General features: G+C 40.9%; 1 protein-coding gene across 1 annotated transcript; it reads right to left on the minus strand.

Annotated features, from left to right (window-relative positions):
* Nucleotides 1-16,706: 16,706 nt before the first annotated feature.
* Nucleotides 16,707-44,527, minus strand: LOC138853042 (uncharacterized). Its single transcript, XM_070087410.1, has 15 exons — nucleotides 44,375-44,527; nucleotides 43,992-44,134; nucleotides 43,465-43,630; nucleotides 41,402-41,478; nucleotides 41,006-41,147; nucleotides 40,431-40,526; nucleotides 35,861-35,949; nucleotides 29,462-29,555; nucleotides 29,072-29,130; nucleotides 28,413-28,531; nucleotides 23,633-23,804; nucleotides 23,221-23,388; nucleotides 19,815-19,954; nucleotides 19,120-19,225; nucleotides 16,707-17,321 (listed from the first exon to the last, which is right to left on the minus strand). Exons 1-15 carry the CDS (start codon nucleotides 44,436-44,438, stop codon nucleotides 17,214-17,216), a joined length of 1,743 nt encoding a protein of 580 aa, XP_069943511.1. The 5' UTR covers nucleotides 44,439-44,527; the 3' UTR covers nucleotides 16,707-17,213.
* Between the last annotated feature and the right edge of the window lie 27,562 nt (nucleotides 44,528-72,089).

The following is a 72,089-nucleotide window of genomic DNA, read 5'->3' on the forward strand; positions in this document are numbered from 1 at the left end:
AACAAAGTAGGTTGGATCTAGTGAATATCATTGTTAATTTAAAAACTCCAGATCACACTTACAAAGGTTTACAGCAGTTTAGAGTTAAACTGGAGAGCACTCTCAAAACTTTAATTAATAAATATAATTTGAAGGAATCAGACTGGTTATTGAGTGCCATGGTACAGAATAAATTAAGCTGTAAAACACTTGAATGGCTCTCGAACAAGTATCATGAAGGTTATTTTCGTCTGGAAGAAATAAGACTAGGTCTGCAAGAATTAATTGTTCAGTTGCAGACCAGCCAACCAACTCATTTTAAAGATACAACACATAATAACTCAGAGGTATCTGTCAAGTTTTACAAGAGGAAAAATCATCTCAATGTTAATCAAAATTCATCTCCTAAAAAGAGTTGCATAGGTACATATCAAGTAGCAGGAATCAGAAATAATGATTCTCCACAAGTTAAGAAGATATCGTATTGGGGCAAGTGTTCCACAAGGAAGCATGCTGGGACCTTTGTTATGGAATGTCTACTTCAATGACCTTCTTCATCTCATCCCAGAATCACATGCATATGTAGACGACTGTACACTGACATTCACTTATCCAAGAGAAGAAATGCCAGCTGCTCTAAGCTACATCAATCACCAGCTGAGAGCTATATCAGCTTGGGGAAATAGATGGCTAGTAACATTTGCACCTGAGAAAATGCAAGTGATGATCGTCTCTAGGCACCATGATGGTAATGCTGGTGCAGTAGTAAGGATGAATGAGAGGGTATTGGCACCTGGAGAAGAAGTTGATATCCTTGGGGTGAAATTTGACTCCAAACTAACCATGAAGAACCATGTTGTAAATCTTGCAAACAAGGCAGCCCGGAAGCTTACAGCACTTCGCTGTATCTCGCATCTACTTGACAGTAGGGGTTGCAAGATTCTGTACGAGGCACAAGTATGCTCACACCTTGAGTATGCTCCACTTTCTTGGTTTGCCTGCCCCCCTCTCATCTGCGACTGCTTGACAGAGTGGAGAACAGAGCAAGACTTCTCATCTCTAGCCTGGACCCATCCTGGATAGATCTGTCATTTCAGCAGAGCCTTCAACATAGGAGGGATGTGGGTGGCCTTACTGTTATGTACAAGACCAATATTGTCAAAGTACCACACTTGGATTCACTTCGAGGACAGCGTGAAACAAGCTTTTATGCCACAAGACGGGCAGAAAGCAGCAACTTCACTCTGGCTGTACCCTTCTCCAGAGCATCACTCCATCTGAGATCATGTATACCCAGGATGACTCTAGTATGGAACACATTCGTACAGCATAATGATGTCAACAAGATAACGTCAGTTGATCAAATGAAAATCCTGGCCCACAGATGGCTCCAATTTCATCCTGTTCCCTACTTGTATGTCTTATAACGATAAAAATGCTTTCAAATGAGCTGATGTAGGTAACAGCTCTTAGCTTGCCAATAAAGTTATTAATCCTTAACCTGTAAATAGCTTATCAATAAAGCTAGGGATCCTTAACCTTGTCAAACCCTGTGTAAAAAAAAAAAAAAAAAAAAAGAATAAGTACCCTCCTAAGAGTAGCCTAGTCAATAAGAAACCAGACAAAGAAAAGAGAGATTGTCTCTTCTGCAAGAAGAGACAATTCATGGAAGGATAAAGTTGAAAGATTGGAAGAACTTGACAGATGTATCAGATGTCTAGGTAATCACAATGTAAAGGATTGTCATGCCAAATTAAACAACTGTTATCAATGTCACAAAGGAAGACACCATATAGTCATGTGTAAGGGTCTATATGATAATGTTGATAATAATGATAATGTTGACAGTCCTGACACAACAGTAGCTAATGTAAAAATTGCTGCTAATGTTAATAATGATGGTTTTGTTGAAGTAGCCTTACCTGTGTTACAGGTAAAAATTGATGATAGAAGGCATAAATGAAAAAATGTAACTGCATTATTAGACCAGGGATCCCAACGTACTTTCATAAAACGTAAATGTCTTGATGGGATGAAAGTACAAATGGACGATCCTACCACTCTGAAATTATCTGGTTTTCTCTCGGATAAAAGGGCTCAATTGTATGACACTGTTTATGTAACTGTCAGGTTGGGCAATGAGAAAAAACGTGTTAATGCAGTAATTGTAGATATACTCCCAGAGAAAATATCTCCAGTAGGGTTTAGTAAAGCTAGAGAAAGACTTTCACATAATGTAAATTTAGCACCTTCTGGTGTAAATGATGATTCTGTAGGCCCAATAAACATTTTGATAGGTAGTGACTATTATGCCTCCTTTGTAAAGGGTATGGTAAAGAAATGTGGTGTCACCCTTTTGAAGACTGCAGGAGGCCATGTAATGTATGGTAGGATTCCTCGTAATAATAATGCATGACTAGAGGAAATTATAAATACTATCACTGTTAGTCATTCGTCTCTCAACCCTTGAGTGGAGAGGACGTGTGCTGCTGCTGCCCCCTGGAGTTGTCTGGTGGCAGTATTATTTTCACCAACATGGCGCAGGCTCGCCGGCGCAGGGTAAATACAGTCTGCATTGTATTAACCAGTGGAGCTGTAACGGGGCCATCAATGGAGTTGCTTTTGCCTGCAATCATCAGAGATACCTACAGAATAGCCAAAGAGGAGATTTGTGGACTTGCATTGAACGGAACGAAGAGGATTTTTGTAAAATTTAGTTCGGCGACTGTGTATGAGGCAGTTGTGAATAAGTTTCAAGAGGTGGCCATACCAGTTAATCATGCTGTGACGGTGAGGCTGCATGATGTGTCCAGCTATTACACATGGGTTAAGATCAGGAATGTGCCGTTCGAGGCGGATGCATCTGACATCCGGTTCATTATGTGTAAATACGGCACAATACATACGATCACTGCAGGAAGGTGGTCAGTTGGCCAGTATATGGGGATACCTGAGGGTGCATTCTCTGTCAAGATGACGCTCAGACATCCAATTCCATCGTACGTGGTGATGGAAGATTTCAGGACTCAGGTTTTTGTAACATACGCTGGGCAGCGAAGCACTTGCCGTTTGTGTGGGTCGTATGATCACCTGGCTGCGCAATGTGAAAGAAGACGTGGTGATAGGGACCAGCAGCAACGACGAGATGTGGAGGAAAGGAGAGAGGATCAAGATCAACTGTTTACGACTCTGCCTCAGCAGAGTTTGACATGGAGTGAGGAGGTTGAGAGGGCCGAAGAAAAGGAGATGACAGGGGCTACGCGGGGGGACGACATCACTTCCCTGGACGTTGTACAAGTGCTTGATGAGGTCATCGCGGAAGCGAATGGTAGCGACGCGGAAACTACGATAGTGTCGACGTTTGAGAACATTTTGGGTAATGAGAGTCCTTGTCCGGATGTTGGTACAGACCTGGATCATGGGTCTGCAGTTGAGGAGGGCGTGGTGACGCCAACCCAGACTGAAGTGTGTCGTAAGGATGCACAGTTGGTGAGAACTGTGGAGGTGGAGGTTCATCATGGCACTGAGCAGGATGACTTGATGCAGGTCGAGGGTACGACGCGAAAGCGCGCAGCAGTGCTTTCGGATTCCGACGACGTGCTTACGCCCGCACAAAGACCTGGGAAGAAAACATGGGCGGAAGCCATGCGGAGAGGTTCAAGTGGCGCCCAGGGGCAGGGGTTGAGTAAGGGTGGACAGAAAGGGGGGGGGAGGGAAAAAGGGTGCAATGAAACGATCAGGTGATAAATCGGTAGTGTCAAGAGGGAAACCCCCTTTGTCGGTTTTAAGTGCCTGACATTGAACATCAATGGCTTGAGGTCTCAGAGAAAGTGTGAGTGGTTTAAGGAATATTTGGTGCGTCATGACGTTGACGTTGTGTTCTTGCAGGAACACAATTATAGACCGGGTTATGAGTTGAAGGTGGATGGGTATAATGTGTATGTTGAGCATGCAGTCAGATTGAAAGGAGGTGTGGCCATTTTGGTGAAAGAAACTAGCCCGTTGGTTGTCAGGCATAGTGAGGGGGGAGAGGGGAGGGTGATTCGTGTGGATGGGTTATGGGGTCAGGTACAGATGACGTTGGTGTGTGTGTATGGCCCAGCAGAGGGAGATGCGAGGATAAAGAATAAATTCGTAAGGGACGTTCTGGTATATTATTTGCGTGGATTGCCGGGGGTTGCTGTGATAGGAGGTGACTGGAACTGTGTGATAAGGAATAAGGATGTTGAACCGAGGGGGGCAGGGCATTGTTTGAGGATATTGGGAGAATTGTTATCCGGGATATGATTGACAGATGTTGAGGGAGGTGAGGTGGTGGAGCACACATTTATTAAGCGTGGGTATGCGGCTAGGCTCGATCGATTATACGTTCCCAGGACAGTTGTAATACATAGTGTGAGGGTAATGGACGTAGTATTTTCTGATCACAGGGGTGTTTTGGTGGATATAGGTTGGGAGGGGTTGCCGAGAAGGTGTAAGGGGTTTTGGAAGTTGAATGTAAAGTTGTTGCAGCAAGAAGAGTATCAACAGTCATTTGTTCAATTGTGGGAGGAGTTGGTGGCGGAGGCGCCTGGGAATAGTGAATTGGTTAGTTGGTGGGACTCTGTGGCGAAATCTCGTATTAAAGAATTTTATATTCGTAGTGGGAGGGAATATAACAGGTTGAAGTATGGGTACCAATCTTATCTTGAGGGACAGTTGAGAGCTTGCTACGAGCGTGGGAGTGCTAGTCATCAGGTGGATGATATTGAGGGATTAAAGGAGCGTATCAGGGATTTGCAAAATGAAAGATTTGATGGCGTGCGAGTTTTGGGTGGGCTGGAAGAGGTGTTATGGGGTGACAGGCCTTCGGCATGCGTGTTGAGGAGACAGCGTAAGAGAAGAGTGGCGACGGAGATGATGGGATTAACTGTTCATGTGGGGATGGGAGGGTATAGAGAGGGGCAGGTATTAGTGACGACAGAGGGTATGAGTGGTTATCTAGATGCATGGTTTAGGTCATATGCACAAAACGGAGGTATTCGAGATGAGGCTTTAAAGGAAATGGGAGGTTTCGTGCAATGTGAGATTGATGGTATGGATAGGGTAACATTAGAAGGTCCGATCACGGAAAGTGAGATTTCGCACGCTTTGTCTGGTGCAAGTTTAGGTAAGGCACCAGGTGTAGATGGGTTGCCTAATGATTTTTACGTTAGGAATTGGGAAGTATTGAGAGGATTTTTAGTTAGGTTATTCAATGTAATGAAGGATGATGGGGAAATGGGGGAGCAGCAAAGGACTGCTGTCGTGGTATTAGTTCCAAAAGGTGGACAGACTACGGTAGAGGATTACCGAGCAATATCGCTTATGTGTGGCGATTATAAGTTATTTGCACGAATATTAGGGAATAGAATAAAAAAGGTGATAGGTAACGTAATTGACAGAGGACAATATGGGGTACCGGGTAGGACAATGTATGAAGGGCATGGAGTTCTTAGAAGTTTTATAGAAAAGAGGGGGGAGTTGGGGGCTGGGGGTGTGTTGGCATTGGATTGGCGAGCTGCTTACGATAGTGTGGAGAGGGATGCGTTATGGAGGTTCATGCGTTGGCAGGGATTCGGGAGGGAAATTATATCTTGGGCAAAAACATTGTATCAGGGAGCATCTATGAGAGTACAGGTTAATGGAAGGCTAGATGTTAACATTCAGATGGGAAGGGGTTTGCGACAGGGTTGCCCTCTATCGCAAATATTGTTTGCGTACCTCCAGGATCCCTTTTATAGGGCAGTTAGGTGGAGTATCGCAAGTGGAGGGGTTAGTAATGAACGAGAGGGTTGGCCGGGTATTGTGGGTTATGTGGATGATACAACTGTATTGGCGAGGGATGAGAAGGATTTACACAAGGTTGGAAAGGTGGTAGATGTGTTTGGAGAGGCTACTGGGATGGAAATTAATGTGGCAAAGTCTAAGTATATGGACCTAGGCAATAACGTAAATGTAAAGTAAAAGGACACAAGTGCAACTAATGTGACATTTATTGTGGCCACAATAAATGTCACATTAGTTGCACTTGTGTCCTTTTACTTTACATATTGTCGGTAATTCTACCAACTTTATTACAATAACGTAAATAGAGATGGGACTGTAGGGCGCGGGTGGAGTGTGGTGGATCAGCTATTGATTTGTGGGATAGTGTACGCTAAGAATGATAGGGTCGCACAAGAGGTAAATTCGATGCGCACCGTGGATGGGGTATTGAAAAGATTGGGTGGTTTGAGGACGGCGCAGCTAACGTTGCATCAGAGGGTCATTGTGACGAACGTGCTGTTGTATAGTAAGATATGGCACGTGGTGGCAGTATACCCGCTGAGGCGGCGAGAGGTGCAACGGTTGCAGCGTGGGATTTTCCGATTTATATGGGGATCGGGTTGTGACTGGCTAAGTAGAGGGGTAGTGACACTTCCCGTTAGCCACGGGGGGCTGGGGCTTATACATTTAGAAAAGTGTATGATGAGTGTGTATCTAAAACGCGGGTATTTGGGGGAGGTGGGGGCGAGGAAAGGGGGGCTAGAAAAACTGCGTATGGATATGCAACGATGGTGGGGGGGTAAGGATTTAATGATTGGTGAGGCCATGTTGAGGGTTTTAATGACGGTGAGGGATCCGAAGCGCCTTAACTTGAGGATTCTAGAGAGGGTGGGGGGTGGGTCTGTGGTGGCGGCAGTTGAGGGGGCATACCCCATGTATGCGTGGGGGAATATCTGGAAATGTTTACGGCAATTGCGTATTAAACCAGGTGTAAGGGAGGTAATGTTTAGGTTTCTACATGGAATCTTGCCGTCTGGTGTTGTGTTATTTAATAGGAGACTAAGGGAGGGAGGGGAGTGCAAAGCGTGTGGATGTTCCGAGACTATTTTTCATGCGGTGTATTTTTGTAATTGTCTAGAAGCTGTGAGGGTATGGTTAGGTAGGGTAGTTAGGTTAGTGGGTGGGGAAGGGTTACAGGTGTTAAGGGTGTTAAGTTTAGATATAGGTGGGATGAGTCAGATGGTGGTAAATGCGGTTGCGTATGTGATCACTGATTTTATTTATACGTCTTGGGCTATGAGGGAGGTGGGTGTGGATGAAAGAATAAAGGTGTTAGCGGCCACCATTTATAGAACTAAGTGTCGCAATAGGGATCTTTATGGGGGAAGGTGGGAGACAGTGTTTACTGAGGGATACCGGAGTTTTAAGTTAAAGGATTTACGGGATTTAAGTGTAAATGGGTAGCGACGGGCTAGTTTCTTGAGCGGAGATGTGTGGATGGCTTTTAAAGTGTGTGACTGGATTTGCACTGATACATTTATGCTTATCCTGAGTAGTGAGTGTGGTGTGGGTGGTGTTTTTACACATGTGTTCCCTTTATGTTGTGAAGATTTTGGATAGTATATGTACGTAATGTATGGGAGCACTACATCATTGTGTGTATACAAGGTGAAAGAAAAGGTAGAATCTTAAAGTTTTTATGTGTGAGAATGACTGTTCGTTATTGTGAGAGTGTCTTCAAAGATGTTATAGAAAGCACATACTAAATGGTGTTACTAAGGTATGCCATATGACTGTATCGAATATGCTGTGATACAAAGTCCGGGGTTTCCCTTCTTGTAGGATGCATTCTGTAAGACAATTTCTGTATATCAGAAGGTTCGAAGTTTACATAGCTGTAATGAGTAACGTGGTACAGTTTTATATTATGCGAGATTGTATTTTGGTACATAAGGCCTAACATATAATGTTTCAGCGGCCTGGTTAAGATTATATAGTACATGTCGTGTGACACTGTACGTGTAGGGTAGTGTTAAATATTTTAAGTACACGCTGTTGTTTTCCCTTTGCTATTTTAATGTTTAAAGTCACATATAAGAGTATATGTAAGGTAATATAAAAATGTATATAGATTTTGTGTAAATACGCAATTTCAGATGACTTTGTTGGATCAGGTGTGCATATGAGTTCAAGTAGCTGTGTATATTATGTATTAATACTGCTATAGGGTATATAGTGTATGAAAAAGTCTTGGGTGGATTGCACCCGTGTTGAGATATAGAGTATATTATCCTTGTATGCTAGGCAAAGTTTTCATAATTGTTACTTAGAGTAAGTAGTATCCTACGCTCTTATAGTATGTCAATGTTTTGTAGGTATTTGATGGGGGGGGTACCTTTTACTTCCAGAGCACATATGTACGACTTTATAAATGTACCTTTGGTGGGGGGTGGATGTATAGGTTTTAATGGTATGTGGTGAGGTTTTTACCTTTAAGAATTGTTTTGTATATAAAACTTGGCATAAGATGTTTAAGTGTGCTGAAGTAGATTCTCTGGATATGTTGTTGGTACACCTGTGTGAAGTTTCTTTTTCTTTTTTGATTGTGTATACGTATGTTGTACTTTAATTTTGTTGTTACATGTTGATTGGTTTCGTAACATGTTTGCTTACACGTATAATGTATACTGTATTTTAAATAAATAAAAAAAAATGTATAGGGGATGAGGGACAGTTTGTGTCAGCACAAAGTTAAATGTTTATGTGTATTTTGACAATGTAATTTATAATTCTGGGTAAGAACTGATACTATGTTCTTTTATTTATTTAATGTATTGTATTGTTTTAAATAAAATATAAAAAAAAAATACTATCACTGTGTGTCTTACTCATGAAATCGTGCCCCAATATAATTCTTCCATAGAGGATGGTGTTGAGCCAGTGCATAAATTGTGGGTATTAGACAGCATTGGAATAAATGTAAATGAAGAAAGTCCAGATGATTCTTTTACTTAGGAACAGTACATGAGAGATGTAAAATTTGAATCTGGACAATACTGGGTACGACTTCCGTGGAGACTGAACCATCCAGAATTGCCCACTAATTACAGAATGGCATATGGACAATTAAAGGCTCAGCTCCGTGAACTGAGACACTAGAATTGTTGACTGCCTATAATGATGTAATTACTGAACAATTAATTAATAAATTTATAGAAGAGGTACCTCCTAAGCAAGCCAAAATTTATGGTCACTATTTGCCACATCACAGAGTGAAGAAGGATTCTAAGACCACTCCTCTGAGGATTGTGTTTAATTGTAGTGCCAGGAGTAACAAAAATGTACCTAGTTTAAAGGACTGTTTGATGACAGGTCCATCGTTGACGGAAAAATTAGGAGATATCTTATTAAATTTCAGGGTGAAGAATTATGCATTTACGGCTGACATAAGTAAAGCTTTCCTAAGAGTGGGTTTACAAGAGGCTGACCGGGATTGTACCCACTTCTTATGGCTTGAGAATCCTAGTGACCCACTAAGCCCTCTGAAAACCTTTCGTTTTAGGAGCGTATTATTTGGTGCTACATCCAGTCCGTTCCTTCTTCAAGCGACGATAAATGCACACCTTAAACTTACGGGAAGTCCATTGAGTAAAGTAATGAACAAACAATTTTATGTGGACAATTTCCTGTGTGTGACGTCAACTGAAGAGGAACTGTTAATGACTTATGGAGAGGCTAATAAAATAATGCAAAGTGCAAATATGCCTCTGAGGGAATGGAATAGTAATTCGTCCAAATTAAAGGACAAAAGTAAAGATTACCCTGGAGATGAAGTACCAAAATGTAGTTATGTATTGGGATTAACTTGGGATACTGAGAGAGATTTGTTAATGTTAAAACCTAATAATTACAGTATGCCCAATAAATTAACTAAGAGAGTTTTGCTTGCTGAAGTTTCCAAATGTTTTGATCCACTAGGCTTAGTGTCACCCCTTACTATAAGAGGGAAATTATTAATACAAGAAGCATGGAAGCTTAAATGTGCTTGGGATGAAACTCTGCCTGAGGAATTCATTAACAGGTGGGATGAATTAATTGGTGATTATGAAAAAATTCCATTGTTGGAGTTCCCACCCTAGGTGGCCAATCCAGATGGGAAAAATATACTCCACATTTTTGGCGATGCTTCAAAATTGGCGTATGGAGCAGTTGCTTACCTTCAATGTAATAGTGTTATTTCTCTTGTTATGTCTAAGGCTAAAGTGTCTCCAATTAAATCATGTACCTTACCTCAGTTGGAATTAACAGCCATTTATGTAGGTGTCAAAGTAGCTAATTATATAAGAAATAAGTTGCAGGAGATAAATATTAGCGACACTGTAATTTGGTCTGATAATGAGGTATCCTTACAATGGATTCATAATGGAAACAGTAAAATTGTGTACGTACAAAACAGAGTCACTGAAATTAATCAGATGTAAGGGAAGTATAATAGTTTGGGTCAGCATATGTTAACATTTAATCATATACCTGGTGAGGAGAATCCAGCTGATTTCTTGTCTTGAGGTTTACCATATGCTAAATTCGTAAATGCTGTATCATGGTTTAAAGGACCGAACTGGTTGGTAAATAAAGCTAATTGGCCTGTACAAAAGTCGTATATTGCTCCTGTTGAAATTACTGTGACCACCACTCCAATAGTTTACCCTTCCTTAGCCATTGATATAAATAGGTATTCTTCTTTACCCAAACTAATCAATGTAACTAAGTTGGTGTTTAAATTTTTAAACAAGATGAATATCTCCTATAAGTTTTCACATCCTCTTGAATATTGGATACAGAGGGTACAAGAAGAAATCTATGGAAATGAGGTTAAATTGATGATGGAAAGAAAAATTGTGAAAGGTTCCATAATAGATAAATTGGGGCTGTATTTAGAGAACAATGTAATTAGTGCAGAGGTAGGTTACAAAATGCTGAATTGGGTGATTATGCTAAGCACCCTATCTTACTGCCCAAAACTCATCATCTAACAAATTTAATTGTTTTAAATGCCCATAAAAATGTAATGCATGGTGGGGTACAAGATACCTTAAATTGTATTAGAAAAACTTTCTGGATTCCACGAGGATGGCAAAGTGTAAAAATTTATTACTCCTAGAGCCCCTTGGCAGGGAGGGCTGTACGAAAGACTGATAGGCACAGTGATGAGGTGTCTCCATAAAATACTACACCGGAAGAGAATTAATTTGGAAGAATTCCGTGCAGTGTTAGTGAAGGCAGAGAATCGGATAAATAATAGTCCTCTCTCGTACATGAGTGATAAGTCTGATGCAGATGTATAAACACCTTCTCACCTAATATGTGGAAGGAAATTGGAAGCTGGCCCTGTCTATAGAGATAATCCGGAAGAAAGTGATGAAGATTACAATGATGCGGCAGTGTTGTGTGATAAATTTAAAATGTTAAATAAAGTAATTGATCATTGGTCTAATGTGTGGCATAAGAAATATCTTCTTACACTATGTGAACACTTTTATTGTGCGACAGAGGCAGTAAATAGTCAGAACATTCAACCAGGTGACATTGTGTTATTTGATACTGAACAACATCGAACATTGTGGACTCTGGGCAAAGTATTGACATTGTATCCAGATGCACAAAGTGTTGTCTGGAATGTCAAAGTGTTGTGTCGTGGCCAGGAAAGTTTACGCACAATTAATAAATTGATTCCCTTGGAATTAAATGGTATTCAATCAAATGTAAATGAAAATCTCAGGGAAAGTGACACAAGTGATATTGAAGGTAACACTGACCAAGTGATGCAGGAAGATGAAATTGAAGGAAGACCTACTAGGAGAACAGCCACTCAAGCCAGAACCGGCTGGAATCGTCTCCTAAAGGAAGGAGTAATTTGAGTCATTTAGCAATGAACTCCGCCCGGCCGCAGTGTAGAAAATACTGTATATTTGCCAAAAATACAGTGTATTTTGTATGTAAATTTATGGAATATATTGTAGATAATAAAAATTAATTTGTAAATAAATAAAGAACCAGCGATGGGTGAGCGTCACTGGGGAAGAGTCGCCATATTTTGAATGGACCGAGACAAACGTTAGTGAAAATTGGAAGAATTTTCGTCACTCTAGGGATTACATTGGGTTTAAAACCTCTCAAATAGAAGCTAAAATTGTTGGGATTGCAGTCCTGCATAACGTGAGCATTAGGCGAGAGGACAGGACAGTTAAGGAACCCCAGCTAAGTCGATGTCTATATTTATGTTGGAATTCGGGCCAGTATTTTCTTCATAATTTTAGGCAGGGGGTTTTGTGTATGACACCATAATCTCCTGACAAATTGGTGAGTCTTATTATTATAAATTCTCCTTCAATGTATATTTAGTCATTTTTTAAATTTAATATACAGTCCACATATTTATATTAATGTTTTTACCAGAATTCCTGGTGATGTATATTTAATTTGCTGCTCTCAGTAAAGAATTTAACTCCAAACAATACAAGTTTGGCGAAATCAAAGCAGACTCAAAAGTCTCATTACATCATATAAGTTTATGTAAAAATGTTAAATATGTCCATATTAACATGTTTTTAAAGAAATGAATGTGGGATACAAGTGTGGTACGGCACGTCTGAACTAGAACGTGGAAAAAAAACTGGCGCATGGAATGCTGTGTTATGCCTATGAGTTAAAATCCAGAGTGAAAAGCCCAGTTCCTCAAGGCACGGAGCTCGCCCCAATTCTCATTTCCATTCTTAGATCGGACACTGAAAAGGATACAGACCACATCCATTCAACATTCCCTTGGAGACAATACTTGAATTTGCTTAAAAGTGACATCCACCCTGGACACGACAAAGCTTCAAACATATTTGAACCAGTTCTTGCAGTGGGCCGCAGGAAACAATGTGATGTTCACCTGGAACACATTTTAGTTACTAGACTTTGGAAAAGAATAAGAAACCGGTGGAGAATACAGAACTCAAAGGAACCATTTAATTGAATGTAAGTGAGAAATGAGGGGTCCTGGGGTGTAAAAATGTAGATCTTACGTTCAAAAAATGACAGTGCAGCATTAATGCTGTAAATAAAATGAGTGGAGATCAAGAAGCGTCAGAATAGGAAATGACCCTTCGTATTGATAATTGTGGCACTTTGCTTCTTCACAGTGGCTTCATCAAAGTACTGCGTCAGAACCTAATCACCACTGCGTCAAAAACATCCACCCAGGAACATCACCAGCTGTTCACAGACAAGCTGACACAACCTATCATTTTATCTGCAATATGACGCGCACAGGTTTAGCATTTTTGAGTGTACGTGTAATTCTCCTATCATTGCGTACGTGTGATTCTCTTTTCATGTGACGCACGTAGTTCCAAATGTGACGCACGTAGTCCCAAATGACGCACAAACTTGGTATATATTAAAAAAAATTGAAACATTTTCGAAGAGAGCATAAATTTATGGCTGGGTAAGAAAGGTAAATATTACAGGTGTGTTTTTAACAGCAGGTGAAGCAGCTCCCAGGAGGGAATTTTACTCAGAACATTTTACTAGTAAACTGTAAACTTTTGCCTTTCTCCATCATTTTTATTTTAGTGCGCAAAAAGAAAGTTCTACAAGAATTATGACGACCTTCAAGGGTACTCCAGGTAACCTACTCGACATTGTTATAAATAATATGTTGGTATGAGAGGTAAATTTATATGTTGATATCACTAGTGGGGAACTTAACCAGTAGATGAATCTCATCTGAAGTTTTGCTCGGTATCATGAAATGGAATTCATTTGATACTTAAAGTCTCTTTTTCTCTCTCCCTTCAGGAACTGTTTAAGTAAAATTACGTGATTATGAAACAACTAGTTGGTTGTAAAAAGTCATCCAGGAAGGCACTGTACACCCCTGTTAAATGAGTGTGGAACGATTTTTTTTTTTTTTGCACTGACAGGATTGCTGATTTTATCTTTCTGTCTCAGGAACATGTAATGACAGATAAATTTTACAGATTTCTGTTTACATTCAGTGACTTTACATTCCTATGTGCTTGTCAGTAGTTCTTAATCCAGTAATAATTCTTTTCCAACAAAGGCGGTGTGGTCTGAGACCTGGCTGTGCGAAAGATAACTAGCAGATTATAGGAAATGGTGGTACGAAGACACATATAGTAAGAACGCCACCTACAGGAGGCGTTATCAAGTACAAGGAATACACAAAATCAGCAGTATATACGAGTGGTGGTCAGGTCGGGGTGAAGGAAAGGCTATATCTGACTTAGGTGAAATCTGGATCTGCTCAGTGTCAGGGAAGCAGGGAGGGAGGAGGGTCACTTCCTTACTCAGCAAAATAAAAAAAATACAATAATTTAACTAGTATAGATATATAGCATGAAAGAATACATAATTATTACACATAGATGAAAAGTCATTGAAAAGAAGCATGAATAACCATTAAAGCATTTAAAATAAACCAAGTAAAACAAGAATCAGGAATAATCACGTATCAGAACTACCAAAATCAGAGGAGAGGTAGATGCTGTAATATAGGGGAGTGTAAGGATGGTGATAACAAGCCAACAGTGGTAGATGTTGTAATACAGGGAAGGGTGAGAATGGTGATAACAAGCCAGCAGTGGTAGACGCTGTAATACAGGGGAGGGTGAGAATGGTGATAATAAGCCAGCAGTTCAAATCAAATCAAATCAAATCAAGTTTATTCTCTATAAGGGTTACAATGCGGGGTTTACAGGATTTGGATATTGTGTGGTTTACATGTTATAAAATACTAATTACAGAGGGGGCCACTAGGACACCTAGCATGGCTAGGCATTTCGGGTTGTTGAAGGCCAGGAGGCCACTGAGTGTATAGGTAGCTGGTGTTCGATCCTGTAGTGCTGGTAGAGAACAGGTGCGCTAGACTAGTTGGCTTCTCCGACTGTAATGCTGCCAGTCAGGGTGAATCTTGACTTATGCTGTGAGAAAGGACGGGAGGCAGATCTTCCTCATGAAGATTAACTTCATATATTACAGGCTGAGTACATCCGAAAGTTTATAATCAGGTGAAGGACGATTCTCATTACTTCAACGTTACTAGTATGGAAAACAGACTAACACTGAGGTGTCATATGTGCAGTAAAAAAAAGCGATTTCTCTCTGGTAGTTTTTTTTTGTGTGTGTGTTCGCTGTTACTTTTAGCGTATATTCAAAATATATGTCAACATGCTGGTTAAGCTCATAATTCAATCATTTACTTTTATTTAGTATTCAGCGGCATTAAAATTCATATCCTCCAAAAATCTGTAATAAAAAAAAAACACTTCAGATATGCACTGTACCTATAGTTATATTTATTTTCACTAATGTTGCGTCAACACAAGGAGAACATTATATCCAGCTTTGGTATAGTGTTTCTTCAGTGTTCATCAGAGTAACACAAAAATAATTTATTTTGCAATTCTAGGTTGGTTTTCTCTTCATCCTGCTAGAGAATCTAACTCATGAAGTGGTAATAACACGATTTCAAACTAACCACGGGACGGGTATTGTTCGATCCCATGGCGAGTGAGTGTAAAACCCCAGGCCAGTGCGTAAGCCATTCGGCCAGTTGACCAGCTGGTCAACTGGCCTGGAGTTTCACGACTCACTCGCCATGGGTTCAAACCCCACCCGTACCGTGGTTAGAGGGTCTTAACTATTACTTGACATTATTTTAACCTCTTCTCTAATTAAAAGTCCATAAACAGGCCACAGTAAACTATAGTGTACATTAACTGTATATTACGCCAGAAGCTAGCCAGAATAGCCAGTCGTGGAGTTTTAATTAGCAGAGAACTTTGATATAAAGTGTAAGGTATTAGTGATATCTCTCTTTAACATCTACACTGAATTACTTCCCAATATCCATCGAAACTTTACCCGGACCTGATTTTTTTTTTTTGTACAGTGGTTGAAGGACATATACAACAATTATTCTGGAGGATAAGCTTAAACAAGTTGTGTATGTACGTGGTGTGAGTGTGTATGTACGTGGTGTGAGTGGGTATGTACGTGGTGTGAGTGTGTGGCAGCATGTTGACTCAGCTCCTTCATGAGTGACTGCCCTGATGGATGGATGTGATGAGCTTTTGATCAAGGGACTGGAGCTGCTACTCCTTCCCTTCATTTAACAAACATGACTACCTCCCATTCTTTAGATTCTATATGAATCCTACGGGTTTAATGCTTCTTTGATAATGATGATGATGATGATGATGATGATGATGATGATGATGATGATGATGATGATGATGATGATGATGATGATGATGATGATGATGATAATAATAATAATAATAACGTATAAATAGGGCAGGGCTTTTTCAAGTCACAAACAGATCTGTTTGTGACTTGAAAAAGCCCACTGTGTAGGCGAAACGTTGTCAATAAAGGATGACATTATACTGCATGTTTTTATATTTAGACTCTTACTGCTGGCCGCACGTAGTCCAACGTGCGAATGACAGCCCTGCTGTCAGACTAATCCTAGGTGGGTTAACCTGGTTAACCAAGCAGACATAAAGGCGAATGTTCCTTATCTTGCTGGAGCTGTGTCAGCACACACCTCACCCTCACCCTCCACCACCTTCCTCCCAATGAATTCACAACTGTGATTAATAAGTTTATTCAGGTATACACAATACAGTTACATAGATTATCATACATAGCAGCATATGTGTAGATAATCTATTTCGAGTGATGCCAGTTTCTAAAGCTTCCGTAGATGATAAACCCTTAATGGAACAGTTGACAATATCCTCATCGTCCTACTGAAGTTTCTCAGCTCAGACTGACACATTGCAACAATATTCTTTTTTTTACAGTATAGGTTTGTTATTCTATGGGGATAATCTCCACAATATATACTTCGATAAAGGATAAATTAAATATATATTTTTTCTGATGCATTTATTGTCACAACAGTGGTGTTGGATCTTATAGTTATCGGTAAACATGTAAGATATAGAAAATAATAATTCTTAGAACGTACGAAGGTAAGAAAGAAGGAACACTGCAGCAGGCCTACTGGCCCATGCGAGGCAGGTCTTGGGATGAAATACTTCACTGAAGATCTGTCGAAGCCAAATTTTGAAGATCACCAGAGACCATCACCACAAAAGCAACGCGGAAGATTACTTAAGTTATATAATAGATGAAAAAGATAACGTGAGAAGTTTACAGTGATAAGCTGGAACAGAATCCAAAATTGGTGGAAGATAGTCATTAAGAGAAATATCTATTGATAAATTCTTTCAACAGATCTTGCTGAATGGTAGAGAAACACTAGATGTCCACAAGACTCGAAAACTTATACATTGGTTCTCAGGATAACTAAACAATAGTCATTGGCAAAAGAGGTTCTCTCTGCCGATCATTTCCTTTTTCAGGTGATCTTAGTTGATCTCGACCAGAGCTGCTAGAGCCCCAACAAAAGCTGCGTTGTAGTCGCAGGCGACTTCGTTGTGGATGTAGTCGATGCGGTCGTCTGTGTATGTGTCATCCTGGAACAAAAAAAAAAAGAAGGTTAAGGATGGGAGTCATTATAACTGCATGAGAAAAAAATAAATGTAGGTACAGTACAGAGAGAGAGAGAGAGAGAGAGAGAGAGAGAGAGAGAGAGAGAGAGAGAGAGAGAGAGAGAGAGAGAGAGAGAGAGAGCAGAGCAGAAATCAGCAACTACAGACCAGTGTCACTCTTGTCAATCACTGGTAAGATCCTTGAGACAATAATCTCAAGACAAATGACTACAACTCACTACTTTGTGATCGTCAATATGGCTTCAGGAAAGGTTACTCTGCTGCTGATCTGTTGTTAAACCTCTCCACTAAGTGGCACCAGTCACTGGATGAATCCAAAGTCAGCTGTGTGGTAGCACTGGACATTGCTGGCGCTTTCGACCGGGTGTGGCACCAGGGCCTCTTAGCAAAACTTCAAGCACTGGGAATTGCAGGCTCTACGCTATGTCTCCTCAGTGATTACCTTCATGGTAGATCTCTAAGTGTAGTTCTCAATGGAATGGAATCAGCAAGACATCCTATTGGGCCAAGTGTTCCACAAGGAAGCGTGCTGGGTCCATTGTTATGGAATGTCTACTTCAACGACCTTCTTCATCTCATCCCAGAATCACATGCATATGCAGACGACTGTACACTGACATTCACTTATCCAAGAGAAGAAATGCCAGCTGCTCTAAGCTACATCAATCACCAGCTGAGAGCTGTATCAGCTTGGGGAAATAGATGGCAAGTAACATTTGCACCTGAGAAAACGCAAATGATGATCGTCTCTAGGCACCACGATGGTAATGCTGGGGCAGTAGTAAGGATGAATGGGAGGGTGTTGGCACCTGGAGAAGAAGTTGATATCCTTGGGGTGAAATTTGACTCCAAACTAACCATGAAGAACCATGTTGTAAATCTTGCAAACAAGGCAGCCAGGAAGCTTACAGCACTTTGCCGTATCTCACATCTGCTTGACAGTAGGGGTTGCAAGATCCTGTACGAGGCACAAGTACACTCACACCTTGAGTATGCTCCACTTTCTTGGTTTGCCTGCTCCCCCCCCCCTCTCATCTGCGACTGCTTGACAGAGTAGAGAACAGAGCAAGACGTCTCATCTCTCGCCTGGACCCATCCTGGATAGATCTGTCATTTCAGCAGAGCCTTCAACATAGGAGGGATGTGGGTGGCCTTACTGTTATGTACAAGGCCAATATTGTCAAAATACCACACTTGGATCCACTTCGAGGACAGCGTGAAACAAGCTTTTATGCCACAAGACGGGCAGAAAGCAGCAACTTCACTCTGGCTGTACTCTTCTCCAGAACATCACTCCATTTGAGATCATACATACCCAGGATGACTCGAGTATGGAACACATTTGTACAGCATAATGATGTCAACGAGATAAAGTCAGTTGATCAAATGAAAATGCTGGCCCACAGATGGCTCCAACTTCATCCTGTTCCCTACTTGTATGTCTCATAACAATAAAAATGCTTTCAAATGAGCTGATGTAGGTAACAGCTCTTAGCTTGCCAATAAAGTTAGGAATCCTTAACCTGTAAATAGCTTGTCAATAAAGTTAGGGATCCTTAACCTTGTCAAACCCTGTGTAAAAAAAAAAAAAAAAAAAAAAAAAAAAAAAAAAGAGAGAGAGAGAGAGAGAGAGAGAGAGAGAGAGAGAGAGAGAGAGAGAGAGAGAGGCACTTGTGCATTTGGTCAGTAGCAACTATATACGTCTGTTTATTCTCCATGAAATGTTGGTGTGATGCAGTATAAGAGCAGAGAGAAGCCTGACCTCGCTAGGACCACCGACGAGGGCACCGTAGAGGGTCTGGGGGTTAGGTCCTTCCTGTTTCTCAGCCCACCCGTCGTGACAGCTACCCGGCATTGACGGACACGAACTGAGAAGTAAGCAAAGGGAGACACTGTTAATACACCGAAACATTCTTAAGGCAGATGCGGTCAAGATTATGTGTATGCGAGCATGCGATTATTAATGTGTATTAACAGGTGCAAAACTGTGCATCTGAAGAGATAAATTAAAAATACTGTATTAGTTAACGGTTCACAAAGTTCCATTTTGCATTCCTTAAGAGCCCTTGAAAAAAGCTCATCGGGACCCGGCGATTTATTTTGTTTCAGTCGGTCTATTTGTTTCATAACCATTTCACTAGTGACTGTGATGTTACATAATTTATCTTCTTCAGGTCCACTATAAAAATTAATTATTGGGATAATTACTGTGCAGCTTTAAAAAGAGATTGGACAGATATATGGGTGGGAGGGGCTGGGTTTGATTTGTGTCATTGGGTACGGGAGTAAATTCTTGGGTAGCTTTGGGTAGAGATCATTTTGATAAGGACCTGCCTTGTATGGGCCAGTAGGCCTTCTGCAGTGTTCCTCCATTCTTATGTTCTTATGTTCTGTTGTCCCAACTTCAATATTTAGTTTACCAAATTAAATGTATTGGATATCTGCACGAGTATTTACCTGGAGCGATGGTGGGGCCTCTTGGGAGGGTTTACACCATAGCCGACGACGAAGGAGCGGCCAGTGTCTCCCAGAATGTAATTAATCTGTCCTTGACCCCAGCTGCGGTTCTCCTCGACGTCGAGACCTTGTTTGGCATTCTAAAGTGATGATGTTAACATTAGAAGTGTCCCCACCTCTGATGATGCTTATAATTTAAAGCTTCGAAGCTAAAGCTAGACAGACATTTACGTTCGTTAGCCGATGCAAACAAAATGCAGAAATCCATGAGCAGGGCAGGATTAAGATATGGGCTTCAGGGGCTGTAGCCCAGGGTCCTCCGCCAGCTGGAGCGCCTCCAGAAATAAAGTGGAAATTGTTCACAGTCACTGCTGTAAGTTTGTAATTATAGTATGTTATTATATCACGTATATGATGAACATTAAAATGGTATAAAATACCGACAGGTTGTTAGGTAAGACACATATGCAACAGTTAGGTATCTTTATTTCGAAACGTTTCGCCTACACAGTAGGCTTCTTCAGTCGAGTACAGAAAAGTTGATAGAAGCAGAAGATACTTGAAGACGATGTAATCAGTCCATCACCCTTGAAGTTTTGAGGTGGTCAGTCCCTCAGTCTGGAGAAGAGTATCTTGGCACAGAAGGGTATCTTGGTACAGACCTGAAATCAACTTTGTCAACTTCTACTAGTGAGAATGGCTGGAATTGAGAGGGACCTGACCTTCCAACGACAACATTCTTACCTCTACTAGTGGCCTACATCTCACCTCCTGGCGGTATGGAAATAAATGGTATAAAATACCGACACAATGGCAATATAAACACAAATGCAGTATAATGTGATCCTTTATTGACTACGTTTCGCCCACACAGTGGGCTTTTTCAAGTCACAAACAGAACTACCTGGGGTGGAAGGAACGCGAGTATTTATAGTCCGGCTGAGGTCAGGTGAAGAATGCTGCATCTGATGATGTACCGAGTGGGGTTATAGAGTCTAAAAACTTGGGTAGCTTGGAAAGGAGACTGGACAAGTTTTTGAGCAGACCTTCTACAGTGTTCTTATGTGGGATAGCGATGAAGAAGTTTCTTGGCAAGTGGTTCAGCTATGTTATAGAAGCCACTATTCTGGTTGAAGTTGTCGGATATAGAAATAAGTGATGATTCCAGGATTCTTCGGTATTGAGTGTTGTCTTCTGTGGCGATAAGTCTTGAGTTTCTGTAGTTTATCAAGTGGTTGTGTGAATTACGGTGTTGTACGCAGGCATTCCTGGCGGTATATAGGCTCCATCCTGTCACTTCAACTCCATATTGTTTCAGACTATGGAACAATACTCTTCTCCAGACTGAGAGACTGACCACCTCAAAACTTTAAGGGTGATGGACTGATTACATCGTCTTCAAGTATCTTCTGCTTCTATCAACTTTTCTGTACTCGACTGAAGAAGCCTACTGTGTAGGCGAAACGTTTCATAATAAAGATACCTAACTGTTGCATATGTGTCTTACCTAACAATCTGTCGGTATTTTATACCATTTTAATGTTCATTCTGTCAGACACTGCAACACAAGGGTATCTTGGTACAGACCATCAACTTCGACAACCTCTACTAGTGAGAACGGCTGGGTTTGAGAGGGACCTGCCCTCCCATAGCAACCTACGTCTCACCTCCTGGCACTATATAAAGCTCCATCCTGTCACTTCAACTTCATATTGTTTCAGACAACGGAACAATGCTCTTCTCCAGACTGAGGGACTGACCACCTCAAAACTTTAAGGGTGATGGACTGATTACATCGTCTTCAAGTATCTTCTGCTTCTATCAACCTTTCTGTACTCGACTGAAGAAGCCTACTGTGTAGGCGAAACGTTTCGAAATAAAGATACCTAACTGTTGCATGTGTCTTACCTAACAACCTGTCGGTATTTTATACCATTTTAATGTTCACTCTGTCAGACACTGCAACACAAGGGTATCTTGGTACAGACCTGAAATCAACTTTGTCAATTTCTACTAGTGAGAATGGCTGGATTTGAGAGGGACCTGACCTTCCAACGACAACATTCTTACTTCTACTAGTGGCCTACATCTCACCTCCTGGCGGTATATAGGCTCCATCCTGTCACTTCAACTCCATATTGTTTCAGACTATGGAACAATACTCTTCTCCAGACTGAGGGACTGACCACCTCAAAACTTCAAGGGTGATGGACTGATTACATCGTCTTTAAGTATCTTCTGCTTCTATCAACTTTTCTGTACTCGACTGAAGAAGCCTACTGTGTAGGCGAAACGTTTCGAAATAAAGATACCTAACTGTTGCATGTTGTGTACGAATGGTATATAATACCGACAAGATGAGAGTAAGACACATGTGCAACATCTGGGTATCTTTATTGTAGACGTTTCGCCATCCAGTGGCTTTATCAATACAAATTCCAGGACATAACTTGAAGACAGTAGAACTATGTACAGAAGATGAGGTAATCAGTCCCTCAACCAGGAGTAGGTGCTGTTCGCACCTACTCCTAGGTTGAGGGACTGATTACCTCATCTTCTGTACATAGTTCTACTGTCTTCAAGTTATGTCCTGGAATTTGTATTGATAAAGCCACTGGATGGCGAAACGTCTACAATAAAGATACCCAGATGTTGCACATGTGTCTTACTCTCACCCCTAACTGTTGCATATGTGTTTTACCATTGTCTCTGATGATACCAATGTCACACGAGCTGATACTGAGCAGCCTGAGCTTATTCACCAGAAGAAAGATGACCTGGGATCTGAGTATCAAGATGACATTGATTTGTGGACAAACCCAAATGTAACGCAGGACGTTCGTGACTTTTGGTGTAAACAAGGTCCCGTGAAATGCCAACACCACGGTGGTGACTTTTCTGTATCCGAGAAACAATACTCTGATCAGAAAAGAAAATTTTTTCGTTCGTTGATATTGCGAAATCATATAACAGCCGAAAATATTAAAAGAGAATGTATTCTCTCTCAACAGGAAATGTATATTGTTTTGCTTGAGTTTTTTTTTTGATAGTATTCATGGATCAAAATCCCAGTTTTCCGTTGGTGAATTTTCAGACTGGAACCATGCCTCAACACGGATTACAAAACATGAGAATAGTTCTGGACATCGGTGGTTAGCCTTGTAAAAAATAAATTTAATATTTCTTTAACGTTTTTCCTTTTGAAAATATCAATGGGGTTCTCACAGCACCTGTAGCCAAGGGGCCTATAAAATTTTAATCCGGCTCTGAACATGAGTACAGTAAAAGAGTGTTATTGTTACCAAGACTATGGGGAATACAAGAATCAGATATTACCAGAACATAAAGAAAATAAGAGTCTGATATTGTTACCAAGAATATGAGGAATACAAGAATCGAATACTACCCAGAACATGAGGAAGGCCACGTTGGCTGCGTGACGATTGGGTCCCCAGGTGTCGAGGTAAACAAGACCAGCTGGGGTGTAGGGCGCCTCGTGTTTCACCCAGTCGAAGAAACCTTGGATACCTGTTGCATATTCTGTGAACTCTGGGTCCAGCAGTGTCCCCAAGCTCTGTCAGGGAAGAACACTTTGTAAATCTTTTTGTTTTTTCTTTACTACATTTGTTTACATGTGGTTAAAATTAGCCTGAAAAGATTTGAAAGTATACTGGATCATGAGTTGATTGATTGATTATAGTAAAAGCTGTGCATCCCATTTTTAAAAAGATTCATATAAGTCTTATAGGGACTTTAACTTAGACTTGGAGAAAGGATCACAGTGAGTGTGCTACCAGTGGCAGAGGCACTGTACTTACGAAGGCACCGGCCCTCTTGTCGTCCCAGGAGAACTGCACCAAACGGTTGTTAGGGGAGGTGGGGATCTCAGCGTAGTGGCCGCGAGCCCTGTCCAGGTAGGTGGCGTCATCTGTGGCTCGGTAGAGCCAGAGAGCTGCCCACAACAGCTCGTCGTAGTACCCACTGAACGACCTGCACACAATACGACCAGTTGGGATGAGGAAGTGGAAATTAACTGCATGTAGCTATACAGTAGCTCCTGGCCTTGCTACACGTGTGCAACTCCCGGTTCTTCTACTCGCATCCAGCTCTTGGCCCTGTTATACATGTGCAACTCCTAGCCTTAATACATTTCCAGCTCCCGGTCTAGGTACTCATCTCCAATTCTTGGCTCTACTACTCATCTCCAAATTCTGTGCCTTGAAGTTGCTCTTTATAGAGCCGAGAAACATCTGTTTTTGTTACTTAAGTTTCTGAACTTGCTACTAAAAGCTGAACTCCAGTATCTAGGAAAACTGTACATTTAGAACTCACACAGCCCTACAACTCACTCCTACTTGAAAAAAAAAGAAAAAAAAACTGAACAGGTTACCCTAAAACCCAAGGCCATGGGTTCAATCCCTACCCGTTCCGTGGATTGTTTGCAATCGTGTTATTACGATTTCATGAGTCACTTCCACTTACTCCCACACCCCTACACCTCCTTTCCATACCCATAAAACTCACTCCCACATCCCCTACAACTCAATCCCACATCTCTGTAACCCACTCCCACACCCATTCCAACTACTCCGTTATGGAAAACTGGAGGAGATAATAACTAGAACAGAGTATACTACTGACTCCGGCCATACAATAGAGCGGAAAAATAATGTAAGGGACCTGGGAGTAGTAATGTCTGAGGATCTCACTTTCAAGGGTCACAACAGTGCCACGATCGCACGTGCAAAGAAAATGATAGGATGGATAATGAGAACTTTCAAAACGAGAGATGCCAAGCCCATGATGATCCTTTTCAAATCACTTGTTCTCTCTAGGCTGGAATACTGCTGTACATTAACATCTCCATTCAAAGCAGGTGAAATCGCAGATCTGGAGAGTGTACAGAGATCCTTTACTGCACGTATAAGTTCTGTCAAGCACCTTAACTACTGGGAACGCTTGGAAGCACTTGACTTGTACTCGTTGGAACGCAGGAGGGAGAGATATATCATAATCTACACTTGGAAAATCTTGGAAGGAATGGTCCCAAATCTGCACACAGAAATCACTCCCTACGAAAGTAAAAGACTGGGCAGGCGACGCAAAATGCCGCCAATAAAAAGTAGGGGCGCCATTGGTACACTAAGAGAAAACACCATAAGTGTCCGGGGCCCAAAACTGTTCAACAGCCTCCCATCAAGCATTAGGGGAATTGCCAATAAACCCCTGGCTGCCTTCAAGAGAGAGCTGGACAGATACCTAAAGTCAGTGCCGGATCAGCCGGGCTGTGGCTCGTACGTCGGACTGCGTGCGGCCAGCAGTAACAGCCTAGTTGATCAGGCCCTGATCCATCGGGAGGCCTGGTCATGGACCGGGCCGCGGGGGCGTTGATCCCCGGAATAACCTCCAGGTAACCTCCAGGTAACCACTTTACCGCCCTCCAACAGTCTTTTCATTACGCATACAATCCAGTCCTGAGAATTTAGTACCTGCATTGAACTTTGCGTAAATAACAGGGCCAAATTAGCACATGCAGAATGGTGTTAGAGGTGAGGAGGATGTGATCTTAGGAAAGAAGAGACGAGATAATAATCTTGAATGGAAAACAAGAAGAGGGAATATGATCAGGACATACAAAATACTCCTGACAATAAATAACGTAGATATTCATGGGTTGTTAAGGAAGGATAAAGTAAACACAAGAGGACAAGGTTGGGTGGTACAAACACAAGAGGAAAAGGTTGGGTGGTACAAACACAAGAGGACAAGGTTGGGTGGTACAAACACAACAGGACAAGGTTGGGTGGTACAAACACAAGAGGACAAGGTTGGGTGGTACAAACACTAGAGGACAAGGTTGGGTGGTACAAACACAAGAGGACAAGGTTGGGTGGTACAAACACAGGAGGACAAGGTTGGGTGGTACAAACACAGGAGGACAAAGTTGGGTAGCACAAACACAGGAGGACAAAGTTGGGTGGTACAAACACAGGAGGACAAGGTTGGGTGGTACAAACACAAGAGGACAAAGTTGGGTAGTACAAACACAGGAGGACAAAGTTGGGTAGTACAAACACAAGAGGACAAGGTTGGGTAGTACAAACACAAGAGGACAAAGTTGGGTAGTATAAACACAGGAGGACAAAGTTGGGTAGTACAAACACAGGAGGACAAAGTTGGGTAGTACAAACACAGGAGGACAAAGTTGGGTAGTACAAACACAGGAGGACAAAGTTGGGTAGTACAAACACAGGAGGACAAAGTTGGGTAGTACAAACACAGGAGGACAAAGTTGGGTAGTACAAACACAGGAGGACAAAGTTGGGTAGTACAAACACAAGAGGGCAAGGTTGGGTAGTACAAACACAAGAGGGCAAGGTTGGGTAGTACAAACACAAGAGGGCAAGGTTGGGTAGTACAAACACAGGAGGACAAAGTTGGGTAGTACAAACACAGGAGGACAAAGTTGGGTAGTACAAACACAAGAGGGCAAGGTTGGGTAGTACAAACACAGGAGGACAAAGTTGGGTAGTACAAACACAAGAGGGCAAGGTTGGGTAGTACAAACACAAGAGGACAAAGTTGGGTAGTACAAACACAAGAGGACAAAGTTGGGTAGTACAAACACAAGAGGACAAAGTTGGGTAGTACAAACACAAGAGGACAAGGTTGGGTAGTACAAACACAGGAGGACAAGGTTGGGTAGTACAAACACAGGAGGACAAGGTTGGGTGGTACAAACACAGGAGGACAAGGTTGGGTAGTACAAACACAGGAGGACAAAGTTGGGTAGTACAAACACAGGAGGACAAAGTTGGGTAGTACAAACACAGGAGGACAAAGTTGGGTAGTACAAACACAGGAGGACAAAGTTGGGTAGTACAAACACAGGAGGACAAAGTTGGGTAGCACAAACACAGGAGGACAAAGTTGTGTAGTACAAACACAGGAGGACAAAGTTGGGTAGTACAAACACAAGAGGGCAAGGTTGGGTAGTACAAACACAAGAGGGCAAGGTTGGGTAGTACAAACACAAGAGGACAAGGTTGGGTAGTACAAACACAGGAGGACAAAGTTGGGTAGTACAAACACAGGAGGACAAAGTTGGGTAGTACAAACACAAGAGGGCAAGGTTGGGTAGTAAAAACACAGGAGGACAAAGTTGGGTAGTATAAACACAAGAGGGCAAGGTTGGGTAGTACAAACACAAGAGGACAAAGTTGGGTAGTACAAACACAAGAGGACAAAGTTGGGTAGTCCAAACACAAGAGGACAAAGTTGGGTAGTACAAACACAAGAGGACAAGGTTGGGTAGTACAAACACAGGAGGACAAGGTTGGGTAGTACAAACACAGGAGGACAAGGTTGGGTAGTACAAACACAGGAGGACAAGGTTGGGTGGTACAAACACAGGAGGACAAGGTTGGGTAGTACAAACACAGGAGGACAAGGTTGGGTAGTACAAACACAGGAGGACAAGGTTGGGTAGTACAAACACAGGAGGACAAAGTTGGGTAGTACAAACACAAGAGGACAAGGTTGGGTAGTACAAACACAGGAGGACAAGGTTGGGTAGTACAAACACAAGAGGACAAGGTTGGGAAGTACAAACACAGGAGGACAAAGTTGGGTAGTACAAACACAGGAGGACAAGGTTGGGTAGTACAAACACAAGAGGACAAGGTTGGGTAGTACAAACACAAGAGGACAAGGTTGGGTAGTACAAACACAAGAGGACAAGGTTGGGTAGTACAAACACAGGAGGACAAGGTTGGGTAGTACAAACACAGGAGGACAAAGTTGGGTAGTACAAACACAAGAGGACAAAGTTGGGTAGTACAAACACAAGAGGACAAGGTTGGGTAGTACAAACACAGGAGGACAAGGTTGGGTAGTACAAACACAAGAGGACAAAGTTGGGTAGTACAAACACAAGAGGACAAGGTTGGGTAGTACAAACACAAGAGGACAAGGTTGGGTAGTACAAACACAAGAGGACAAGGTTGGGTAGTACAAACACAGGAGGACAAGGTTGGGTAGTACAAACACAGGAGGACAAGGTTGGGTAGTACAAACACAGGAGGACAAGGTTGGGTAGTACAAACACTCTTTACATTAAGAGACGTAAAAATATGGAATAAAATGAACACTGACTATGGACAAAGGCTTCATACAAATTATTATTGTTTTTACTACTATTTTAATTATTAATTATTATTATTATTATTTTCAGAATTATTTTTATCATCATTAATATTAATATGATTATATTTAAGGGCAGCGCTAAGCCCGTAGTGGTCATACAGCGCCTGAGAAATCGGGTTTGGTCCAAGTAAGGAGAGAGCAAGTTCAATTCCATGATCAAGAGCCCCTGAGCAGCATCAAGGAACCTCCCTTGAGGAGCAGGGAAACGAAATTATTTAAGTAAACTGGTCGACAGAGGAAGAACCAAGAACTGTAGCTCATTTTCTGCAAACTCGTAGGTAATTGCACAAACATGTGTATCCTAATGACCTCTGACACTTCACTAGCAGTGCATGACCTGTCCTGATCCCAGCAGCAGCTCATGACCCGAGCAGCAGAGAGCCGGATACTCACTGGTAGTAAGCTGCTGCGTCAGGGATGGAGATATGGTAATTTTGCCTCTTGGCATCAGCGAATTCGTACAGCTCACTGGCGACCCCCAGTATCTTAGATGAGTAGGCTGGGTCCGCCTCCTGGATGAGAGACAGTGGTTAGGTAGGGGTGGTGATGGTTTGTGGTAAAGTTGATAATAATAGTGGTGGTGAGATATATTGTCATTATTTTAATTTTTTGCGGCTTAATAACAAAAAATAAATATAGAAACAACAGAGACAGCTAGACTTCGCGAGGGAGAGAGAAAACATATTATATGTAGGGATGGAAGAAGCCAGATACCAACCGTTTACGTGTTTGAGGAATAACCAATAGTGTAAATCTTTTTATACTGAGAGTCCTGGCCATATTAATGACTACAATCATGGGTGGGATTAGCTATTTGAGAAGCGAGCTAGACTGGTTCTTGGAGCAGAACTTTTCGTAGTTCTACCTCTTTTTATTAAGTTTAGATGTTGCTCTTGGAGCAGATTATAATCAAACTAAGCGCTAGACCGAAGGGTCATACAGCCTTCTTGGAGAAGAAACTAGTGTGCCCTACAGAAACTAGTTTCTCATTCACAGTTGCTATCATAATAGCCCTTGACAGCTTTAAGAGAAGTGTGATGAATACTTCGCACCTTAAAGACGATGGAGGCGATAGCGAGGGCGGCTGCTGTCTCACCGGCCAGCTCGGAACCTGCCGGAGACCACAGGAAAACATGCTTGATGAAGTACAATATTCTGCGCAGGTGAAGACAAAGCATCATACTGTTTTCTATAGCTCAATTTTCCATTGAGCTGTAGAAAACAGTATGATGGTAAGTGAGGACAAATTTTAAATTCCACTTTCTCTATTATGGAAATCTTGAAAACTTCAGGAAAAAAATAGCTAGAACAGAGTATAGCTTAATTTATGGGAGATTATTGTCTGCCTGTTTCTTAGTAGTGCGTATGCATGCTAGCAAAGTCACACAGTTGAGGAATGAAATACAAGCTGAAGGAGGACGTGAGGCGAGGTTTAACCTTACCTGGAGCAGCTTCGTCGATCTTCATTGAAGGTCGCTCCATTGTCATGTTCTCAGGGCGGCCCCAGTAGCTGTGGTCAAGGTCACCTCTCCCAACCTGAGAAAACATCACGAATCAAAGACTTCAGTAGTTACAAACACCCCTCTTATTGTTGCTAGTTACAAGCACTCCACTTATTATTCTTAATTACGTGCACTCCACTTATTACTGCGAGTTACAAGCGCCACATATTATGGCTAGTTACAGGCACGTCACTTACTGATGCTAGTTACAAGAGCCACTTATTATTGCTAGTTACATGCACTCCACTTATTACTGCTAGTTACATACACTCCACTTATTATTGCTAGTTACAAACACTCCACTTACTTTTGCTAGTTACAAACACTTCACTTACTGTTGCTAGTTACAAGCGTCACTTACTATTGCTTGTTACAAGCGCCACTTATTATTGCTAGTTACGTACACTCCACTTATTACTGCTAATTACAAGCGCCACATATTATTGCTAGTTACAAGCACGTCACTTACTGTTGCTAGTTACAAGCTCAATTTATTATTGCTAGTCACGAGCGTCACTTATTATTGATAGTTACAAGCGCCATTTATTGTTGCTAGTCACGAGCGTCACTTGTTATTGCTAGTTACAAGCACTCCACTTATTAATGCTAGTTAGAAACACTTCACTTACTATTGGTAGTTACAAACACGCCACTTATTGTTGCTAGTTACAAGAGTCACTTATTATTGCTAGTTACAAGCACGTCACTTATTTTAGCTAGTTTCAAGCGCCACTTATTACTGCTGATTACAAACACGCCACTTATTGTTGCTAGTTACAAGCGCCACTTACTATTGATAGTTACAAACACGCCACTTATTATTGCTAGTTACAATCGCCACATATTATTACTAGTTACAAGCATGTCACTTATTGTTGCTAGTTACAAGCGCCACTTATTATTGCTAGTTACAAGCACTCCACTTATTATTGCTAGTTACAAGCACTCCACTTACTGTTGCTAGTTACAAACACCCCACTTATTGTTGCTAGTTACAAGCGCCACTTATTATTGCTTGTTAAAAACACGCCACTTTTTGTTGCGCCAATTATTATTGCTAGTTACAAGCACGTTACTTATTATTACTAGTTACAATAACGGCACTTATTATTGCTAGTTACAAGCACTCCACTTATTATTGCTAGTTACAATCGCTACTTATTATTGCTAGTTGCAAGCACTCTACTTATTATTGCTAGCTACAAGCACTCCACTTATTATTTCTAGCTGCAAACACGCCACTTACTCTTGCTAGTTACAAGAGTCACTCATTATTGCTAGTTACAAGCATATCACTTATTGTTCCTAGGAACAAGTGCCACTTATTATTGCTAGTTACAAGCACTCTACTTATTATTTCTAGTTACAAACTCGATACTTATTGTTACTGGTGGGAAGCACGCCATTATTGCTTGTTACAAGTACTCAACTTATTATTGCCAGGTACAAGCACTCCACATATTCTTACTAGTTATAATCGCTACTTATTATTGCTAACTGCAAGCACTCCACTTATTATTTCTAATTACACACACGCCACTTATTGTTGCTAGTTACAAGCGCCACTTATTATTGCTAGTTACAATCATTCAGCTTATTATTGCTAGTTATAAGCATACCACTTATTATTACTAGTTACAAGCACGCCACTTATTATTACTAGTTACAAGTACTCCACTCATTATTGGTAGTTACAAACACTCACTTATCATTGCTGGTTACAAACGCGCCACTTATTATTGATAATTACAAGCACGCCACTTATTATTGCTAGTTACAAGTACTTCACTCATTATTGCTAGTTACAAACACTCACTCATTATTGCTGGTTACAAACGTGCCACTTACTATTGCTAGTTACAAGCACTCAACTTATTATTGATAATTACAAGCACGCCACATATTATTGCTAGTTACAAGCACTCAACTTATAATTTCTAGTTACAAACACGCCACTTCTTATTGCTAGATACAAGCAAGTCACTTATTATTGCTAATTACAAACACGCCACTTCTTATTGCTAGATACAAGCAAGTCACTTATTATTGCTAGTTACAAGCACTCAAGTTATTATTGCTAGTTACAAGCACGCCACTTATTATTGCTAGTTACAAGCACGCCATTTATTATTGCTGGTTACAAACACGCCACTTATTTTTGCTAGTTACAAGCACTCCACTTATTATTGCTAGTTACAAACACGCGACTTATTATTGCTAGTTACAAACACGCCACTTATTATTGAAAGTTACAAACACACCACTTATTATTGATAGTTACAAGCAATCCACTTATTATTGCTAGTTACAAGCACTCCACTGATTATTGCTAGTTACAAGCACTCCACTTTTTATTGGTAGTCACAAGCACGCCACTTATTATTGGTAGTTACAAGTACTATACTTATTATTGCTAGTGACAAACACGCCACTTATTATTGCTAGTTACAAACATGCCACTTATTATTGCTAGTTACAAGCACTCCACTTATTATTGCTAACTACAAACAAGCTCCATATTATTACTAGTTACAGTCAACTTATTATTTCTAGTTACAAACACGTCATTTTTTATTTCTAGTTACAAACACTCAACTTATTATTGGTAATTACAAACACGCCTCATATTATTGCTAGTTACAAACACTCACTTATTATTGCTGGTTACAAACGCGCCACTTATTATTGCTAGTTACAAGCACTCAACTTATTATTTCTAGTTACAAACAAGCCACTTCTTATTGCTAGTTACAAGCAAGTCACTTATTATTGCTAGTTACAAGCACTCAAGTTATTATTGATAATTACAAGCACTCCACATATTATTGCTAGTTACAAGCACACCACTTATTATTGCTAGTTACAAGCACTCCACTTATTATTGCTAGTTACAAACACGCCACTTATTATTGCTAGTTACAAACACGCCGCTTATTATTGCTAGTTACAAGCACTCCACTTATTAATGCTAGTTACAAACACGCCACTTATTATTGCTAGTTACAAACACGCCACTTATTATTGATAGTTACAAACACGCCACTTATTATTGCTAGTTACAAACACGCCACTTATTATTGATAGTTACAAGCAATCCACTTATTATTGCTAATTACAAGCACTCCACTGATTATTGCTAGTTACAAGCACTCCGCTTTTTATTGGTAGTTACAAGCACGCCACTTATTATTGGTAGTTACAAGTGCTCCACTTATTATTGCTAGTTACAAGTACTCCTCTTATTGTTGCTAGTTACAAACACGCCACTTATTATTGCTAGTTACAAATACGCCACTTATTATTGCTAGTTACAAGCACTCCACTTATTATTTTTAACTACAAACAAGCTCCATATTATTACTAGTTACAAACAGTCAACTTATTTTTTCTAGTTACAAACACGTCATTTTTTATTGCTAGTTACAAGCACTCAACTTATTATTATTAGTTACAAGCACGCCACTTATTATTGCTAGTTTCAAACACACCACTTATTATTGGTGGTTACAAGCACTCCACTTATTACTGCTAGTTACAAGCACGCCACTTATTTTTGGTAGTTTCTAATACGCCACTTATTATTGCTAGTTACAAACACGCCACTTATTATTGCTAGTTACAAACACACCACTTATTATTGGTAGTTACAAGCACTCCACTTATTACTGCTAGTTACAAGCACACTACTTATTAATGCTAGTTACTAATACGCCACTTATTATTGCTAGTTACAAACACGCCACTTATTATTGCTAGTTACAAACACTCCACTGATTATTGCTAGTTACAAGCACTCCACTTTTTATTGGTAGTTACAAGCACGCCACTTATTATTGGTAGTTACAAGTACTCCACTTATTATTGCTAGTTAAAAGTACTCCTCTTATTGTTGCTAGTTACAAACACGCCACTTATTATTGCTAGTTACAGGCACTCCGCTTATTATTGCTAGTTACAAGTATTCCACCTATTGTTGCTAGTTATAAACACGTCATTATTATTGCTAGTTACAAGCACGCCACTTATTATTGCTAGTTACCAGCGCTCCGATATTATGGCTAGTTACAAGCACTCCACTTATTGTTGCTCGTTATAAACACGCCACTTATTATTGCTTGTTGCAACCTTTCCACTTATTGTTGCTAGTTACAAGCACGCCGCTTATTGTTGCTAGTTACAAGCACGCCGCTTATTGTTGCTAGTTACAAGCACGCCACTTATTATTGGCAGTTACAAGCACTTCACTTATTACTGTTAGTTACAAGCACGCCACTTATTATTGGTAGTTACTAATGCGCCACTTATTATTGCTAGTTACAAACACGCCACTTATTATTGCTAGTTACAAACACGCCACTTATTATTGCTAGTTACAAACACATCACTTATTATTGGTAGTTACAAGCACTCCACTTATTACTGCTAGTTACAAACACGCAGCTTATTGTTGCTAGTTACAAGCACGCCGCTTATTGTTGCTAGTTACAAGCACGCCGCTTAATGTTGCTAGTTACAAGCACGCCGCTTATTGTTGCTAATTACAAGCACGCCGCTTATTGTTACTAGTTACAAGCACGCCACTTATTATTGGTAGTTACAAGCACTCCACTTATTACTGCTAGTTACAAACACGCCACTCATTATTGGTAGTTACAAGCACTTCACTTATTACTGCTAGTTACAAGCACGCCAATTATTGGTAGTTATTAATACGCCACTTATTATTGCTAGTTACAAGCACGCCACTTATTATTGCTAGTTACAAACACGCCACTTATTATTGCTAGTTACAAACACACCACTTATTATTGGTAGTTACAAGCGCCCCACTTATTACTGCTAGTTACAAGCACGCTGCTTATTGTTGCTAGTTACAAGCACGCTGCTTATTGTTGCTAGTTACAAGCACGCCGCTTATTGTTGCTAGTTACGAGCGCGCCGCTTATTGTTGCTAGTTACAAGCACGTCGCTTATTGTTGCTAGTTACAAGCACGCCGCTCATTGTTGCTAGTTACAAGCACGCCGCTTATTGTTGCTAGTTACAAGTACTTATTATTGTTCTAAGTGCTGCTTCTGCTTTTTTCTGTTTTCGTATTTCAAATGCTGATTTTTTTGTACTTGCTTATTTTTTAAAAATATGTTTTAATAGGAAGTTTGTCACTTTATGCTCAGCTTTAGTTGTTTTATCAACTTTTAGTCAGCAATTGTTTTGTTAATTCACAGTTAATGGATAACAGAACCACTGTGATAATTATCAATGATTCTGTAATAACAAATTAAAAATGATTTTACAAAATACTCCATTTTTTCAAAGTTCTCACATTATTGCTTTCCAGCAACACTACCGGTAATTCCTAACAATTCACCCCAAATCAAAGCCAAAAATCAGTTCTTGACCAGAAATCTAAAAAAAAAACATGAATTTGTGCCGATTTACGGAAAAAATGTGTAAGCACAAATTCATGCATGACATTGCGAAATCATTCATACAAGGGATATAAAACCGGACTGATGTCAAGTGAGTAACAACTTACACATATGAGAAACAGGTGAGACACAGGAGAGACACAGGTGAGACACAGGTGAGACACAGGTGAGACACAGGAGAGGCAAAAGAGAGACACAGGTGAGACACAGGTGAGACACAGGCGAGACACGGGTGAGACACAGGTAAGACACAGGTGAGACACAGGTGAGACACAAGTGAGAGACGTGTGTGTATTTCAACCTTGGTTAGAAGGTTGGTTAATGGGGTTTAAATGCTATCGTCTACACGAGAGTCCTTATGGCTCCATGTAACCTGTTCACCACCAGTCAGAATTCGTTCATCCTTAAAAATAGGGATTAAAATAAACTCTTAGTGTATATACATGGAGAGGCATAAACATTTCGGTTATTATATCCCATGATAGCTGTCAAATGCGTTCTCCAACATACATACGCGAGGAAATGCACGCTAGAAATGGAGAGGTTCGCCCCGCGCTACCAGACGTAAGTCAAACATCTTTATTAACTTCATTATTCCTGAGGAAAGTATACGTAAGTATAAGTTAACATACATCAGCCTATGCTAATCTAACTTAACTCTAACCAGATCGAGAATAACTAATATTAACTTTTCTGTGGCATTTAGAACGTGCAGAAATGTTGGTAAGATAATTCGTGTGAAAGTAGCCGCTGTAACATGAGATCAGGTAGCAGTAAGAGATTTGAAGAGGGTCTTTGACTGAGACAGAAATACACAGATCTTTCTTACTGGTTTTTCGTCTTTGTGCCCAAGTGGTTTTTCAAGTTGCAGTCCCACAAAAAAAAAATGATCAACAAGTGAAGGTGATGTACCTGTCCGTAGAACTCCCAGTGGGCAGTGTAAGCCTTCAGGAAGTAGTCCGTGGCCCACTTGACAGCTGCTCGTCCGTACTCCACCTGACCTGTGAGCAAGAAACCACTTTTATGTACTCTGGATATAGTACTGTAGGTTCTATATTCTATAGTACATATATGCAGTTATGAAGACGCACACATTATCTAGTTTATGTACTCAGTGGTCAGTCGTCACGTGAGGTCACAGACCCTGAGCTGCTTTGGGGATTAGTGTGGACGGTTACAAAGCATGGCTTGCTCCTGCAGTGTTTTAAAAATTGAGGTTGGAGAGTTGAAGGAGGAGGTCTTGCTTCTCCAGGAGGAGATTAGGAGGCTGAAGGTCCACCTCAATGGGTCTGGGAGAGAGTGTGAGGTGGCTGGAGTTGTGGGGAATGAGGCTTCTAGCAGTGAGGTGCAGTCTGTCTCTCGCTGTGAGGAGGCTGTAGCTGGGGAGGTAGCAACGGCTACCAGCAGTGAGGTGCAGTCCAGCACCTGCTACAAGTGGCGAGTGGTTCACAGTAATGGAAGGCGCATCAGAGTAAGGAAAGTTAAGAGTGAAGATCTGAAGGTAGGAAATCGCTTCTCTGTTCTTCAGGATGAATGTACTTCAGTGGCCAGTGAAGGTAAGGGTACTACTGCCCCTGCTAATGGAGGCAAGCGCATTCTTGTGGTTGGTGACTCTCAGGTAAGATATATTGACCGTGCTTTTTGTAATAGGAATAAGAAGATGAGAGATAGAGTGTGCTTCCCTGGAGCTGGTGTTGGGGACATTGTCAACAGGCTGGATAATATCACGTCAGGTAATGGGAACAAGCCCATTATCTGTCTCAGTGCTGGTGGAAATGATATTGGGAAGGGTAGGAGAGAAGAGCTGCTAGATAAGTACAGGTCAGCTATAGATTTCATTAAGTCTAAGGGAGGGATCCCAATCATATGTAGCATCTTGCCTAGAAGGGGAGTAGGAAATGAATGGATGTCTAGGGCAATTGGTGTAAATTGCTGGCTAGACAGATACTGCAAGGAACTTGCAATCCCATTCATTGACAACTGGAACAACTTTTATGGCAAACATGATATGTATGCAAGGGATGGGGTACATCTCTCTGGGGCTGGGGTGGTAGCACTTGCAGACTCGATTGAGAAGGCCATTGGTGAAATGCCTATGATTTTAAACTGAAGGAAGATAGAGGTATGGGTGTGTGTGGGAAACAAGCAGGTTGCAACACTAGGGTTGGAAACAGTAAATATATAAAAGGCATTCAGCATGAAGTTATAAATAAAGACAATAGATCAGGTCAGCAAACAAAGGGGGACAGCAGAGGGCAGCAAGGGACTAGCTCCCTTAAGGTTTACTATACTAATAGCAGGAGTGTAAGAAATAAGATAGATGAGCTAAGATTAATTGCAAGTGCAGGAAACATAGATATTATTGCTATAACAGAGACCTGGCTTAATCTGAAAGATAGAGAGATGCCCTCTGAATGTCACATACAAGGCTATAAATTATTCCACACTGACAGGGTCAACAGGAAAGGTGGTGGAGTAGCGATGTATGTCAGAGACAATTTAAATTGTTGTGTTAGACAAGATATTAAATTAGAAGCGTCAGCCACTGAATCTGTTTGGTTACAGCTTCTCGAGGGCCGAGAAAAACTAATTTTGGGTGTGATTTACAGGGCCCCAAATCTTGATAGGGAGTGCAGTAAACTTCTATGGGACGAAATTCGTAAGGCATCTACATACGAAAATGTTGTGCTAATGGGAGATTTCAACTATAGACAGATTGACTGGAGCAATTTGACAGGAAATTTAGAGTCAGGTGACTTTCTTGATACGATCCAGGATTGTTTTTTAAAACAGTTTGTGACAGAGCCAACTAGGGGAAATAACCTCCTTGACTTGGTTCTTGCCAGTAGGGAAACACTAATTAATAATCTTGAGGTTAATGATGAGCTTGGGGAAAGTGATCACAAATCACTCAGTTTTAATATATCATGGAATTCCCCTAATAATGGCAATCAAGTCTCCGTCCCTAACTTTCGCTTGGCTGATTTCATAGGACTGAAAAATTACTTAGGTGGGCTGAACTGGAATGACCTGACTAAGGGTCAGGTAGGTGGTGATGGTTGCCGATATGATGCTTTCCAGGGCATAGTTCTAGCTGCTCAGTCAAATTATGTTCCAAATAGGGAAATCAGATCAAACAAAAATGATCCTAAATGGATGAACAATAGATTAAAATATCTGATTGGTCAAAAGAGAGGCATATATAGGCAAATCAAAAGAGGAGAGGGGCAATTGAGAAATCGATATATTCAGTTAAAGAGAGAAATAAAAAAGGGAATTAGAAAAGCAAAAAGAGATTATGAGGTTAAAGTTGCAAGAGAATCGAAGACTAACCCAAAAGGATTCTTTCAGGTATACAGAAGTAAGATCAGGGACAAGATAGGCCCACTCAAAAGTTCCTCGGGTCAGCTCACTGACAGTGATAAGGAAATGTGTAGAATTTTTAACACATACTTCCTCTCAGTTTTTACACAGGAGGATACCAGCGATATTCCAGTAATGATAAATTATGTAGAACAGGACGATAATAAACTGTGCACTATTAGGGTCACAAGTGACATGGTCCTTAGGCAAATAGATAAATTAAAACCTAACAAATCCCCAGGCCCTGATGAACTGTATGCAAGGGTTCTAAAGGAATGTAAAGAGGAGCTTAGCACACCTTTGGCTAATCTTTTCAACATATCACTACAAACTGGCATGGTGCCAGATAAGTGGAAAATGGCAAATGTGATACCTATTTTCAAAACAGGTGACAGGTCCATAGCTTCGAACTATAGACCAATAAGCCTAACCTCCATAGTGGGAAAATTTATGGAATCAATAATTGCCGAGGCAGTTCGTAGCCACCTTGAAAAGCATAAATTAATCAACGAATCTCAGCATGGTTTTACAAAGGGGCGTTCCTGCCTTACGAATTTATTAACTTTTTTCACTAAGGTATTTGAGGAGGTAGATCATGGTAATGAATATGATATTGTGTATATGGACTTCAGTAAGGCTTTTGACAGGGTCCCACATCAGAGACTATTGAGGAAAATTAAAGCACATGGAATAGGAGGAGAAATTTTTTCCTGGATAGAGGCATGGTTGACAAATAGGCAGCAGAGAGTTTGCATAAATGGGGAGAAATCAGAGTGGGGAAGCGTCACGAGCGGTGTTCCACAGGGGTCAGTGTTGGGCCCCCTGCTGTTCACAATCTACATAAACGACATAGATGAGGGCATAAAGAGCGACATCGGCAAGTTTGCCGATGACACCAAAATAGGCCGTCGAATTCATTCTGACGAGGACATTCGAGCACTCCAGGAAGATTTGAATAGACTGATGCAGTGGTCGGAGAAGTGGCAGATGCAGTTTAATATAGACAAATGCAAAGTTCTAAATGTTGGACAGGACAATAACCATGCCACATATAAACTAAATAATGTGGATCTTAATATTACGGATTGCGAAAAAGATTTAGGAGTTCTGGTTAGCAGTAATCTGAAACCAAGACAACAGTGCATAAGTGTTCGTAATAAAGCTAATAGAATCCTTTTCTTCATATCAAGAAGCATAAATAATAGGAGTCCTCAGGTTGTTCTTCAACTCTATACATCCTTGGTTAGGCCTCATTTAGATTATGCTGCACAGTTTTGGTCACCGTATTACAGAATGGATATAAATTCTCTGGAAAATGTACAAAGGAGGATGACAAAGTTGATCCCATGTATCAGAAACCTTCCCTATGAGGATAGACTAAGGGCCCTGAAACTGCACTCTCTAGAAAGACGTAGAATTAGGGGGGATATGATTGAGGTGTATAAATGGAAGACAGGAATAAATAAAGGGGATGTAAATAGTGTGCTGAAAATATCTAGCCTAGACAGGACTCGCAGCAATGGTTTTAAGTTGGAAAAATTCAGATTCAGGAAGGATATAGGAAAGTACTGGTTTGGTAATAGAGTTGTGGATGAGTGGAACAAACTCCCAAGTACCGTTATAGAGGCCAGAACGTTGTGTAGCTTTAAAAATAGGTTGGATAAATACATGAGTAGATGTGGGTGGGTGTGAGTTAGACCTGATAGCTTGTGCTACCAGGTCGGTTGCCGTGTTCCTCCCTTAAGTCAATGTGACCTGACCTGACTAGGTTGGGTGCATTGGCTTAAGCCGGTAGGAGACTTGGACCTGCCTCGCATGGGCCAGTAGGCCTTCTGCAGTGTTCCTTCGTTCTTATGTTCTTATGTTCTTCTTCTTATGTAATATCATCATCTTCCCTCGGAATCTTTGTGTGGAATAAATTAAAACAGGTTCAAGTTTAAATCCACACACAAAGATTTATTTCTGGCTGACAACAACAATATAAAAAAAAAACATGTTTATCTGCATTTAACCTTCGTTTAATCTCCTGAACCTGACTTTTCTCGAATCGATTTATACCTGATTTTTTCATTTGTAACAAAGATTTAAATAAAGAATATTAATTTGAATAGATAGATACCTGCAGCCTCGTATCCATCAGCGAAATCGATGAGCCCCCAGCCGATCAGTGAGGCAGAGTAGGCCATTGGAAAGCCGAACTTAACATGATCTCCAGCTGTGGAAGACAAGAGGTTGGAGTCCGTTATACTTATAAGTCAAAGTGCAGCATACTAGTTTCGACTGCAGACTTAAGTCGCATACGTATTCATAACATATTAATGAAGCCAATAGCATCTTACATAATTTTTTTCTAATGATTTCTCCAGGATCATTACTTAGATTAGGTTTCGCTGTTTAGAATATACTTAGTTGATAAATCTTTCGGGGAGTAAGTGAAGTCATTGGAACACCAAGCAAAATGTTAATAATCCCACTTGTGAAGGTAAATACATATTGTGTTGGTGTCTTCATGCAAATGCCATATACTTTTTTATACTTAACAGCTCGTATATGTATGTTGAAACGACAACTTACAATGATTAAGTAAAATATCTTAATCATCGGAGGACGGGGTAGAGCTATTGGTTACGAGTGGACACCGGATTTATTGACTTTTATTGGCGTCTGTCTAATATTTTCTCTGTCTTTCCTTACCGTCATAGTATCCACCAGTAAGGTCGTGACCCACGTCAGAGCCGTCGTCGAGAGCAGAGTCGTACCTCCAGGTGATTCTCTGATCAGCAGGCAGGTGGCCAGACCTCTCAGCCTCGTAGAAGAGGATTCCCATACACAGCACCTGTAGCAGAAGTGAGGCTCAGAGGTGTACACTGGGAGGGAAGTAAGAGATCCAGTGAGAAAAGCGAGGGGCCAGGTGAAGGAAGGGAGGAAATGCATGTGAAATGGGTGACGTGAATGAGAAACACTGTTCAAGACTTTATGTCGTTAATTTTTTTTAAGTACATCTTAGATTTTTTTGAAGAGTTCCTATTATGTATTTCACATGATATTTTTTAACAGCTTTCTCTCTCTCTCTCTCTGACAATAACTTACCTGAGCATAGTCGTAAGGCTTCATGCCGGTGGGGTCACACGGGTCCTGCAGGGGAGGCACAGTGGTCCAGCCTCCCTCTGTGGATGAGGAAACCAGGTCACCAAAGGGATAACATACCTTGGTAAACATTTAATAGCTCACTCAATGGAATCTGATACACACCTTCATAACTTAATTTTTGGTGCTACTGCTCTACGGAAGAGCTGCGGGTGTGGGACAGACTAGCTTCCCGGCGCATGGGACAAGGAAGGAAGGGTGGAGAAGGGTGGAAATAATAATAATAATGATAATAATAATAATAATAATAATAATAATAATAATAATAATAATAATAATAATAATAATAATAATAACAACAACAATAATAACAACAACAATAATAATGATAATATTAATAATAATAATAATAATAATAATAATAATAATAATAATAATAATAATAATAATAATAATAACAATAATAATAATAATAATAATAATAATAATAATAATAATAATAATAATAATAATAATAATAATAATAATAATAATAATAATAATAATAATAATAATAATAATATCTTTATTTACTACAAGTACATGTACAAGGTATACAGGCTTAGCTGACATCAGTGCCGTACTACTATATAGAAAGCCGCTTGCTATGAAGAGCATTTCGGGCAAATTACGTCAGTTTTGTCCCAGGATGCGACCCACACCAGTCGACTATCACCCTGGTACCCATTTTACTGATGGGGAGCATAGACAACCGGCGTAAAGATACAAGCCCTATATTTCTACCCTCGATGGGAATCGAACCCAGGCACTCGCCGTGTGACGCGAGAGTTTTAGCCATCAGGCCACTGGGTACTGTAAAAGGACACTTGTATACAATTCAGAACATTTATTGAAGGAAACGTTTCGCCATGAGTGACTTCATCATTTGGACTGATGAGACCACTCATGGCGAGACTTTTTTCTTAAATGTCCTGTAATGTACACAGGTGTCCTTTTATACAGGCTGCCGGTATCACCAAGCCATTTACAGCCATGATGAAGTCAGCAGCACGGCTCAGGAAGAAGCATAAATGAATGTGATAGCCTGATGGATCTACATTGCGCTTGAGAAGGAAGATTATCCAGCGCTCTCTTCCATGCAAAATCTTTCAACGAAACATCATACGATATAAATATCTATTAATAGGCGGCCAGACTTAAATCGTTCTTACGTACATTAAAATAACAAATACGTGCAATCGAAAAATAGTTGAAAATTTCTTTTATAACTGAAAAACCATCAATTCATTCAAGATAAGAATGGTTCCCTAAAATGCAGCTGGGGTCTCAACACCATCACAAATCTTAAGTCTAAACTGAAAAGGTTGGAGCCTCAGGTATGCTTTGAAGGGACAATTGTGGCAGGCCGTTTGAAAGAAATCACTGCCTTAAATCTCCACTCTCTGGAGAGACGTAGAATGAGGGGAGATATCATTGAAGTGTATAAGTGGATGACGGGCATAAACAAAGGTGATAGTAATAAAGTACTGAGGGTGTCGAACTAGGTAAGAACCAGAAATAATGGATTTAAATTGGATAAATTTAGATTTAGAAAGGACATAGGTAAGTATTGGTTTTCTAATAGAGTTGTAGATGCGTGGAACAGTCTTCCCAGTGGGGTGATAGAGGCTAGGACCTTGGGTAGCTTTAAGAAGAAATTGGACAAATATATGAGTGGGAGGGGCTGGGTTTGATTGGTGTCAGTGGGTACGGGAGTTATTTCTTGGGTTGCTTTAGGTAGAGGTCGTTTTGATAAGGACCTGCCTTGCATGGGCCAGTAGGCCTTCTGCAGTGTTCTTCCATTCTTATGTACTTATGTTCTTATGTTCTTATGATAACCCACGCATCACGTAGTACAAGTCCAAGGAAAGTAATATTCTAAACTGTGAAAAGTGATCTTCCCTGAGGCAGAGAAGGAATGGTCACTCAACGATAAGGTGAGCCATCTTTGGGAGGGAGGGGGGGATAGTGGGCACCAGAAATAGGCCTTCTTAAGAACCAAAAATGAGGTATAAGGTGCTACTCACCACAAATTGGTACTCCATTTATAGTAGCGGCAGTGACCACCGCCTGGGCTTCAGGGAAGTGAGCCTGGAACTTACACTCAACGATGAGGCCGGCCGTGCCTGAGAGACTGTCGTCCCTGAGGATGAAGTGATGGTCGTCCACCTTCTCCGCCGTTCCCTGGTAGAACTGTGAACGACCAGTTAGAGTATAAGTCTAAGAACCGGACGCAGGCAATGATTGTCTCAATTCGCTAGAAGAATAATACCAAATTTACTTTAACTCTTGAAATAAGAATTTTAGTAAAATCTCAGTTTATACATCTCTGTGAATATAAATCCCTCAACAACTGTCACTTTTTAAGTTTGTTCATGTGCGAAGTGTTCAGCGATACACGGGATTCACTATAAATACCTGGTTTAGTAGAAGCTTTGAAAAAATGTTTTTGGCTGTAAAAAAAATTATCATATATTTTACTACAGTGTAAGAAGAGTGGATTATATGACAATTCATTATAAAGGTACTATAGCGAGGCTGCCTCCAAACTTACGTCAATAGAATCCACAGGTCTGTTGAAATACAAGTCTACAACGAGACCTGAGAAGTCTGCAGGAGCTGGGGCACTGAAGGTGGCTGCGTAATTGTAGGTCCACTCGTCCGTGATTTCGACGAACTCGCATCTCTCTGCCCATCCTGCAAGAAGGAAAGGAAGAAACATGAACAATAGAAAATTTCTATATCTCTCTCATTATCAGATGTCTCTTCAAGCGACGATAGAGTACATGAGACGTGACAAGACTGTTTCATCTCAATCACTCTGGTTAAATCATCGCTTCTTTAATGTTAGCGCTTTTAAAAGTATTTTGCGAAGTGTATCTCAGAGCACAAAAATGTAAATTAAATTACGACTGTAAGTCTTCATGAACTAGTAACCTGTGTGGAGGAGGGCGAGGGTTACCACCCCCAGCAGGAGGGACTTCGTGAGGACTCCGGTCATGGCTGCAGCAGGACACACTGTGGCGAGGGAGACCGCACACCCACCACTGATATACACAACTCACCTGCCCACCACTGATATGCACCGCCTTCATTCCCACAACTCACATCTAACATGCCACATTTTCCTTCCCACGCCTTCCGTTCGTCATAAGTGGCCCCTCAAGGAAGGTTCCTTGATGTTGGTGAGGGGCTCTTGATTTAGGTAATTGGATCTGTGCTCCAGTTCCCCGAATTAAGCCTGAATGCCTTCCACATCCCCCCCCCCCAGGCGCTGTATAATCCTCCGGGTTTAGCGCTTCCCCCTTGATTATAATAATAATAATAATCGTCATAAGTGGATCGCCATTGACATTAGTAATATGTGGCCATTTACGTCAGACACATTAGGCACTTTTCACCTGAGTGAGAGTCTCGCCTAAACCCAAAATAACTACAAGAACCCTAACCATTTCACCAGTGAACTATCATCACATACAAAGTCGATTCCCTTATCTTACTATCATCACATACAAAGTCGATTCCCTTATCTTATAATCTGTAATAATAATAAACGTAATTCCAAAAGCATACTTCTAAAGTACATCGTGAAATATGAACTAAATTTAGTTATAAGAAATACAGCGGGTTACTGTATTTGCATTCAAATGTAAGATGGAATTCGTGAAGCCTCTGATCTTATCTACTACAACACTAACTAAAGGAATTGAGACACTTATGCAACACATGGGAATCTTTACTGAAAATTCAATAAAGATTGCCATGTGTTGCATAAGTGTCTCAATTCTTCAACTTGTCGGTTTTCTAAACCATTCATCACACTAACTAAAGGGCTGAGGCGAAGACTCCTTAGTGTTCGTTTTTATCTGAATAATTCACAGATTCTCAAGACGAAATCTGATATATGTCTTAGTTATTATGTAGTCTTTGTAGACTGCAACACAATGGCATCTTGGTACAGAATACACCTTGGACAACTTTTTCAAGTGAGAATTGTTTGATCTGAGAGGGACGTGACCTCTCAGTGGTTGCGTTCTCACTACTACTACTCTGCACCTCTCCTTCCCACAGTATTTAAGTCTCAACAGTGTCGCTTGATCTTCAGATATTTCCAGTCTATGGAACTGAACTTCTCCAGGCTGAGGGACTAACAACTTCAAATCTACGACTTCAAGGGTGGTGGACTGATCACATCGTCTTCACATCTCTACTGCTCCTGCCTACTTTCTGTAATCGACTGAAGAAGCCTACTGCGTAGGCGAAACGTTTCGGAATAAAGTTGCCTAACTGTTGCCTATGTGTCTTACCTACCAGTCTTTGTAGACGTTTGTTATTATGCAGTCTTTGTAGACGTTAGTTATTATGCAGTCTTTGTATATGTTTCTGAGATATCGCCTGAAAAATAATTGTACCCAAAAAATATATGGGAACAAATCTTGATATTAATGAGTTAAATTCTAATTTTTTAGGGTATATATGTTGTGAAATTCTCATTTGACAACATATATACCCTAATAAATTTCTGTTTGAGAGATATCAGTTATAAATCATACCACGGGCGGGGCTTGAATTCGCGCTCAGAGATTCATTAAACTCCAGACCGACGAGTTAGCCACTGGGCCAGCTGGCACAATAAGAATCGTCCAACTAGGTACATTTATACACCATAGGAAGGTTAGCATAGGCACCACTGTGACCACAAATGCAAGTGTCATTACGATATCGTGAGTCATGATGGCGGCTTTGAGGGTAATTGAGCTAGAGTTCAGAATGCAGATGAAATATACACAGACTTTGCAAAAGCGCTTGACGAGTGTGATCATGGCGTAATAGCGCACAAAATACGTGCTATAGGAATAACTGGCAAAGTGGGGAGATGGATCTTCAACTTCCTAACCAACTGAACACAAAGAGTGGTGGTCAACAGAGTAAAATCGGAGGCACAGTACTCGCCCCCATCCTGTTCCTCATCCTCGTATCAGACATAGACAGAGATGTAACCCACAGCACCGAATCATCCTTTGCAGACGATACTAGGATCTGCATGAGCCTGTCATCTATTGAGGACACGGTTAACCTCCAAGAAGATATAAGCAGTTTTTCAGTGGGCAACGGAAAACAATACGATGCTCAATGAGGACAAATTTCAACTACTACGTTATGGAAAACTGGAGGGAATAATAACTAGAACAGAGTATACTACAAACTCTGGCCATACAATAGAGTGGAAAAATAATGTAAGGGACCTGGGAGTAGTAATGTCTGAGGATCTCACTTTCAAGGATCACAACAGTGCCACGATCACAAGTGCAAAGAAAATGATAGGATTGATAATGAGAACGTTCAAAACGAGAGATGCCAAGCCAATGATAATCCTTTTCAAATCACTTGTTCTCTCTAGGCTGGAATACTGCTGTACATTAACATCTCCGTTCAAAGCAGGTGAAATTGCAGATCTAGAGAGTGTACAGAGATCCTTTTCTGTACGTATAAGTTCTGTCAAGCACCTTAACTACTGGGAACGCTTGAAAGCACTTGACTTGTACTCGTTGGAATGCAGTAGGGAGAGATATATCATAATCTACACTTGGAAAATCCTAGAAGGAATGATCCCGAATCTGCACACAGAAATCACTCCCTACGAAAGTAAAAGACTTGGCAGGCGATGCAAAATACCCACAATTAAAAGTAGGGGCGCCATTGGTACACTAAGAGAAAACACCGTAAGTTTCCGGGGCCCAAGACTGCTCAACAGCCTCCCACCAAGCATAAGGGCAATTACCTATGGCTGCCTTCAAAAGAGAGCTGGACAGATACCTAAAGTCAGTGCCTGATCAGCCGGGCTGTGGTTCGTACGTTGGACTGCGTGTGGCCAGTAGTAACAGCCTGGTTGATCAGGCCCTAATCCACCGGGAGGCCTGGTCGTGGACCGGGCCGCGGGGGCGTTGATCCCCGGAATAACCTCCAGGTAGACTCTAGGTAGCCAGCTGGCCCATTGACTAACGTGACGGTCTGGAGTTTTGCGACTCTCTGACCGCGGGTTTAAGCCCCGCCCGTGGTATGGCTTGTTTACAATCGTGTCATTACGATTTCGTCAGTCATATCAATTATGCGTGAGTGGTACATAGTTGGAGGTGCATTTGCTAGAAAAAAAAAGAATCCTTTGCTAGATTTGGTTTAAGTTAAAAGGCAAGCAAACCATTTAAAGGTGTTAATAAAGGCACTTCAATTAATGTTCTAAAGTGAATATAAAAGTCATATCAACACCTTGTTTGTAACACCATACCATTTACAACCATTCTAAGTTAATTTAGGTAAATGTACGGATAATGAAGGACAGCGTCAAAGGAACTGCAACTGTCCTCCACACACGTGGATCAAACCTGACTGCCTATCATTCCCAGAAGATGAATGACTCTTATGGGCTTACGTTTTCCAGTGATTATAATGTAAGGTAATGCAGTTCAATGTGCACACTCAAGATTAATAAAGCTTTCAACAAGTGAAATATTGTGTGAATAAATATCCACAAGTTTCAAATGTCAGCATAGTTGCTGATCCCTGTGTTGTATAGCATATCAGTATCATCCATGTGCTTTAGATAGGAGATCCCTAGGCCTGTAACTGTTTGTGTGACGTCACGAGATGCAGCTTGAGTGTGAGGCGAGTTACCTCGGTCTCAGTCAGCGTTTGACACAGGCTAGGACAAGGCAAGGCTGGGCTCCCTCTCCCATCATCACAGTCTGACAATATATCGTTACTATCCAACAAGTGTGTCTACCTTCAACCCTCGATATCTCCATTTAAGAACCCCTACGATAAATGGTGGCAACGGAGGGCCTGTAATTCTGACGATTACAGCGATTTCTGGAGATAAATTTCGACCGAGCCGGCTGCCATCTTGTGAGTAGGCCTGCCGATAAGGTTAACGCCAGCCAGCTACCTCAGCCAGTTCCTCCCGCCCAAGCTCCTACCAGCTTCTACACCATTCACTGGTCAGTCTCTTTGTATTAGTGTTTCTCTGCTTATTTGCATCACTCCAGAGGGGTTGACCCGAGTTTTCAAAATAAGCCAGCTTCCAGTCTGTGGTGGGGGAGTCAGAACAACTGAGTCCAGTCCAGCCTAGTCTACTCCATCCAGTTCTTTTGCCTGCCAAGTCAGCTTTCCACCCCTGCTGTACTCATCGTGAGAAGTTATCAAGCTATTCTGTGTGAAGGGTTAAGATAAGCCAGCTAGCAACCAACCCAGGTGTCACCCCAGTACTCAAGCTTGCCACATGAGTAGTCTTCATCGCTTGTGATTCAAGCTCCAAGCCATCCTGAGTGCTCTTTTTCATCCCTGTGGTGTTGTGGTATTTCGTGGGTGTATTTTAAGCCAGCCAGCTTAGAATATCTTCGCGACAGTGTGGGTGTCCGCAGTGAGGCTTAACACCGTTCAATCCATAGGCCAACGACCACGTGTGTCTCACCACGCGGTCTCGGTCTTAGCCCTGCTAACCCCACTAACTCACCATGTGGCCTCAGATGCCTTAGCCCTGTTAACCCACTAATCCAACCACTCTCACTGTGTTTTGGTACTCACCCAACCTCTACCAGTGTTTTGGCACACTACTAAGGGTTGTAGCACCATATTTTAAGGACCACATAGGGGGTCAAGAGCTAGAGTGTGTCTTCGACAGTGGCGCCAACCGTTGAAAGCCTCCTGTGTGAGTCTATCGTCTATTTAAGCGCAAATTCTTCGAGTGTGGAGAGAAGTCAGTGATCGTAGTCAGCAACCAGTCTCCTCTACTCTCCACTACCATCAACCTTATTCTTCACCAAGTCGTTACAGCGATAATATTTTTCATAGAGACATTTGCGAGTGTTGAGACATTTCTTTTGTGTTCCAGTGATTTTCTTAGTGATAGTCAGTGACTCTCGATCAGACTCAGTGTTTGTTTGCAATAATCTTTTTATCTCCTTAATTCAGTGTTAATTTTCGTACATTATCTTATGTCTGTTGTGTTGTGTGTCTTTTTATACACTTGAAGTAAGTACTTAGTGGTTTCCTTTGTTGTGTGTGCAACATATGAGCAGTATAGAACTTGTGTTTCCACTTCAGAATCACCTAGTGTTCTCAGTATTCCAGTGAAGTATTTCAGTAATTTTTCACCTCATATTCTGCATCACAACTCAGTGTTGTCTTAGTTATATATACTTTTCTCATCCCAGCATTTGTGTATTCTTGTTTTGTTCTGTGTGTTGAACATTCTTGTGTTCATATTCTTTCATTTAGCCAGTGTCTAATTTGTCTTATTTCCACAGACAATAGTGCCATTATTTTGTGCAAGCAAGAAATTATTATCAAAGTTTTCACATATTAAGTTTCATGCAAGAAAATTCTAGTATTGTGTTTATGTTGATGTGTTGTGTTCTGCATCACTGTAAGTGTTCAAACTTTTTTGTTCTGTGTTTTAGCACCTATTATTTTTCATGTTTCATTGAGCAAATTCACTCTTAGTGCAATTTTTAAGTTCTTCTTTTAGAGTAAATTGTTCTTTTGCTTGTTAAGTGTTGCTTGAGTGCAGTTAAGAGTTAAAGTGTTCCCTCAGTTCATTCCTTGATATATTTCTTTTCTTGTGTGTGTAATAATTTTTTTATTATTGCGCTTTGACTCATTTTGCAATAATTCTTGTGCAAATATTGTGTTGCCATTAAAGTTTTTTCTTGCAGAGATTTTATGCAGTGTTGTGCAATACTTTTTGATTAGCAATTGTTATTTGCAATATTGCTACAGTTTATTTCAGTGCAGTTTCATATGCTCTGTTCTGTGCATAATATTTTATTCTTTCTGTGCCATTTTATTTTATTTCTGTGAATTGTGTCCCAGTTTGTTTTATTTTTGCACAAGCTTTATTGAGTCCATTTTATCATTTTATTGTGTGTTTACCTATTGCATTGAGAGTAAAGACAACTCACTGTGCCATTCATTCAGTTTAAAGTAAAAGTTGAGCAAATTAGATTTGAGTAAAATACAAGTTCTCTTGATTTTCAAAGTGTTGTTCATTCAATTGTGTATTTTTTTTGTGTGAGTTCTTTACTTACTGTGTGACCTGTCAATTTTTAATTACTTATGCAGAATCGTTAAGCATTTTCTTCCCGTTTAAGCTTACTGTGTCTTTCTTTCTATTTTTTTTTGCCTTATGCCCTTCAGTAAGTTCACTGAGAAGATGTCCCAGTCACTTTTGAATGTTCACTTAGTGTATCATGCCAGTCAAAGTCAATATGAATCAGTCCACAGTACCAATATTCCCTTACTGGCTGAAAGACAATACATAGCCCTTGAGCAATGTGTTTGTTCTCACAGCTTGTATCTGAGATTTGTTGAAGTGCTGCGAAATGTGAAGTTCAGATTAAGTTCCTATAGATCCGTGAATTACTTATTATCGTAGCCAAGCGATCATGCACTAGTAATACTGTCACTCCTGTCTGGACTCCAGCCACAATATCATGCATGCAGGATAGTGCTGAGACTACTATCCGTGCGATGGCGACTTGTTCAAGTACTCGTTCCTTCCCAGTGGACGCTTTGAGAAGAACTTTACTTGCAACGAGTTATGCCATCTCTTGCTGATGCCACAAGCCGTTGCAGAAAGACGTTTCTGTGGCTAGTGTGCTCACTTGAGTGTTGTTGTTGTCCCTTGTGTTTCAGATTGTGATCCCATCCTAGTTGACAGTAATCAGTGCATTGTAAGAAGTTATTTCTCGAGTAACTTTCACGTGTTGCTAACGTTTGTAAGTGTAGATTCTTCATAGCTGATACCTCGTGTCACTGTGTGCGACTCAGATTGAATATCAGCATTGTTAACCATGTTCATTTCTTTTCTCCTGTGCTTGCAGTTTGAGATAGTAGATTCGTTCTCCCTTGCTCATATTTCGTTTTATTGCATTATTTTTTTCAACCGGGGAGAGTCATCCACTCCACCGAGTTTGTGGGAAAGAGTTGCCATTGACTTGTTAACTAATTTCCAATGTTCCCTCCAGGGCAACAAACATCTGTGTGTTAAGGTAGACCATTTCACCAGATATTGTGAGTTAGTTCCTATTGCAGATAAGACTGCTGAGACAGTAGCTAAAGCGTTTAAAGAATGCATTACCTGCAGGCATACCACCCCTAAGTCCTTAGTAACAGATAATGGAGGTGAATTCTGTAATGAGATTCTTGAAAATTTGTGTACTTTATACAAGATCTCTAATCCACCATTGTTCCTCATCATCCTGCCAGCAATGGGTTAGCTGAACGAACCAATAAGAAAGTACTTGATGTCCTGAGAGCCACTATCAACCCCAATAGTGAAACTTGGGATGAAGTCATACCAGATGTTCAATGTGCCATAAATTCTGCTTACAATGCTTCCATAGGTGATACTCCACATTATGCATTGTATGGTGTAGACAAGCGTTTACCCTATGAGTAGTTATATTCCACTCCGAAACCTAATTACAACCCTGATGATTTCGTAGCAACTCGTACCAGCATGGCTCAAAGTGTTTTTAGAAGAATCCGTGAAACACTTCATAAATCAACAGCAGAATTTACTAGAGTAACTAATAGCCGTGCTAAGCCATCAAAAGTCAAAGTAGGTTCGAGAGTAATGCTGACATATTTCAACAAAACATCCGAAATGCCTAAGCTCGATCAAAAGTTTGTCGAACCTTATCGAGTTGTAGAACATTTCTCTGGTAATAAGTATAAGGTTAGAGAAATTAGTACTGGTAAGTACAAAGAATCGCATTTAGATCATATGAAATTAGTATGCGATGTTGATGATATTGCTACCCAGACCAATGTGACAGATGCTGAAAATCCTCTTGACTCTGTACCCTCTACCTCAGATACTCAGTTAGATAATCAACCTGAATGTCGTTACTCCTTGCGTACTCGACAAGTAATGAGAAACCCACAAGTATCTTTTGTAGATACTCGTTCAAATCTCTCTCAGTCAAGGCATGTGTTAGCCATTGCAGAGGAATTTGATCCTCCCAGAGATGATAACCATTCTGCATATGTAAACCTCACCCTCGCAGAATTGAGTTTAAATGTACATAGTCTGTATAACTAGATGTCTGAGATGAAGTAAATTGTCAACTGTTTGTTATTAACTGATTAGTTTTTTCTTAGAATTTTTTTTTTTCGTATTCACGTTCCCTCCATATTCTGAGAATTTGACAGTAATAGTCTGAGTGCACCAGATACCTTTGCTGTTAATTTCACCTTGTATATATATATTTATTCTTCCTCAGAATCCGTAGAGTGCATGAATACAGATTGATCGATCAATTCCATCCATATTGTACAATGATTTGTTCTTATAGTTTGTAATGCATTACGTTAAAACTCATTACGTTAAAACTCATTACGTTAAAAGTGATTATGTTAACACCCATTACGTAAAATTCATTTTGTTAACATCCAGTATGATACCATCCATTAGTTCTAAGTTATATATGAATTTGTTATTGTATAGAATCAGCCCAGAACCGCCTGCCTGTTCAGCATATAGATAGTAGTGTATGTCGAGACGACATACGTAACATGACTGAGCTGTCAGCATAGTTGCTGATCCCTGTGTTGTATAGCATATCAGTATCATCCATGTGCTTTAGATAGGAGATCCCTTTTAGGCCTGTGACTGTTTGTGTGACGTCACGGGATGCAGCTTGAGTGTGAGGCGAGTTACCTCGGTCTCAGTCAGCGTTTGACACAGGCTAGGACAAGGCAAGGCTGGGCTCCATCTCCCATCATCACAGTCTGTCAATATATCGTTACCATCCAACAAGTGTGTCTACCTTCAACCCTTGATATCTCCATTTAAGAACCCCTACGATACAAATGTATCTCTTTAAATTAACTGAGTGTCAGTAATCCGAAGAGAATTTTTTTTTTCACATGATGGTAATAACAGGTAGTGGCTATTATGTAGCAAGAAACATGGATCATATACAAGTTTATTCTGTCGGCGACATGGCTCATGTTTCATTTATGCAAGACAAGCCACAGGGGGGTGAAAATCTTTAGCTCAAGTACTTTCGCACTTCTCAGTGCATCATCAGGAGCTATGCAATGTTGCAACTTAGGAAGTGAGGGGAAGTTTTTCCTCAGAATAGCGCAGAGTGGGTCTGTCGCCTCCTCCTGACTCTTAGAATGTGGCCAGCGGTCGGCGTCACACCCACTACTACCACCATCCCCCATCCCCCCATGTGGGGTAAGAGGGTTTTGAGAAGTCAAGAAATATAGAAATAGAAAGTTTAATAGTCTGCCCTACTCTCTTTCTAACCGTTTAGAACAAGTCCCGTAACTTGAGAAAATACATTTCTCATTGGATATTATATATATTGGTTGCTGTTATTCTGTGTAACCTATTTAATTAATAAAAGAAAGGAAACGAATGAGCTCTTCGCCCATTTAAATGTCCTGTTCCCGAATGTTCTCAGGGGTACTGAGACGTATCCTTTATATTGTCTACTATTCTTCTCAATATCAATTATTATGCCTTACTTGGGATTTTTCTATACCATTCCTATAACATTTCTATGATCCAGATTTCTATTTCTAATATCCTTTAGCCCACTACCTATGTAATCAGGTAATCTTGTCACTTAACACTGGCAAAACCTACTATATTATGTTTGGCAGCAGAGCAGGTGTTGCGCAGCTTAACATTAAGATCGACAACACTCTAATTGCCAGACATAATGAGGGCAAATTCCTTGGCCTATACCTCGACATCAACCTAAATTTCAGCACCCATATCCAACACATAACAAAAAAAAGTATCCAAAACGGTGGGGATTCTCTCCAAGATACGATACTACGTGCCACAAACTGCCCTTCTCACACTATACCATTCACTTATATATCCATACCTCACCTATGCTATTTGTGCTTGGGGTTCAACTGCAGTAACACACCTAGAGCCAATAATAACCCAACAAAAAGCTGCAGTAAGAATAATCACTAAATCCCATCCCTGGCAACACACCCCCCTCACTCTTCATAGATCTAAACTTACTCCCTGTTCAGAACATCCACACTTACTACTGTGCAATCTATATCTACAGGACCTTAAATTCCAATATTAACCTTGACCTAAAACGCTTTCTTGATAGTTGTGACAGGATCCACAGGCATAACACCAGACACAAACATCTCTATGACATTCCCCGTGTCCGACTAAACCTTTACAAAAATTCAATGTATTTCAAAGGGCCTAAAATGTGGAACACCCTACCTGAAAACTCTAGAACTGCAGACACACTCATCACTTTCAAAACTACAGTTAGAAAACATCTTATCTCCCTGATACACCCCGACAACTACATGATAACCACCTTGTGGTTCAAAATTACACTCACTCACTGACTATAAACACAGAAATACTAATCTTAATCTTAAAATAATGAGTTTGCCAATGATACTCCAATATAGACACTTTGTACTGTGCTGAAACAAAAGCATTCACATTGCTAAACTCACAAATTATAATGTAGTCACATAGCCTTAATACCATAATCTGTAAGGATTTAATGTTAAGAATTAATCTAAGTCTGCTCAAAATGCCTAGCCATGCTAGGTGCCCTAGTGGCCCCCTCTGTAATTAGTATTTTATAACATGTAAACCACACAATATCCAAATCCTGTAAACCCAACATTGTAACCCTTATAGAGAATAAACTTGATTTGATTTTATTTGATTTGAATGTATGGTGCAATCACAGCTAAACGCATTATATAACCATACATCAACTGACATAGCATGGTGTTTTGGTGCGTAGACAACTGGTCGAGCGTCACCAGTCCATCATGAGACCACCTGACATAATGAGCAATCCTGTGATTTTGTATAACATTGTTGTTTAAGGTTGTGTACGATAGACTATGTGAAGGCTTACTCATCCTTGTAACAACTTCAGTCAGTATTACTAAGGCTGGCTCCTCCTCAGGAAAATTAATGCATAGAAAAAGAACAAAAACTGACAAACATAAACACTTTATTATTTAGGAAATATAAAATATAAAACACTTAAATATGAAATATTGATCCTACATTAAAGAAAATGAAAAATGAAAAATATAATTGATATCTGAATTCAACGCTAATATATATAAAACTTGGGTGTCTGGTGTTGGTGACACTGCGTGTTGTTAAAATCGTAGCCGTTGCTGATGATGTGGGGGGGGGGACCGCAGGTGTTGGTGACAACCCACCGGGTCGTTCTTCACAGAGTCTATAGCCGTAAGTAATCTATCCAGATGACAGGAAAGCAGGTTCTTTACCGCTGCAATGATGAGGGGTTACGTCCTGCAACTTCATACATATGCAAAGGTAAGTAGATAAAACATGGGACGTCTCAGGACGCTAGTCCGTCTCCTTCAATTCTACTCGTTGGTTGGCAGGTGACCCATTCTGTCATTCCAAGCTGGAAAGAGAGACAGGTTACCCACTGCTTAAGAAATCACTCTCCATGATAAGTACAATACCTAAAAGACATGGTGATTATTAAGACATTTAACACAGAACAAGACTGAAAGGACTAAGTTTATTATTGGTCAAACATGAAGCTTTCAACCAGTAAGTCCACTAGAATATGAGCAGGCATGTACTTACAGTAGTGCTGGGAGCTGTAAGTCGAGTGATTACTGTTTGGCCGGAGCCTCACACGTCACCTTTTGGGGGGGGGGGGAAGAGAGAGGGGAAGAGATAGTGGGAGCTAGACTGACCCTACCTTAACAAGCAGCTGGCAATCAAACTATCACTTTTGGGGTGGGGGAAAAAAGGGGGGAATAGTGGGAGCTAGACTTACCCTACCTTAACAAGTAGCCGGCAATCAAACTATTGTTACTATATACTCCCTCGCTACTTCTATCTATTGAACTTTTCCCTCACACTCCCCCATACCAAGACTTATAGTCAAGGAGTATAAGAAGAAAAGGCGAGTAAAAAGTTCTAACACGTGGAAGTCGCGTAAGACAACAAATCTTCTACTGACTGTCACGACTTAACCAGTCAGAAATAATTGGATGAACCATTGATATACACTATATGGAACTTAAAAGCTTGGAGAGTCAATATCCACCTTAAGAGGCGACTGTTGGTTCCCTAAAAAGTTTCTAGGTATATCAAGGTTTGTGATCCGTTTCTAAAATGAATTCTTTTCCCAGTAGATAAAATTTAAGCTTGGAGATACCCCACACAAGGGCCAAACATTCCTTTTCTATGGTGGAGTATCTCGTTTCTGCAGGAGGGAAGTTTTAGATTTAATAACTATACAGGATCTAGGAGTGTGTGTATTTTGTGCAGTAAGCACCTGACACCTATTGCAGGAACTATACCTCTTTGTAATCTGAGAGTACATGCTTGGCCAAAAATAAGTGTGCTTGAGCTTATGTCATGTCTTACGATGGGCCAAGTGTTTGGTCAATGGCAAATCATGAGCCATTTGAAGAACAGTCTCTCGACATGGTTTAGGAACAACAAGGAGGGAATAATCTATCACTGAAGAATGAGATTTAAATACAGATTTATATAATATACCATTAATATATTCAAACTTATGAGATACGTATCTCCCGTGGGTAACTTTGTTGTTAAAAGCTTGATTATGACAATCCCAAAGTGAAGGGTAATTGCGCTGTATATTGACAAAGTCATCCTTGGACATAAAATCTGGGAAAATAAAAGGACTCACGGTGAGAGGAGAGGAGGTAGGAGAAACCGGGTTTATGGTCTGAGCCCTAGTCAAGACATTGAGAGTGCCGGAGGCAATACCCTTACTTTCACCCGACGAGTGGACAGGTGATCCTGCTACCTCACTATCGAGAGCAGTATCATCTGTTTCCACCCCCAAATGAACAGTACGAGACAATGCAGCTTCCGGTGCAGAATTGTTAAGGGGATTATTTAACTTGCAAGGAAGAAGAGCTGGAAAACTTAGATCCATGGGTGGTGACAAAAGATCCGCCTCTGAAGGAAGAATGGCACCTTTAATGTTACCCACTATTATAGAACAAGTAATTGGGGCTAGTACCGCATTAGCCCAACCGGTGAGCCATTTAGTTTTCAAGTAACAACGTATTGTAGGGAAAGTATTTTCACGACCCAAGTAATCTGAAAGAATAGAGGACACACGAGAGGTTTTAAAGTAAGGGAACAGTTTGTCCGAAATTACGATGCACGTACATCCAGTGTCACGTAATATGTCTGAGACTTTTATACCATTAACTGCTCCTGAACAGAAGGGTGCTTGGTCATTACCGTCAACAAAACATCTTCCAACTTTCTCTATTTTCTTGGAAGGACAATCTTGACGTTTATGTCCGATACCACCACACCGATGACAGGTTGGTATAATAGCTGGTGACTGCTTCTACTGTAGGCTTCTTAATCTTTGGTTCAGGTGAACCATTGTCCTTAAGGTTCGATCCCTTTAGGTCTTTATAGGTATTGTGAGCCTCAGCATACAAGTCAGCGGCCTCAGCAACTTCCTCAGCTTTAATCAGGTTACATTCTCTAACGAATGTTCGTATCTGGTGGGGAAGAGCTGTCAGGAACTGGTCAGCAACCATGAAGTCTCTAAGAGATTCATAACTGTGATCAATTCCTGAATTCTCTATCCAAAAGTCGAACAAACGAAAGAGTGTTACCTGTAACTGCTGAAAATTCTGGCCAGGCTGTAAGGTGGCATACCTGAAATCTTTCCTGTAAGAATTTGTGGTTTTTTGATATGCTTTAAGGATTGCCTTCTTCAGTAGGTTATAATTACATATATCCTGTGACAAAGTTGCATAGATATTTAACGCTGTACCAGAAAATAACATTCCTAACCTGGTAGCCCAGGTGTCAGCAGGATATTCACAGAGGGTAGCAGTATTTTCAAACCTGATAATATATGAAGTAATGTCTTCACCCTCTGTGAAGGGAGGTAAATTAGGTGTTGGAATATGTGCACTAGCTGCATGATGTTCAATTACTCCTTCCTCTAATTGTTGTTGTGTAAAAGTTAACTTTTTATTCTATAATTCAAGGTGAGCTTTTTCGAGCTCGCGATCTTTTTCTCTCTCTCTTAACTCAAGTTCTCTAGCTTTTTCCTCAACTTCTCTATCCTTTGCTCTTTCCTCAAGTTCTCTTAATTTAACTTGTTCCTCATGTACTTTAGCTTGTTCCTCATGTACTCTAGCTCTCTCCTCACGATCAAGTTTATCACGCTCTTGTTTGTCTTCACGCTCTCTTTCTAACTGTCTTTCTTGGCTTTCTGTTTCAACTCTCTCTCTCTCCTTTTTCTCGTGTCTTTCAAGGTTCTCTTTCTCCTTTTTCTCTTCTCTTTCGATTCTCTCTCTCTCCTTTTCCTCTTCTCTTTCGATTCTTTCTCTCTCCTTTTCCTCTTCTCTTTCCCTTTCTAGCTGTCTATTCTCTCTCAATTCTCTCTCTTTCAATTCTTTTCTGGATCTTAGCATTAATGAAAGATTCTAAATTTTTTCCTGTTATTCCTAACTTCCAGCATTCATCCAAAACTGGTATTCCTCCATACTTGCAAGAATAACTTAAACTACCAGGGGAAAAATGAAACGGGTCTCAAAGAAAACAGAGGGTTCAATTCCTGCTCTGCTCAAACTGTAAATAAACCCGAGGGCTCGACCCCCGCTTCAATTAAACAATGTATTAATGAAAACAAAGGGTTCTATGCTGGCTCCATGCAAACATTAAGTAGAATGGGGTCCCTTGACCATCCAATCTTCTCACCAACAAATCAAGAGTGTCCTACGAGAGCTCCCTTGATATAATAAAGAGCTCAGTGAAACAAATTGTCACTGGAAAATCTCGGGTCCCTATAGTCTAATCCTCCAAAGTGTTTCAAGCTCGAAAAAAGGTGGCAAAATTAACTATTATATCTTGCCTGACTTGACTTACTATAAATTGAGACTATAACAATCACCAAATCTTTTAAATACCTGTACCGTAGTCCTACCATAGAGAATGATTACTCATGGCTGGTGGTAACCGTCTGTTGTATGCGGCGTTGAAGTTCTAATGGTAGATTCGAGATGGAGTTGAATCTTGATTCAGTCGAGTTGATCCTGGCAAGGTCGCCACTTGTGAAGTCTTACTCAGCCCTGTAACAACTTCAGTCAGTATTACTAAGGCTGGCTCCTCCTCAGGAAAATTAATGCATAGAAAAAGAACAAAAACTGACAAACATAAACACTTTATTATTTAGGAAATATAAAATATAAAACACTTAAATATGAAATATTGATCCTACATTAAAGAAAATGAAAAATGAAAAATATAAATGATATATGAATTCAACGCTAATATATATAAAACTTGGGTGTCTGGTGTTGGTGACACTGCGTGTTGTTGAAATCGTAGCCGTTGCTGATGTGGGGGGGGGGGACCGCAGGTGTTGGTGACAACCCACCGGCTCGGTCTTCACAGAGTCTATAGCCGTAAGTAATCTATCCAGATGACAGGAAAGCAGGTTCTTTACCGCTGCAATGATGAGGGGTTACGTCCTGCAACTTCATACATATGCACAGGTAAGTAGATAAAACATGGGACGTCTCAGGACGTTAGTCCGTCTCCTTTAATTCTACTCGTTGGTTGGCAGGTGACCCATTCTGTCATTCCAAGCTGGAAAGAGAGACAGGTTACCCACTGCTTAAGAAATCGCTCTCCATGATAAGTACAATACCTAAAAGACGTGGTGATTATTAAGACATTTAACATAGAGCAAGACTGAAAGGACTAAGTTTATTATTGGTCAAAAGTGAAGCTTTCAACCAATAAGTCTACTAGTATATGAGCAGGCATGTACTTACAGTAGTGCTGGGAGCTGTGAGTCGAGTGATTACTGTTTGGCCGGAGCCCCACACGTCGCCTTTTTTGGGGGGGGGGAAGAGAGAGGGGAAGGGATAGCGGGAGCTAGACTTACCCTACCTTAACAAGTAGCCGGCAATCAAACTATTGTTACTATATACTCCCTCGCTACTTGTATCTATTGAACTTTTCCCTCACACTCTACTAGATATCTATCGAGCTTGTATAGCCCAAAATTTGAGTTATATGCGGTATTCCTGCCATGTTTCAAGAGAGAGGATTCAATTATGTGTCTTTCTATGACAGAACTGTTTGGTACAATAAATTGGGCAGCAACCCAACCCGGTGGGTCATTACAGGAGCTAATATGGTTAAAGATAGCGTTCGACTCCTGTCCTGTCCTGAGTATTTATGTTGGACTATTCTGGTTTCCAGAATTGTACCTGTTTGACCTATATGAGAGAGGACACTGAGTACATGGAACCTTGTAAACTCCACCAACTTTGTTGGAGGATGTGTTTTTAATCAGCCTTTGTTTCACTGTCCCTGTGTTTTTGGAAGCCAGGTTTATATTGATCTTTTTTAATGCCTCACGTAGGTAAACCAGATTCTCATTGTATGGTAATACTAATACAATTTTCCTAGCCATCATTTCCTTAGATTCAGTCCTGTAGAAAGTCTTTTTTGCTGACATTAGTGCCTTCTCGACAAAATCCCTAGGACATCTCAGTTTTGTGGCTATGTTGAATATCTTGCTGATTTTGTCCTCTAAGTGCTGTGGACTGAAGATGCACAAGGCTCACAAGAACATTGTGAGAAACACACTCCTTTTTACCCTGGTTTCATGACTGGAATAGTAGTGAATGTATGACGACACATTGGTGGACTTCCTATATACTGTAAATTTGAATTTTCTATCAATCCGATGGATTTAAACATCTAGGAACGGCAAAGTGTTGTTTGTTTCATGTTCTTTAGTGAACTTAATGGAAGGTACTAGCCCACTGAGTCTGGGTAGAAACTCATCAATATTGTGATCTCTCGGCCACAGGCAAAGAACATCATCTACTTATCTGAACCAACTAGCTTTATCTGGGAGAATGTCTTTAAGAAGTCTAGTCTTATAGAATTCCATATACAAGTTGCTGAGTAAGGGGCTCAGGGGATTTCCCATTGCCATGCCTTGTTTTTGAGCATAGTATTTCCCTTCAAACACGAATTTGCAATCAGTAACACAAAGTTTTATCAATTCGATTATTATTATCGTGGGGTACGATATGAGGATTTTTTCTAGTTCCACTTCAAGATGTGAAAGCAAGTCAGGGACAGGGACTTTGGTGAACAGAGCTGTGACGTCGAAGCTCACTAGGGTAAAGTCATGAAGGACATTTAGTTTCTGGAGTCTTTCATTAAGGTCAACGTTGTTTTTAATATGTGCATCTGAGATCTTACCTACCATGGGAGTTAGCAGTTTAACCAGCCATTTAGAAAGGATATATGCTGCGGAGCTTACTGAACTTATAATAGGACGGTCTGGGTACCCTGGCTTATTAGTCTTGATTACCCCATAAAGATATGGTAAAGTTGCCGACCTAGCTGACAGATGTTTAATTAGATCATCATTCCCCTTCAATAGCATTTTAAGTTGTTTGTTAAAATGGCTGTTGACCTGGTCTCTGGGGTTCTTAGTGGTTCATACGTTTCTTTATCACTCAATAATTGGTTCATTTTCCCTAAATATTCAGTTTTGTACATATTGTAAATTCGTGTTTAAATGGAAATACTAATCTCAAAAACAGAGCATGACAATGGAAAATCCCCGATATTGAGAAGATTAGTAGATAATATAAAGGATACGTCTCAGAGCCCCTGAAAACATTCTGGAACAGGACATTTAAACCGGCAAGGAGCACATTAATTTCTTTTCTTTTATTAATTAAATAGGTTACACAAATAATAGCAATTCATGTATGTAATATCCCCTGAGAAATGTATTTTCTCAAGTCACGGGACCTGTTATAAACGGTTAGAAAAAGGCTATGGCGAACTATTATACCTTCTGTTTTCATAATTCTTGACTTCTCAAGACCCTCTTACCCCACATGGGGGGCGGGGGATGGTGGCAGTAGTGGGTGTGACCCCGACCGGCGGCCACATTCTAAGAGAGCCAGGAGGAGGCGACACTGTGACACAGAGGCCGAGAAACTATTTACCACTACTGCTACCACCACACTACGCGTCCAGGGATTCCTTGTCTTGACTTCCCCAGCTCTGAGGGCCAGGAGAACTGTATTCCGCAAGCGACTCGACAACCTCATCACTGCACAGGCCACTGAAGAAATCAAATCATCCATTGAAGCACAGAACCCCTGGGCTAAGGTGGACTACATTACCAAGATACACAACGCTTCATCCATGCTGAAGGTGACCTTCAGCGACGTCAGCATGCCAACCAGAGCTCTAGCTGAGGGCCTGGCTATTCACTATTTCCACATCAACCCAACCTTCATCGAAGAAGAAAAATTCCTACAAATCCCACACTGCTACAACTGCTACTCTTACCTGCATACCACCAAAGACTGCATTGCCAAGGACAAAAAAATGTCCCACCTGTGGCCTCGAGGGTCACGACTTCAAAAACTGCACCACTGCTGCACCACCTAAATGCCTGAACTGCAAGAATGACCACCATACTCTCACGGGCAGATGCCCTACCAGAAGAGACATAGCCAAGAAACAATACCATCAACAAAATAAGCCCAACCCACAATCAACCTCATATTCCACTATCACCAAGCTTCAAGCCACGCAAGCAGCTTCCACCACTCCCCTGCCAGCTCCTGCTGGTCTGCTGGTGACTCCACCAAAATCCTTTACTGCATCATGTATGCCCATGTACAGAATTCAGCTGAGCCTGGCTCCTTCAATGCCACCATCAACGAACTCTTCAAGCTCAACAACATGCCGGGTTTCACATTCCCCGCATCACCACCTTCTACTGAGATTCTCAAATCCACTGCAAATGTCACTAACATTGTCGCTGCTCCACCGCTACCTCAACCTCCACCAGACACTGAGTTGACCCAACCTGAGACCTCTGAGACCTCAGAAGAACCCACCAACGAGAACCAACCAGAGACCTCTGAGACCTCAGAAGAACCCACCACCACCTGCCACCCCTACTACTACTGACCTATCACAAACCCCGACTCACCCAGCTCAACCCCCACCAGCAACAGCACAGACCCTCAAACACGACTATGCCACGTTCTACACCACGAAACCTTGCAGTAGAGCTATGCCCTTCCCAGAACTCAGCCTACGACTCCAAGACAACACTGCAAAGTACACCGTTCACGGAGTTTCACCTCCAACCCTACAATCCATACTCGACATCCTCAACGATAAAATTCACATCAACTCCAAAATGAAGGTACTACACCTCTCAAGAGCAAAATTCAACACAGTCAGAAATGGCCCCGACAGATGCACAGTCTAATCATCACCTACCAGTAACCAAAGTCCCCCAGCACTTTGCTATTTAGCTAAAGCTGGGGTGTGGCTCCAAAACGACACTGTTTTCCTAGACACTACTGCCCTTCCAGCCATCTCCTGCCAGAGATCTGAGAATCAGCCCTACTCTACAGACTCTGCTGCCTCCAGCACATCTCGCTCCAGCACAACCCCCTGCAGTATCTCTGCACATCACGCTCCAGAGTAGTCGGGCCACTCACCTATACTTCCCCACCTCCTGCTCCACCCTCCCAACCTCTTCCATTTTTCCATCCCTCCCCTCCCTCTTCCTTCCCATTCTCACCAATCCTCAGGTCAGAACCTCGTAAACCTCGTAAACCTCGGCCCATTCTGCGCTATTCTAAGCAAAAAATTCCCCTCGCTCCTTCAGTTGCAACGTTGCAACGTTGCATAGCTCCTGATGACGTGCGAAGGCACTTAAGCTAAAGATTTCCACCCCCTTGTGGATTGTCTTGCATATATATATATATATATATATATATATATATATATATATATATATATATATATATATATATATATATATATATATATATATATATACATATATATATATATATATATATATATATATATATATATATATATATATATATATATATATATATATATATATATATATATATATATATATATGTATGTATTGTTAAGCAGAAATGTGGGATACCTGGGGGCTTGAGCCTTGTCTAAGGGCGAAGGTAAAAGTTACACACATCTCAAGCATAAACAGGCCACCCAGGGCTATCCCAGTCAAAACAGAATGCGCTAAACCAGTATGTGTTACTTCAATGGGTTGGTTAACAGAGGGTTAGGCAAAAATCCCAGTTAGGAAAATATATCTATTTACTCAACATAACACTATATACACACTCTAGAAACACCTTAATCCTAAATGCCCAAATGAGGGTACACAAGAAACAGCTGGCTGGAGGTCCAGCCACCATAACCACTAGGCCTAGTCAGCGCCAGGCCGTCACTACTCCACTACAAGCCCCATTTTTTTTATTTCTCACTCACTCTGACCATGTCAGAGCCTAGGTGGGCATACAGGTAAGCCATAGAAGAGCCTATGGTTCGGGTTAGTTAAACAAAAGAAGTACACAACTAAAAACTTAGCTTAAATACACAGCATCTCCGACGCCAGCCTCCACACCATACTGACTCCATGTGACTCCCCCAGCTACGCTTACTCCTTACTCCGCATACCCAAACACACTTGGAAAATAACTACCTAGAAGGATTTCTTTATAATTACAGTTAGAATACTTTACAGTGCCCCCAAATGCACATTATGAATTATAAAATTATTCTTTACAATTATAACATTCATACTATTATGACACCCTTTTCTACTGTATATACATTACAATGTCATGCAGAACTCTGCATAACACCCCCACCCCCAGACCATAGGTCTCACTCTGCTAGCGGGGTCCCTACGGACACTGCTAGGCAAAAGGAAAAAGAAAGAAAATAAACCTCACATTAAGGTCTGAGGCAACGGGCAAAATGATAACTGGGGAATGACTACCATACAATCACGGTCTTTTGGTACTACAAATATGTAATATTAACAAACTGAGGTACTAGACTGCTGACCGAACATAAAAGTGATCAAGTTCTATGCCAGACGAGCCCACAGTCACGCTCTTAGACAATTGTGTTAGGAAAAGGCGCCATCACAACACAGCGCTGGCCAGACACTGGCGTTGATGCATTTTACCTAAATTACATCAAGCAAGCTTATAAACGAGCAAGTTAACTTTGTACAAAAGTGCCCCTGAGGAATGCCGTTTTTATGAAGTAACACCAAAGTTCAGTATGTTGCAAGGCAGACCAAACTGTATGTGCCAACAAAAAACTCTTAAACAGTAAGTACATTTTCCAGGAGGAGTTCAACGAAAAGGAAAACAGATTTTACATGTTAAATTCTACTTAGTAAGCAACATCACATTATCTCTCCCATCTCACAGCAATTTTTAGTAAACGAAACTGGTTCCCCATGACACACCTCCACGAGAATCAGGAGAGCACAGGAGAGGGAAAAGTATCAGGCCCCACAAACACCAGTTGAATAGTCACACATGGGGTTGGTGGGACTGCGGCCGTAAAACTGGAGTCATCAATGAAGACCCCCAAAAGGTGGACCTTCCAGGCCAACACCTACATGTCATTCCAAGGACCCTGGAGTCACCCCAGCGGTGATCCAAAAAGAAGAAAAAAAAATTAAAAGGTCCTGGAGAACCAAAACACCTTGTATCAAGAGTTATGACCCAAACAGTGGGGGCATCACCGCCAGCCCCACATTCACTAAAACATTAGATCCAACAGTCCCTACACCAACGTAAAATGGAGGCGAGGCATCCCAGTCAACACCTAAAAAATGTAGCATACCTTACCTAGGCATGGCACTTGATGTGACTACCCCCAAAACACACACAAAACACAAGGGAATCCTGATACCTCCAACTCCAGCTCAACCTGCCCTTCTCCTTTGGGTGGTCCAGGGTTCCAACTTCTCGTCTACCACAAATCACTGCAAAATAAGAAGAGATAAGTGATCTATACACTACATCATGCACTTTAAACACGAGACAAGGCATCAGCAACCACATTCTCCGCTCCCTTCACATAATGAATCACAAGATTAAGAAGTTGGAGAAACAAGGCCCACCTTGTAAGTCTCTGATTGTGGTTCCTCATTAAGTGAAGGAAACGTAAAGGATTATGGTCACTATACACAGTTATAGCGTGAACTGATGATGATATATACACCTCAAAATGTTGCACTGCCAACACTAATGCAAGAGCCTCCTTTTCTATGGTGGCATAGTGCTGCTGGTGTTTCTACAGTTTTGCCGACAAGTAGCTGACTGACAATAATTGTCCCGCTACTTCTTGCAGTAACACAGCCCCAACACCAGTATGACTGGCATCTACTTGTAGAGAAAATGGTAATGTGAAATTAGGACTAGCCAGCACAGGAGCACTTGTAAGCAAAGCTTTTACATGTTCAAATGCCCTCTGACACTTCATATCCCACACAAATGTACGCTTGGGGCTAGTCAGGTCAGTGAGTGGAGAGATCACCTTTGAAAATTTGGACAGAACTTTCTATAAAATGTTACCATGCCCACAAAATGCATAACCCCCTTCCAGGTCTTTAGTACAGGATAATTGTCTATAGTCTCCACCTTGGCATTCACTGGGGCCACCTTCCCCTGGCCAATAACATGTCCTAGAAAAGTTACCTGGGCTTGCCCGAAAACACTCTTTGCCAAATTAACTGTGAGCTGAGCACCAGCAAGCCTAGATAAAAGCTCTCTAAGCTGCCTCACATGCTCTGTCCAACAGTCGCTAAAAATAACCAGGTCATCAATATAACACCTCACGTCCTTTAGACCACATATAATTTCCTGCATTCTGTGTTGAAAACAGGAGGGTGCATTACGAAGCCCAAAGGGAAGAACTTTGTACTGAAAAAGCCCATCTGGCGTTACAAAAGCAGAGATGTCACTGGCACGTGGGGTTAAAAGTATCTGGTAATAACCCTTCAACAGGTCTAATTTACTTACATATTTAGCTCTCCCCACTGCATCAATGACATCATCCATTATGGGAAGAGGAAAACAATTGGCCTTAGTTATTAAATTAACCTTACGGTAGTCAGTGCACATCCTCATGGTGCCATATGGTTTGGGAACCATCAGACAGGGGGATGCCCACTCACTTTCGCTTGGTATTATTAAATCATTGTCAAGTAGAAATTTCACCTCCTTCTCCATACTTTTTCTCTTTTGTGGGTTCATTCTGTAAGGGACCTGCCAAATTGGTTCAGCTTCCCTTACATCTATATCATGGGGCTTTAGCTTGCTTACATGAGGGATATCCCCAAACAAATCCTCAAAATTCCAGAGAAGCTGAACCATCTCAGCAACCCTTTCCTTACTAAGACCTAACATACATTGTGAAGGATCTTTTAACAATGCCCTGTTACTAAGGTGTACATCTGTGGCCCCCTGCACATCAGTGTCCGCCCCTGGGTCACCTACTATATTTACACATGCCACACCTCTTTGGTGGTACCTTTTCAGCCTGTTTATATGTACCACCCATTCAGACTTCCGTCGCCCAGGTGTGTGAATTCTGTAATTTTGATCTGTGACCTTTTCCACTACCTTGTACGGCCCACTGAACTTTGCTTTTAAGGCATTTCCAGGCACCGGCTCTAATGATAGTACCTCCTTTCCCACTTCAAAGGCACAGCCTTGCGGTCAAATTGTTTCTTCATCTTGGTTTGGCTGATGTGCAGGTTCTCAGCCGCCAGACGCTTCATGTGAGCCAAACGGTCTCTGAAAGCGAGAAAATCCTCCGAGGGGGCAGCCTCACAATCCTCACCAAGCCAGTAATCCCTCAAAATCGTCAGTGGTCCCCGCACTTGGTGACCATAGATCAGTTCGAAGGGACTGTAGCGTAATGAGTCCTGAGTGCTGTCCCGCACGGCAAATAAAAGGAAGGGGATACCCTCATCCCAGTCCTTCTAGTACTGGGCACAATAAGCCCACAGCATAGTTTTGAGAGACTGGTGAAACCACTCCACAACCCCTTGACTCTCTGGGTGATAGGTGGTGGAGGTCGTCATTTTAATATTAAACTCCCCCAAAACCGTGCAAAAATGTTTAGATGTAAAATTTGACCTCTGATCTGTTTGAATTTCCTTAGGGATCCCGACCTGTGTAAAAAATTTCACCAATGCTCTCAAGACCACGCGTGTTATAATTTAATGTAGTGGAATGGCCTCCGGAAACCTGGTAGAGGAACAAATAATAGTAAGTAAGTACTGGTTTCCCACCTTGGTCCTGGGTAGTGGCCCCACACAATCCACCACCAGCCTGCTAAAAGATTCTCCGGCTACTGTAATAGGGTTAAGAGGGGCAGGTTTAATTCCCTGATTAGGTTTTCCTACCCTTTGGCAAACTGGGCATGATTCTACATACTTACCCACTGATTCCCATACCTGGGGCCAGTAAAAATGTTTAGAAATCTTGCCCATAGTCTTTTTAACACCTAAATGTCCTCCCATGGGAACATCGTTGACCAAACAAAAACCTGATACCTAAATGGTTCCGGCACCACCACTTTGTAGAGTGCCTGCCTTGCTCCATCATTAGATGTCGCATCCGATAGGGTCTTTCGCATCAAAATACCGTCTGCAAGAAAAGAAACATTTAGTTAGTTGAGAGTCCTCTTCCTCCGTAACAGCAGATGACCGAATAGCTTTTAGGGTGTCGTCATACCCCTGGGCCTCGATCAGCTGCTCTCGAGTAGGAGTCGCCATCCCCCTATACCAGCTCCAAGACCCCCACTCAAACAGGGTCCTGCATGGGATGGTTCATCACAACCCCGAGCCAACTGCAGGCTAGGCTCGAGGAATAAATTTCCCAAACCCAAATCATCCCCAGGATCTAAAGAGTCACAGAGAGAGACTGCCCTCTTATCTTTTGACATTTTCCTGGTTACTGCACACACCGGAAATAACTCGGGCAAGGTAGCCCTAGCTTTTTCCTCCCAACTCTGTGAGGCTGGGTCCCTCCAAACCAGAGGTTCTTCACTTTCAAGACAACCCATGACATTATTGCCTAAGAGTAAGTCAACACATGCACAAGGTATATCCTCTGTGATACATACAGCTAAGTAACCACACTGGTATGCAGACTCCACCCATAACCTGTGCACTGGAGTCTTGACAGTGAATCGGTAATTCCTTTGAGCAAAACGTCCAACCCGGTGTATGTGTCATCCGACACTGGCAGTATGCCCCTACGAAGCAAGGTGTACGTGCTACATAACACCTGTTACCCTACCTTCATTTTGGTGTAAGGCCACGGTGGACTTGCTTGTAAAGACCTTCATCCGAGGGTCCAAAACTGCTGAGTTACCTGATATACCCAGAGGTGGTGCTTCAATATTAGCTACCGTGTGGGTACCTGGTGTATCTACCTGAGAAACTCCAGCAAGCACCTGATCTCTACGCATCTTGCAATACGGCTGCAGATGGCCCTGTTTATGACAATAAGTACAGTAATAGGGTTTAAAGCCCCCCTGCCCATTTGACCTAGGTTGGATCCCTTGACTCTGGGGAACTGGGCTCGTCCCACCTGTTCCTTGTAGTCCTGGACCTGTGACAGCTGACTTAAAACCTCCCCGAGTGGGTACCAGAAAATTAAGCTTATTAAAACTCTGGTGGTTATTAGGCTGATAAATGGGTGGCTTAAACTTCTGAAATTTGTTATTCCTATTGGTGGATGGAGAAAACTTACCATTATTAGTATGCGGGGTGTGGTAACTACTACCAAATTTTTGGTTAGCTAAAAATCTGTCACCCAGCTCTAAAGCATTATTAAAATCATCAAGGTCCTTCTCAAGATATGCCTTAAGGTCAGGAGGAACAGTTCTCAAAAGATCCTCTAACAAAATTAAGGTAATTACAATTTCATAATTGCCTACCACCCCCTTTGAGCGACACCACCTATTTAGAAGTGACATCTTCTCCTTACCATATTCCACCAAAGACTGCCCTGACTGAAACTTTAGTCCTCTAAACTTCTGCCGGTACCTTTCGGGCAACATTTGATAAGCCAGTAAAACTACCTCTTTTAGTTTATGATAATCAGAAAAGGCCGATCCCTCTAGAGAACTAACAGCCTGTAACCCTTTACCAACTAATTGGGTTCTTGCTAATGTCGCCCATTCCTTTTCCGGCCAAATTTGGGATTTGGCCGTACTTTCAATAACAGAAAAAACTGGTCTGGATCTTTCTCTAGGAATTTGGGCACAAATTTTATGGCTTTATCCAAATGAAAAACATCTACCCTCGTGTCTGTGTCTGGGTGAGAAGCAAACTGCCTCTCTTTAGCTCTTTCTTTAGCCCTAAACTCCTCTAAGGCTCTCTGTTCCTGGATCTTTGTACGTTCAATCCTTAACCGTTCCTTTTCTTCCGCAACTAGGGCTAATTTCATTCGTAAAATTTCTACTTCCTTATCCAGGTCCCTATCATGGGAATTTGATTCAATGTCACCTTCCAAATACATGTCATCCCCAGAATTTTCACTAGTGTCAGCAATTTTGAGAAACAATAGCACCAAATCTTGCTATCAGCCACAGAACTTACTGATATAAAATAATAAAGCACACAGCAAAGTACATACACTGAAATAGTATATTCACAAGGAGTGATTGTCATGTGACTCCCTAAAATTAAACAGGATTGCACACAACAAGAAAATCCTGGCAGAACAATGGAGCTGTTGCACCTGCAAAGGAAAATTATTCCCAGAAATTTAGGTAAGCATAGCCTCCCCAAAAATCAACAAGATTGCACCTGCAAGGGAAATTATGCACAAAATATCAGGTATTAATCAACAATATTGCACAGAAAGGTAAATTATTCATAGAGCATTAATTAATAATAACACCCTAAAAAACAGCAAAATATTGCACACAAAGGTAAATTATGCACAGGGTATTAGTTAATAATAACAACCTAAAAACCAGCAATATTGCAAACAAAGATAAATTATTATTTTAGTGTGAGTGTTATAGTGAATGCTTCCTCTGACCAACCCAGTAAAGAATGATTATTGACTTTCCAGGTTGCAAACTTGAATTACCACATAAAATTTGATAATTCTCCCATATACAGGCCCCCATGTTATGCAGTTAGAGTACTTTACAGTGCCCCCAAATGCAAATTATGAATTATAAAATTATTCTTTACAATTATAACATTCATACTATTATGACACCCTTCTCTGCTGTATATACATTACAATGTCATGCAGAACTCTGCATAACACACACACACACACAAACACACATATATATATATATATATATATATATATATATATATATATATATATATATATATATATATATATATATATATATATATATATATATACGTATATACGTATATATATATATATACGTAAATATATATATATATATATATATATATATATATATATATATATATATATATATATATATATATATATATATACATATATTTATATAATATATATATACTATATATATATATATATATATATATATATATATATATATATATATATATATATATATATATATATATATATATATATATATATATATATATTTATATTTTTCAACAAACCAGCCGTATCCCACCGAGGCAGGGTGGCCCAAAAAGAAAAACGAAAGTTTCTCTTTTTAAAT

Source organism: Cherax quadricarinatus, chromosome 2 (genome assembly GCF_038502225.1).
Source record: "Cherax quadricarinatus isolate ZL_2023a chromosome 2, ASM3850222v1, whole genome shotgun sequence".
NCBI classification, from domain to species: Eukaryota; Metazoa; Arthropoda; class Malacostraca; order Decapoda; family Parastacidae; genus Cherax; species Cherax quadricarinatus.

What these genes read in the sequence shown, in the direction of transcription:
- LOC138853042 (XM_070087410.1), bottom strand. Translation starts at nt 44,438, where the DNA reads ATGACCGGAGTCCTCACGAAGTCCCTCCTGCTGGGGGTGGTAACCCTC. An exon ending in TACTGGTGGATACTATGACG is followed by an intron (nt 40,527 to 41,005) that starts GTAAGGAAAGAC and finishes TGTCTTCCACAG; the next exon opens with CTGGAGATCATGTTAAGTTC. An exon ending in ACAAGAGGGCCGGTGCCTTC is followed by an intron (nt 23,389 to 23,632) that starts GTAAGTACAGTG and finishes CTTCCCTGACAG; the next exon opens with AGCTTGGGGACACTGCTGGA.